Source organism: Microcaecilia unicolor, chromosome 5 (genome assembly GCF_901765095.1).
Source record: "Microcaecilia unicolor chromosome 5, aMicUni1.1, whole genome shotgun sequence".
Taxonomy (NCBI): domain Eukaryota; kingdom Metazoa; phylum Chordata; class Amphibia; order Gymnophiona; family Siphonopidae; genus Microcaecilia; species Microcaecilia unicolor.
This window is the reverse complement of record NC_044035.1, coordinates 82,593,770-82,665,858: the sequence shown is the minus strand read 5'-3', so window position 1 is coordinate 82,665,858 and position 72,089 is coordinate 82,593,770. Positions and strand designations below refer to the sequence as shown.

The window sequence follows — 72,089 nt, the reverse complement described above, 5'->3', positions numbered from 1 at the left end:
GCAAGAATTGAACTCAGTTCTTCAGTGTCCCAGGACCAAAGTCCACCACCCTAACCACTAGGCCATTCCTCCACATCGGGTGGCTGCCATTTTCTTTGTGTGTGTTTCAGCAACACAAACACAAAGTTAAAATGGCAGCATAGTGTTTTTTGAAAATGATGTGATATCTTGTTGAGATATCTTTGCATATCTCGGAATATTGTTGTACACCTTAGTAGAGTTTTTTATGACCTGTGATGGTAATTTTTCCAGAGAATAATTGTTCAAGACTCTGGGTTTTTGTTTTTTTATATTTTATTTATTCATTTAATCAACATTTACAAGAAACATCTTGCTTAGGAAAGTGTCATTCAAAAGAACATTTTTACCAAGGAAAAAAAGAAAAGAAAAGAGAAAGAGTAATTAAATCATTACACTTTCAAAATTCTAAGACACTCAAGTCCATAAATGAAGATCCAAGATTTTAGGAAATCTAGGGGAGAAATATAACAAAGGAAAAAATAAGGTAATTATTCTCTGCTAAGAAATTGTGCAACTTCTTAGTGTTGCCTCTGGGTTTTTGTATTTATAAAATCACCTTCATAAATTAATGCAAATATTCAGTAGAGTTATGCATACACGTGGAGGAGTGTGGTAGCCGTGTTAGTCCACTCTTAAGGTTATCAATAGAAATCAAATAAAATAAAACATGGAAAAGAAAATAAGATGATACCACACCCATCCTGTTAGAATATCAATGATATGCTTTGATGTCCCCATGCATACTTCCTACCCACCTCCCTCCTCCTACCCTGTCAGACTGTCATAGTAATGCTTGAATGTTTTCACTTATATACACTGTCCGCTAGCACATTTGCTTATTTCCGATCTGAGGAAGAAGGGCAACCTTCGAAAGCTAATCAAGAAATGTATTAAGTTATGTCCAATAAAAAAGGTATCATCTTATTTTCTTTTCCATGTTTTATTTTGTTTGATTTCTATTGCATACATGTGGGAATTCTGAAAATACAGGCATAATTTTAAATGGATATCTTATCTATATAAAGCTTTTTTCTGCTATTTCTCCATGCAGACTTGAATGCACAAGTTAAACAGAGACCAGATGAATTTTATTACTCTCTTTATAGCTTTTAGTCCCACCCCCAGCTACCTGAAAACCCACCCCACCTGGACAAAAATTAGTCCTGTAAGTGCTTGCCTTTTTGTTTTTTCAAAGTACAACTACACAGTTGTCACCTGTCACTAACTGCATGAGACTTTTGAAAATTGGGCCTTAGATTCACCAGAGGCATGCCGAATAATGCATTTTTTTGGACTGGTGATAATTTAGATAAATTCTACATGCATAATTCTCAGACCTATTCCGGTAGTATTTAGTAAATTCATTTTAAAATTTAAGGCTTAAAAACATTTGGCTTTGATAGGATAATTACTGTTAGTGTGTGCTGTACCTTTCAAACTAAGTAATAAAATGCGCAACTATGAATTTGTAAGCAGCAGTCTCAGTACCAAACCCATTTAAATAGAATCATGTTGGCCTTCTTTTCAGTGATAACAGGCCACTTCAGGGTGCCTTAATCAACTCCATCACAGCTCATCAACTCCTTGTAATGCAGCTGAGCAAAATGATCTTCAAGAAGTGCACATGAATTTTTATTGAATCAGTCTGGAGTTGTTCACTGGAGATTGACATTATTAAGAAAAAGTTACTCTAAGCCTTTGTGAAAAGATTATGCATTTGGGACATTGTTCAATAACAGTTCTTCAATTTTGCATTTTATGCATTTGGTGACATGTTATTGTTAGTAGAATTCTAAAGACTTAACCACACTCTTTTGTCTTTCATGAATTCAGTCTGACCCTAATACCCTCCATTTCCTAACTCCAATATGCTGGCATATCAGTCTTGGCATCCCTCTGTAACATCATCTTTATTCACTGTAGCTCAGCTGGGTCCCCACCCAGAAGTTCAAATGCAAACAGCCTCCTTTGCCTATCTGTTCCTTTTTGGACCACACCTGAATCTATACTATACTGTACTATACTATACTATCAGAATCTTCTACACCACTATTATCCAATTGACTTCAAAGTGGTTTAGAATTTAAAGATACTTCAGTAGTACTGAAGGAGTAACAAATACAGTATAAATTCATTAAAAAAATTAATATAAAAATTAAAAGCTGAAATAGTCTATTGTTTAACATAGAAGGATGATGCTGCCATTATGTGCAGCTTACGCCCCACATCGTCATAGAAGGATGCAGCTGCAACCCAATGCCGCATACCCCCAATATCTTCATGGAGTGATGTAGCTGCTACTTTATGCAGGTCACCTGTCTCCCCCCATTTTCGTTGAGGATGTAGTTGCCACGCTGTACAGGTTGCTACCCCCTCCCCTGCACATACACACACGCACACACAAACATCTTCACTGAAGGATGTAGCTGCTACTCTGTGCAAGATATCCCCATGCCTTCATTTAGGACTGTAACTGGTGCATTGGAACTGCATATTGATTCTATAACAGAATTGATAAGAATGTAGATCATTTGAAAATGTCTCGGAAAGAAAATATAGAATTAATTAAGCCCCTGGCTGATGCTAACACTGGAAATGAATAATTGTTCCTATATCTGGTAGAAAGTAAATATGCATTATTTATACTTTTGTATTCCATATCACACGTGGTGCTTATTTATCAAGAAGAAGTACTCTAATATGATTTCATGTATTGAAGAAACAGAACGGTACATCAAGTTAATATTGCCACATTGTCAGTTGTTATACTAACATTAAAATCCAGAGAATTATTTACCCAGGATGTTTGCTTCTTAAATAAAGAAATGATAACTATTGTTCAAAAATGGCCAAAACATGCAAGGACACATGATATAATTTCATCTTAAAGATCAAACAGTAACTATGCCAGAGACAAACACACGGTATGAGTCATTTGTCTTTTTCTTTTGTCAGAATAGAAACTTACATATTATATGCAATGGCACACTGTCCCAGAAAAGTCACCTTTCACTTTAAAGAAACATTACATATGAAACTACTATTGCAAAAGCTTTTTGGTTTCCCAGAAGACAGTTGACTGTCAATAACATAATTTTACCTACTAGAATGGGGAACGTAATAAAAAAATGTCCTTTTCCATTTTCAGTCATTCAATCATAAAAGGATAAAAAGAGATCATTTTTTATCTTCCTGTATTTTCCACATTTTTCCTTGACTGCCAGTCTTTCAGTTCTAAAAGATTAGACTTTGGAGAAAGCTATTTTGATTTCTATATTGCTGTCCTAGTCTTATTAGTTGATAAAAGACATCACTAGTGGCCCTACAGAGTATATTTTGCTCAGAGATTTATTCATTTGTCCAACCCATTTTTCTCTAATTTTGCTGCACATTTGGCCACAATTCTTTTTTCTATTGTATATTCTAAGCTTCTCCTATAAGAAAACATACAAAAGTAGATAATAGTGATATAATAGCCTTACAGAGTGAATTCAGTCTCACTTCAAATGCATTCTCTTACAGATCAATTTTACTTTTCATCTGTGAGCACTATGCAGAGCAAGCATGTAACTAAAATAATTATGAACATATGATTATATGTTCAGTATTTCAGTGTTACATATTGCACACAATCCTAATTCTATAACAAGTTCTAAAAAAATGCAAGTGCAAATTTGGGTGTATGCCTAATTTGCATGCATATTTTAATTGAATAATGAGCTAATTCGCGCCAATAGGCTTTTTATGAAGAAATTATTGGCACTAATTGGAATCAATTAACATGTATGTGCCTACATTTTACTTGTGAGTCAGAAAAGGGGACACAGAAATGGAAGGGCCATGGGCAAATTGGGGTGGATCGGGAGTGTGACTTTTATTTACACAAGTAATTATAGAATAAGGGGCCTCTGTGTCTAAATATAGGCGTGGGCATTTGCACCATGTTTTCATTGGTGCAAATGGCCATGCCTAAATGTTAAGCATGATCCCTGGGCTTAAGCACTGTTCTATAAACCATACTTATCTCTAGGTGCAGTTTATAGAATACCACTATATGCTTTTTTCGGCACCGATGTTTTGAGGTGCTATTTATAGAATTCCCCCCTCCCCCAGTATTTAATAATAAAGGAGTCCCTACTTTTAGATTCCAAGAACATGCCTATTTGGAGTCTATTATATAAATAAAAGTAGACACTTAGGGATAAATTCTATAAGTTGCACCTAAAACTCAGTGCCGATAATGTGATGCACTTAGCATGATTGTATTGTGTCTGCTGGTAGGAATAAAGATCACTGATTCTATAAAGTGTCTCCATTTCTTCATTGAGTTTACTACACTTGATCTTCATGAGGTTTTGGTCCTTCTCTGCCTAGTGGTTAGAGCAGTGGACTGTAAAGCACCCAGGTTCAAATCCCACTTAATTTTTTTTTTGTAATTGTGAGCCCTCCAGGATTAGAAAAATACCTTCTGTACCTGAATGTGCACCACTGCAATTCCCTCGGGCTTCTTCCTGTCTTTTGCTCATTTCAGCATTCAGTCTCATTAGTTGCCCGATCATGGCCACTGTAGAGGACTCTTTTGCTCCTCTTTCCTGTTCCTCTGTAGTATCCTCTTTGGAGTGTTCCTATACTTATACCTCATACGATCACTATACAACTTTGTATTTGTTATCCACCGACTGGGCAAACACCTTTGATGGTTCTATGTAAGCCACATTGAGCCTGCAAATAGGTGGGAAAATGTGGGGTACAAATGCAACAAATAAATAAATAAATATACAAGATAGTTACCCCGACTTCTCTGCCCCACCTTATAGCCACCTGCATCAGCTCTGAAAATGCCATTCCTGGATTATTACTACTACTACTACTACTACTACTATTTAGCATTTCTATAGCGCTACAAGGCATACGCAGCGCTGCACAAACATAGAAGAAAGACAGTCTCTGCTCAAAGAGCTTACAATCTAATAGACAAAAAATAAATAAAGTAAGCAAATCAAATCAATTAATGTGAACGGGAAGGAAGAGAGGAGGGTAGGTGGAGGCGAGTGGTTACAAGTGGTTACGAGTCAAAAGCAATGTTAAAGAGGTGGGCTTTCAGTCTAGATTTAAAGGTGGCCAAGGATGGGGCAAGACGTAGGGGCTCAGGAAGTTTATTCCAGGCGTAGGGTGCAGCGAGACAGAAGGCGCGAAGTCTGGAGTTGGCAGTAGTGGTGAAGGGAACAGATAAGAAGGATTTATCCATGAAGCGGAGTGCACGGGAAGGGGTGTAGGGAAGGATGAGTGTGGAGAGATACTGGGGAGCAGCAGAGTGAATACATTTATAGGTTAGTAGAAGAAGTTTGAACAGGATGCGAAAACGGATAGGGAGCCAGTGAAGGGTCTTGAAGAGAGGGGTAGTATGAGTAAAGCGACCCTGGCGGAAGATGAGACGGGGAGCAGAGTTTTGAACCGACTGGAGAGGGGAGAGGTGACTAAGTGGGAGGCCAGCAAGAAGCAGATTGCAGTAGTTTAAACGAGAGGTGACAAGGGTGTGGATGAGGGTTTTGGTAGAGTGCTCGGAAAGAAAGGGGCGGATTTTACGGATGTTGTAAAGAAAGAAACGACAGGTCTTGGCGGTCTGCTGGATATGAGCAGAGAAGGAGAGAGAAGAGTCAAAGATGACCCCAAGGTTTAGAGCTGAGGAGACAGGGAGAATGAGAGAGCCATCAACAGAAATAGAAAACGGGGGGAGCGAGGAGGTGGGTTTGGGGGGGAAAATGAGAAGCTCGGTTTGGTCATATTTAATTTCAGGTGGCATTGAGACATCCAGGCAGCAATGTCAGACAAGCACGCTGAAACTTTGGTTTGGATGCAAGGTGAGATATCAGGGGTAGAAAGGTAGATTTGGGAGTCATCAGCATAGAGATGGTAGGAAAAGCCATGGGATGAGATTAATGAACCAAGGGAAGAAGTATAGATAGAAAAGAGGAGGGGACCAAGAACAGAACCCTGAGGTACGCCGACAGGCAGAGGGATAGAAGTAGAAGAGAATCCACCAGAGTGAACACTAAAGGTGCGGAGGGAGAGGTAGGAAGAGAACCAGGAAAGGACAGAGCCCTGGAATCCAAGTGAGGACAGGGTATCGAGAAGTATGCTGTGATCGACAGTGTCAAAAGCAGCGGAAAGATCAAGAAGAATGAGGATGGAATATTGACCTCTGGATTTAGCCAGTAATAGGTCATTGGAGACTTTAGTAAGCGCAGTTTCGGTTGAATGGAGAGGGCGAAAACCAGATTGTAGTGAGTCAAGAATAGCATGTGAGGAGAGAAAATCAAGGCAGCGGCGGTGAACAGCACGCTCAAGTAATTTGGAGAGAAAAGGAAGGAGGGAGATGGGTCGGTAATTAGAGGGACAAGTAGGGTCAAGTGAAGGCTTCTTAAGGAGAGGTGTAACCACAGCATGTTTAAAGGCAGCAGGGACAGTCGCAGTGGAAAGTGAGAGGTTGAGAATGTGACAGATAAAAGGAATAAGAGTAGGAGAGATGGCATTAAGAAGGTGGGTGGGAATGGGATCAGAGGAACAGGTGGTACATTTTGAGGAAGAAAGGAGAAGTGTAGTTTCCTCAATAGTAACTTCAGGAAAGGAGGAAAGGGAATGAGGGGAAGGAGAGAGAGGGGAACGGACTAGTGGAGGGAGAGCTGGTGAGGTAGAGAAAGCAAGGTTTATCTTTTGAACCTTGTTGTGAAAGAATTCAGCAAGGGTCTGAGGAGATAATGAAGGGGGAGTTGGTAATTTATCTCCTCAGCACTTTGTCTTTTAACCCTAGTACGAACTTTTATTTTAGTGTCTTCTGGGTTTCTTATCCTCCTCAAGTCTCTTTTCATTATAGCACCCAGCTTCTCATGCAGTTTGTACCCAAATACTCAGATTGTTTGCTTGTCTTCCTGCTTCTGGTTATAGAACTCTTGTATCTGTATACTTAGTGCATGGGCGTAGTTTAGGGGGGCAAGGGGGGCATTGCCCCCCCAAACACAGAGCCGGCAGAATGCTGCAGGCAGTTGTGGTCCCTCCTTCCCACCCTCAGCTCCCCAATAGCCCTCCTCTTCGTTCTTTCCTGCCACCCCCCCCCCCCCCCCCCCCCGGCGTTTAAACCTTTTATTCAGCTAAGTGACGGCAGTGAAGAAAACAGCACAGCAAGCAGGCTCACCTCCATCCTTTCCCTTCACTCACAGACAGTGTCCCGCCTTCCTATGATGATGTATTTCCTGTTTCCGCGAGGGCGGGACACTGTCTTTGAGGGAAGGGAAAGGCTGGAGGTGAGCCCACTGTGCTGTTTTCTTCACTGTCATCGCTGCAACTGAAAATAAAAGGTTTAAACGCTCACGGGGGGGGGGGGGGACAGGAAGGAATGGAGAGGAGGGCTTTCGGGGAGCGTATTCTGTAAAGTGATGCAGGTCAATTCTAAGATGTGGATTGAAAAGGGGGTGTGGCCATGGGAGTGGAAAGGGCAGGCTATGGGCATTTCTAAACATTGGATATTGGGACAAAAACTGTTGGTCAGATACTTATCTGATACTGGGCGGGGGGTGGGGTGGGGGGAACTCATTGCCATTGGTTGAAGAAATTTTGGAGTAGTATAACATTTTGGGCCCTGTTTACTAAGTCATTTTATACTGGTATGCAAAGCTTGAGTTAATTCTGCTGAATTATTTAGATATTTTCCTACACTTAATCTAGGATTTTGTGGACTAGTGAATTATACTCACCTGCAAAGCATTAAGTCCAGTTCACGATTACAGATGTCAGTTACTTGGGATTGCCACCACTTGAGGCAGGGTTTTACACTGAATAGATATCAAATTTCTCTATGAAATAATGTGGAGGTGAGAAATGTGGTGTGTGTCAGAAATGATTTACTACTTAAACATACATACATTTAGGCAATATTTTAACATAGCTATTCAAGATTAACACCATACAAATTTTTAATTTACAAAAAGAAAAAAATATATAGTTTTCAATGTGAGCATTTCCTCTGCCTCATGCAGTAAGTATAGGGTGATCCTGGCATGGGTAAGCTGGCAGGAGGGTAGAGAGGTACTAAGGGAAGCCTGGTGGATAGGGTCGATTGACGTTCAGAGTTTGGGCAGCCTTGTTGTGTTGGAGAAAGGGCAGGGTTTAGAATTTAAACTATGTATCAACCATTTTTACTATCATATCCCCTGCCCCTCCCCCCAACCTCCAAGTGTCGTCAGCTTTCTACTTGGCTGTGTTAAAGATAACCCAATTTTGTGAATGGAGGGAAATATTCCACATTAAAGGCAGTAATGGAACATGAATTATAATTTATATATAGTTCATCTGATATTCAGCCAGTTGCAGACAGCGTGGTAGCTGCTGCTGTCGGCGCTGACCCCGGAGATTCAATGCCAGACCATATCCAGCAACTGTTTCAGTTTTGGTTGCAGCAACTTATCTGGCTAAGCAAATATTCAGTGTTAGCCAGTTAAGTTAATAGCAGTTAAAATAGTTCTGCTATTTAAGTGGCCTATCTTAACCGTTCAACTTAGCCGGTTTAGCACTGAATATTTAAGTGACTTGGAGGGGCATAATCGAACGGGGGCGCCCATCTCTAAGGTCGCCCATCTCCGGGGATGGCCCCAGGAAGGGGCAGAGCCAATCGTATTATCAAACAAGATGGGCACATCTTTCGTTTCGATAATACAGTCCGGGGCCACCCAAATCCCAACATTTAGGCCGACCTTAGAGATGGCCGACCTCAGTTATCGTCTATAATGGGAATTGAGGGCGGCCATCTAAAAAACGACCAAATCCAAGGCATTTGGTCGTGGGAGGAGCCAGCATTCGTAATGCATTGGTCCCCCTCACATGCCAGGACACCAACCGGGCACCCTAGGGGGCACTGCAGTGGACTTCATAAATTGCTCCCAGGTACATAACTCCCTTACCTTGGGTGCTGAGCCCCCCAAATCCCCCCAAAACCCACTACCCACAACTGTACACCACTACCATAGCCCTTAGGGATGAAGGGGGGCACCTACATGTGGGTACAGTGGGTTTTGGGGGGGGTTGGGAGGACTCACATTTACCACCACAAGTGTAACAGGTAGGGGGGTGGGCCTGGGTCCGCCTGCCTGAAGTGCACTGCACCCACTAAAAACTGCTCCAGGGACCTGCATACTGCTGTCATGGAGCTGGGTATGACATATGAAGCTCGCATAGAGGCTGGCAAAAATGTTTTTAAATTTTTTTGGGGGTGGGAGGGGGTTGGTGACCACTGGGGGAGTAAGGGGAGGTCATCCCCCATTCCCTCCGGTGGTCATCTGGTCAGTTGGGGCACCTTTTTGAGGCTTGGTCGTGAAAAAATGGACCAAGTAAAGTCAGCCAAATGCTCGTCAGGGACACCCTTATTTTTTCCATTATCGGCTGAGGGCAGCCATCTCTTAACCACACCCCCGCCCACCTTCGGGTACACTGCTGACACGCCCCCTTGAACGTTGGCCGGCCCTGCGACGGAAAGCAGTTGAGGGCGGCCAAAATCGGCTTTTGATTATGCCGATTTGGCCGGCTCTGAGAGAAGGCTGCCCATCTCCCGATTTGTGTTGGAAGATGGGCGCCCTTCTCTTTCGAAAATGAGCTGGATAGCCAGTTAGCGGCTAGTAGCTAAGCGGTAATATTCAGCAGAGATAACCAGCTACCTTGCACTGAATCTATTTATGTTCATGAAAACCTTCTACACCGCTTGTACTGACAAACTGAATAAAGTGGAGCACACCAGTTAAACAGACCTGAATATCAGGCCCAGTATGTTTAAGTGTGGTGAAAACAATAGGTAAACAAGACCAAAAGGAAATTCTGTAAAAATATCTTTAATATTATAAGCCTAATATTCTGAATTGTGTAACAAGTCTAGGAATGTACACATAAAACATCAATAGCTAAGAACAATGAAATGCCTTCTCTTTTTTTACCCTATTTACTAAAGAATGGTATGATTTTGCAATTATTGTGCCTTAATTAACAAAATTAATATGTGGGAGCAGCAAAACATCTGTTAACAGTTGAGTGTTCCCAGCAGTTTCCTATTAATTAACACAAAGAAACATTGTTTTTCTAACATGCATAAACTGCATTGCAGATAATGCAGTACAATTACTTGCATCAATGCAGGTGCCAATAACTGTGCTGCATTATCCGCCATATTAACTGTTAATGGCCAGAAACTACATCCCCTCTAGGCTCTTCCCATTCTGCATTAGTCCTTAAGGCAGAAATTACCATGTGTTAATTGCTAAGACCTCACATGAATATAACAATTAACATATGCTAACAATCAATAGCTAACGCAGCTTGGTAAAATAGGCTCCATTGTGTTTTGCATGCAGTGTGATCCACGGGTATTGTTGACTTAGGGGCAGATTTTAGAAAGAATGTACAGATCGGAATTCAGATGTCTAGGCTGGGACTTCTGAAGTTCCACTAGTATTTTAGAACAAGGCCTGCTGATGTAAAGCTGGTTCTAAACTAGATGGAGAAATGGATGTTTATGCAACAGTTATGTGCAGGGGCGTAGCCAGACTTTGGCGGGAGGGGGGTCCAGAGCCTGAGGTGAGGGGGCACATTTTAGCCCCCCCAGGCGCCGCCGACCCCCCCCCCCCCCCCCCCCCGCCATTGCCGACACCCACCCCCACCCTGCCACCGACACTCTCGAGTCCCCCTCCTACCGCCAACCCACCGTTTCCTACCTTTGCTAGCGGGGGACCCCAACCCCCACCAGCCGAGGTCTTCTTCTCCTCGCAAAAGGCTTCCTTCTGTTTCTGACGTCCTGCACATACAACGTGCAGGACATCAGACTCACAGAACGAAGCCTTGCAGATCAGCTGTACAACGTGCAGAACGTCAGAAACAGAAGGAAGCCTTTTGCAAGAAAAGAGGACCTCGGCTGGCGGGGGTTGGGGTCCCCCGCTAGCAAAGGCAGGCGATGGCAGGTTGGTGGCGGGAAGGGGGTCGGGCGGGTCATCGGCAGGGGGGTCCTGGTCCCATGTAGCTACACCACTGGTTATATGTAGCAACAGCAGCAGCATCCATTTTAGAACTATAAATGTTTAAAATATCAACAGGTCAACATGGGCACAAAAATATTTATGTTATAAAATAGCAGCATAACAGTTTATGTACCAGAACATAAATGTTTATGTCAGCCATTTTAGAAACATAAGCGTATATTTTTCCTGAGGCTGTCACAGAGCCCAGTAACCCTTGTTAGTTTCACTTTTAGTAGAGGAGGACCTCAACCACTAGGGGATTAACGGGGCAACCTCATGTAATCCTTCCAGTGGAGTTCTACTCAATAGAAGCACTTTTCTGAAACCTACACGCCCCAGAAAGCAAGAGTAATTCCCAGCTTCAGACATAGATGTGCAATTCACTTCTGAAATGAGGAATACACAATTATTTTTAGGTCCACCCTAGTCTTTCCCAATATACCAAAACTATTAGACATGTATATGCTGGCTATGTAAATTGAGATTTAGAAGTTTATGCAATTAAAACGTCTAAATGCCAGTTTACGCATGTCTAAAAGGACCTTTGGGGCCCTTTTAATAAGCTACAGTAAAAAGTGGCCTGCGCTACTTTGGACAATGAAATTGGTGCGTGATTGGCCATTTTTTACCGTGGCTGGGGAAAAATGCCTTTTTTTATGGGGCAATAAATGGCTGTGCACTAATATGAAAAGTAGCACATGGCTATTTTATTTTTTTGTTACATTTGTATGCTGCACTTTTTCCCCACTCATGGCAGGCTCAATGCAGCAGGCAATGGAGGGTTAAGTGACTTGCCCAGAGTCACAAGGAGCTGCCTGTGCTGGGAATTGAACTCAGTTCCTCAGGACCAAAGTCCACCACCCTAACCACTAGGCCATTCCTCCACTCCTCCACATTTACTGCCTGAGCCCATAACACCACCTATTTACTTGTCGGAAAGGGCTCAAGTGCTACTTGTGTGGTAATGAGGCAGCGTGCGCCAATGTGGCCGTGCTGCCAGTTCCCACCGGGAACGCCGTTCTCCTTCCCCCCACAGTAGAAAATAGTTATTTTACTGCGGGAAACAGCTCACACTAACTTCAGAATTACTGCCGGGTGCCCACACTACCCCGGAAATAGTGTCGATTTGGCATGTGCTACCCGCTCGTTAACCCTACTGTGGCTTAGTAAAAGGGCTCCTTCGTGGAAAAGCACAATCTTATGTAATAAACATATCTTTAAATAATCTGGTTAGTGCCTCTGAAAATCAGTGGCTGGCTCCAGTAAGTTGCATTTATTTGGGTAGGAGCCAATCCTTCCTGGATAAATGCCAAAAAGAGACACAGATGAAAGTTGTAAAAGTATAGTCAGAGCCTTATTTACTAAGGTGCGCTAGTGTTTTTAGCATGTACTAATTGTTAGCATGCGCTAATACTAGAGACACCCATATATTCCTATAGGTGTCTCTACTGTTAGTGCGGCTTATTAAATAGGGCCCTGTGTGTTAGAGAAAACTTAAAAAGTACATGTTTCCTTTTACTTTTGTACCTCATGTGACCTAAAAGATAAAATTTCATTTTAAACAAATGGCCATCTGTTGCATGGCTGTTACAATGTATGTGTTTGGAGGAAAAAGCCTCTGCGTTACCGGTTCAGAATATTCAGATCTGAATACACGGGGCAAACTCTTCATCGGGTAAAAAACCTCCCTAATACAATTGAAGGTGTGACTTGTTATTCTGTGTGTAGATATTCAAAACAGATTCAATGGTTCCCTCCGTGGATTGAGTCTGTTTTGAATATCGACACACAGAATAACAAGTCACACCTTCAATTGTATTAGGGAGGTTTTTTAGCCGATGAAGATTTTGCCCCGTGTATTCAGATCTGAATATTCTGAACCGGGAACTCAGAGGCTTTTTCCTCCAAACCCATATGTTGTAACAGCCACGCCACAGACGGCCATTTGTTTAAATTAAAATTTCATTTATATCTAATATTGTGGCTAAGTCCAACTGACTATATAAAAATTGGCCTAAAAGATAAAGCCAGGTGCCACGGAAACAGTATATTGTGATACCTGTTTCAGTTTATGACCTTGTTAAATCTCACTGCTGCAAAATCACAATCATTCGTACACTCTGAGTTTAAATATATAGTATTGCACAAACGTCTGTTGATGGATTTATGTGCAAAAGAACAACAGTGATGGTAAAAAGTCTTTGAAGCAAAACAATTAGTTTATATCAATAAATACTGTAGTTATGGCACATACAGCAAACTTTCTGTGACAGTTCCAGGAGAGAGCAGCAAATCTGATTTTGATGATTGTGACAAAAAAAAAAACCCAAAACGGTGTAGTACATCAAACAAATGTTTCAAAACTATTGCAAATACAGCCAATGCCATAGTAATCCTTCCTCAACTAAGAATTCAATATTAGAACAATAAGTACATAAGTACATAAGTACATAAGTAGTGCCATACTGGGAAAGACCAAAGGTCCATCTAGCCCAGCATCCTGTCACCGACAGTGGCCAATCCAGGTCAATATTTCAAAATATTATTTAAGAAATGAAAGACAAAAAAAAATATCTGAAGAGCTAAAGTGGAGCTATGAGTGAAGCCTGCTGACAACCTGCTCCTGGACTTTCTCTGAAAGGAGATCTTCCCTCGAAGAGTTTTTCCTGAAAGACAAAGAAATGGAAGAAGAAATTAGGATTGCGAATTTCAGGGAAGAGAAATACTTAGCAGACACAATACCAGAAAAAAAAACTGCAGATCATACAGAACACAGTGGTAAGACTAATTTTCAAAATGAACAGATACACAAGCGCTTCACCATATCTCGCTAAACTACATTGGTTAGCCATAGCTGAAAGAATCAAGTTTAAAGACACCTGTCTAGTTTTTTTACATACTTCAAGGTGCCACCTCCGAACTACTCATTCACATCTCAGCTGTCTGCATTGTTTACTCCAACAGACTGAAAGAACAACTAATCTTAGCCCCTTAGTTCTACAAGGGAATCTGATTTCAAAAGATCTTCAGTTCGCTGCAGGCGCTGGGGACTCCTGTAAGGTACACCGGAAAGGGACGGGGTTCAGAGACAGCAGGGCAAATGCCGGGACACCGCGGAGGAAAGAGGGGTGAGAGCAGTGTGGTGCCACTACTGGGTGGGGCCATCTCTGGCCGTCTTCAAATCTAAGCTAAAAGCCCACCTTTTTGATGCTGCTTTTAACTCCTAACCCTTATTCACTTGTTCAGAACCTTTATTTTATCATCCTCACTTTAATATTCCCTTATCTCTTGTTTGTCCTGTTTGTCTGTCCTAATAAGATTGCAAGCTCTGTCGAGCAGAGACTGTCTCTTCATGGTCAAGTGTACAGCACTGCGTACGTCTAGTAGCGCTATAGAAATGATAAGTAGTAATAGTCCCACCTGTAGCTATGCCACTGGCATGAATTTACAGAATTACCTCCTAACTTTCTATACATCACAGTTTCTATCAACAATGGATATATACAAACATCTATATATTGGAAATCAACTAACAAAAGCAACTACTCTAGAATTCTAGCTTCCACCCTTCACATACTAAAAGTCCATTATAGACAGCCACTCTGCACGAAACCATTGTTTATGTTCTGACTGAATCTTTCAGATAGAAAGGCTACAACCAGTGGTGTGCTAGAGCCGGCTCGCACCAGCTCAGAAGAGCCGGTTAAAATTTTTGGCATCTTGCGAGCCGGTTGTTCTGGGAGTGCGAGCCGGCTTGCCTTTCCTCCCCCCCCCCCCCCCCCCCGAGCTGCAGGGTCATAGACTCCCAGCACATATCTGAAGACAGCAGGGTCCCTGGTGGTCTAGTGGAGCCTTCGGGGCAGGAAAGATCCCCAGTCTGACCCTCCTGCACCACATCGCTCTTTAAAAATGGCTGCCGAGACTTCCAGGGGCGAAAGTCTCGCGAGGCCGCCCTTGTAAATCTTGGCAGCTGTTTTAAAAAAAGATGCGGCTGCAGGAGGGAAGTTACCAGCACACCACTGGCTACAACCACAAAATGATCTCCAGTAAGATTGCTTTTTCACTTAAAACAGCCTGTAGAAATTTACTGCAGTACAAAAAAAGAAAAAGAAAACCAAAGAGTCCCTCTTGCAGTACAATATAAAACAGAGCTAAGAAAATTTAGAAAAATCATAAAAGACATACAGCCACTTCTTCAGGAGGATGAATTAGTAAAAGATATTCCCAGCACCACTGGCCTTCCAACAACTACCAAATCTGAAGCAACAATTACTCATCTATATATTACAACTTTACCTTACCCTTCACTACCAATTATAATGTTCTAGTACATATTGTGTTGTCGTTGCAAGTAGTATACCATGCCATACTTTGTACTGTTGTTTGAATATTTTTACTGCTCTAATTGCCTTCTGCTCATGTTTGATCTGTTCTTACTGTACACCGCCTTGAGTGAATTCCTTCAAAAAGGCGGTAAATAAATCCTAATAAATAAATAAATTACCGTAATGCAATTCAACAGAAGCTCAGAAAGAAGAGAATGGCACAAGTCCTTGCCATTTATCAAGCTGCCAGCATATCACAGGACATCAGTTATCCACATGGGGAAAATATGGAAGATAAAGGGAACCTGGGGAGTGGCCAAGATGGTGTCCCGAGGTCAGCTGCTATACACTCCGTGTTTGTCTAATACTGCCCTTTCTGTTTCCACAGTCCTGACTGTGAGAGTCAGTATGCCCTGTACCAAAAGAAAGGGGATGTTTTAAAGCTTTACCTTCACCAGCTAGAGCTTCCTCACCAGTGCAGCAGACTCTGGAGCTTTGCTCCATCCAATGTCAGAAATCATTACAGGGAGCAGGCCCTTCTGGAACTTCATTGGGAGGAGCGCTGTTTCTGGGGCAGGATGTTTCTTTCAGGCTTATTTTCGAAAGTGATCGCCGGCCATTTCCTGAAATAAATCGGGAGATGGCCGGCGATCTCTCAAAAGCGGTGAAATCAGTATAATCGAAAGCGGCTTTTTTGACAGAATCGCCGCTTTCCTGTCACCTCGCCGGCAAAAGTTCAAGGGGGCGTGTCGGCGGCATAGCGAAGGCGGGATATGGGCGGGCATGGGTGTGGCTACTAGATGGCCGACTTTCGCGGATAATGGAAAAAAAAGCAGCATTAAGCAGTATTTTGCCGGGTTTACTTTGTACTTTTATTTTCACGACCAAGCTTCAAAAAGGTGCCCCAAATGACTAGATGACCACCGGAGGGAATGGGGGATGACCTCCCCGTAGTCCCCCAGTGGTCACCAACCCCCTCCCACACTAAAAAAATAAAAACCTTTTTTGCCAGCCTGCATGCCAGCCTCAAATGTCATACCCAGCTCCCTGACAGCAGTATGCAAGTCCCTGGAGCAGTTTTTAATGGGTGCAGTGCACTTCAGGCAGGCAGACCCAGGTCCATCCCCCCCCCCCCCCCCCACTACCTGTTACACTTGTGGTGCTAAGTGTTGAGCCCTCTAACCCCCCCTCCCCAAAACCCACATGTAGGTGCCCCCCTTCACCCAAGAGGGCTATGGTATTGGTGTAGAGTTGTGGGGAGTGGGTTTGGGGGGGATTTGGGGGGCTCAGCACGCAAGGTAAGGGAGCTATGCACCTGGGAGGTATTTGTATATATTTTTTTAATTGTTAGAAGTGCCCCCTAGGGTGCCCGGTTGGTGTCCTGGCATGTCAGGGGGACCAGTGCACTACAAATGCTGGCTCCTCCCACAACCAAATGCCTTGGATTTCGCCGGGTTTGAGATGGCCAGCATTTTTTTCCCTTATCGTTGAAAAACAAAACCGGCATCTCAAACCCAGCGAAATCCAAGGCATTTGGCCGGGCTAAACCGTATTATCGAAAAAAAAGATGGCCGGCTATCTTTTTCGATAATACAGTTTCGGCCAGCTGTTATGCCCCTCTTTGTCTCCTCCCTGCTACTGAAGCCCCACCATATCCAGCTGCTGGCAGGATCACGGTTGCAGGCCCTGTGCTGGCAGAAGGCACCAGCTATGTGATCAGCAGCATGCATTGGAGTCAACTTTTCAAAATGATTGGGGGTGCTAAACCCAACAGAACTTACCCCTCCTTGGATACATTCAAGGATCTTGCTCAATATTGGGGGAGGGGAACTCAAGCACCCACAGAGTTGGCTTCTATGGCTGGGCATGGAAATGAAATACAGAAATAAACCAAGATCCTATTGATCTATTGTAAACAAAACATTCAAATCTGCCTTCCATATCTCTGCAATGTGTGTTGCATTTCTCTCCTGCTTCTGCAACACTGCAATAGGAAAACAAACTTTATCTTGTAACTGAATCCAGGAAGTTGAACCTGGTCTTCCATCATCCCTCTTGGCCCGCTTGGACTTCTGCTGTTTCTCTTTGCCTCCTTTGCCTTTCCCTTCTTGCCTTGTCCTCCCGCCCTTCCTGATGAAATGTAACTGCACTGTATTTATTTTAATGTATTTATTTTAACTAGTTCATTGTAAGCCGCTTTGGGGCTGCAACACTGCGGCAAAAGGCGGGGTATAAATGATTTGAAATAAATAAAAAATAATATCTATCCCTGACCCCCCAGCCTGCATGAAAGTCTCTCCTGGAGATGACAAGCGTCTTCCTAGTGACAGGGCCGCCGAGAGACAAAGCCAGGCCCGGGGCAAACAATCTTAAGGGCCCTCCCCACCCCGTGCACCACACATCATAAGTCAAACATGTGACCTGCTCACTTTACATAAAACATTATAGTAACTGAGATGCAGATTGAGACATTTACAAGTCTCCCAGTAATTTACAAAAGGCTCTGCCAAATGTGGAGCTTTTATTAAAATATATAAACAGATGCGTCAAATACTCATGTATTTCCAGCATGCACAGGAGTAGTCATTTCAGAAAAAGCAATGATGACTATAGACTATAAGCCATGCCTAAAATAAGGAGCCAATCATATTCCCATAAAAATGGTATATAGTGTGGGGGAGGGGGGACACTGCTGGGAACCAGTCTCTCTTGAGTCAGTGCATAAGAAAATGGCATTGGAAAATAAAATTAATCATTACCTTACAAAAAAAACAATTCTTCTAGTTTGTCTGCTTGTCTCTCCTCCTGTCCTCTATGACCTGTGTTGTCCTGGCTGGGACTGAGGAGGAGTTGGGTTGGGAGACCGTCCGCCAGATTATAATCCTATTCCAACCCTGCCCTGAACCTTGCTAGCTAGACTGTAGACACTACACAGTAGTACAATCACTGTACAACCGACATCCACAACTGGATATGTGGTGGAAGTGCAGAGCAGGCAGCCCGCCGCAGCGCACTGAACGCAGGAGATGAGACATTCAGCTAGGGAAGAAGTACGTCACCGGCGCCGCACTGAGAAAGACAGGGCCCAGCTGCGCAGTGCCGTCACACACCAGGGAGAGAGAGTCGGAGAGAGGCAGGAAGGAAGTCAGAAGGATGAGGAGAGGAGCAACAGAGGACCTGCACTGGTGCACAGCAAGTTAATGGCAATAATGCAGTGTGCCTGTGCCAGCGCCGGTGCCCCCTGCACAAGTCAGGAAACCAAAGAAGATTGCACTCGGTGCACTGCAGGCAGCTTTTTGCCTGCTCTACCATGCCACCGCCATCCAACTTTTATAAAGCTTAGCAAACCGGAAATTTATTATTCAGTGCAGCAGCGCAGCTCCGGGCCCCCCTTTGAGGCCGGGCTCGGAGAATTTTGCCCCCCTCGGCGGCCTTGCCTACTGACAGAAGGCATCAGGAACCTAAACTCTGCAGCCCTTCTGATCAAATTGATTTATTTACTGATTACTATGTTAAAGAAAGAACAGCAGAGTCCAGGTGCCCCTGTTCTATGCTGTAAACTCGGGGTCTGCTTCTCAACCTCCAGCTCTTCTCAGTAATTGAGTTACACTTGAGCAAAAATGACCACATACATTTAAAAATTAATTACATAGCGCCAAGATCAGCAGTTCTGAACCTTTTTATATTTTGAGGAGCTTTTGACTGTGGGGGTAAGCCGATCAGCTGCAGTTCATTAAAAGCTTCAGTTCAGTAAATAAAATGTAAAATACAATCAGACTAGTATAAAATGGCATGCCTTGATAGATTATTCTCTTGAAAATAATAATACCCACTTTAGTCTCTGGAGCTTCTGAGTTACTATAAATTCCAAATATCAAAAGTGAAAGGTCAAAATAAGAGATGCATAGAAAGTCAGTACCAAATCCAAAAAGTTCATTCTGGTGAGGTCCTGGAACCTTGCAGCCAGCTCTGGATTTTCATATCAGTCTTCTCCCCGCCCCCCCCCCCCCCCCCCCCACCGGAACAAAAATCAGGGGCGCAATAAACAGACTGCAGAGTCTAGAGTCCCTATTTCTAGGAAAATGTAAATGGCCGTATGCAATGCCTGAATACATTCGGGCCCAGCTCTGACGTTCGCCCACTCAGTGAAAAGAAGGAATGTTTCCCGGCCAGAGTCCCAGCTTCTGGGAAAAGTCACCAGCGTTTTGCTGCTCCAGGAGCTCACATCAACCCCGTCTGTGCAAGCACACAGAAGCGGACCGTGGAATGGGGAATCCCTGGGATGTGGGATCAGCCCTTGGAATAGATGATTGGGGAGCAAGCAACAACATTGGATTGCCAGTGCCACTCCTTTTTTAAAAACTGCTTTTACTTTTTGCAGTGTGGTGCCCGAATGGGCCGGCAGCAGCATACAGATCCAAGGGCTCAGATCCCAAAACTCGGCGCCTATGGCAGCATGGGAACCGTTACCAAAGGTACAGTGTCAGGAGAAATTACTGTAGGGGAGTGTATGATGTTACCTCATCCCCCCCCCCCCCCCCCCCCCCCCCCCGTTGTGGTTACTCTGGAGACTCTTTGACAGGCTATTGAGAGGCTGAATACTGTGTCAAAATCAACTCTGGAGACTGCTAATCTTGCCATGAAGGTTGAAGGTTTGTCTCAGTCAATAGATAAAATTAAGAAGGAGGCTGTTGAGACATACTCAAGCTGAAATTACAGCACTTAAAGGAAATGTAACAACTTTAATTAAGGACAACTTATTATCCACAGAAAATTTAAACTGCTGGAAAACCTTCAATAGGCATTTAAATCTTAGAATATTGAACTTTCATAGACCAGTCAGTTTCCCCCCTATGGACTTGTTTAAAAAATTTCTTATTGAAAATTTAAAATTATTTTCAAACTCTATTCCTTCAGGGATCCTTTTACTAAGCCGTGTAAGCGCCTATGCGCGCCAAAATGGAGTCACCGCCCGACTACCGTGTGGATGTTGCGGTAATTTCATTTTGGTGTGCGTCCATTACGTGCATCTGAAAAATGATGCGCATAGCGGACACATGCCAAGTGGCATCTGACATGCGTAGGTCATTACCGCCCAAATTCTTTACTGCTAGGTCTATGGCTAGCAGTAAGGTTTCAGACCAAAAATGGACGCTCGGCAATTTTGATTTTGCCGCACCTCCATTTTCATTAAAAAAGGCCTTTTTTACACATGCGTTGAAAAATGATTCTGCGCGTGCCCAAAACCCAAGCCTACACTACTGCAGGCCATTTTTCAGCGTGCCTTATATATAAAAGGACGCCTGTTAATATGATTTATTATTTACCTACTAAAATAGTAACTAGGGGGACTCTGGAAGATCCTGGTCAGGGACAAGAGAATTTGAAAGATTATCTGCTGTATTGGAGTACTCAATTTCAGAAGTGTCAGTAAGAGCTACCATACTTATTTCCTTTGTGTTTGAACAAGATCTAAATGGGATTATGAGACTGTTATTTCAAAAACTTTCAACAAATGTTTTGTGGTCAGAGAGTGCGGCTGTATCCTGATGTGGCCAAATATATTCAAGACAGGAGATGTTTCTTGGACATGAGGGCTGACACTAAAGCTTTGGGTGCTTCATTTCTTCTTGTATATCTGTTTTAACGTATTATTCGTTACTTAGGTGTGAACTATGTGTTCTTTGAACTAGAACATCTTAAGTCTTTCATTGATCTATAAAAGCTGTCTGGAGTTGGGTAATATCAAATGGTTGAGACGTTATTTGTAGGGTAAACTGGGCAAGGCTTGTTCCTCTCTAGACAATTTTTCTCATATAGGGGGTCTTGAACTAAAGGTTAGCTCGAGTTATCTGCAGCAGGTCCCATTTTATTCATATGGGCCCTGCTGTAGATAACTTGAGCTAATCTATAGTAAAAGACCCCCACCGTCTCCTAATTATATGTAGTCACTCCCCCAAGTTTTGTGGTTTAAGGAAGAGTTAATGCAAACAGTTTTCTTTCTTCTAACTCCTTTTGTAATTTTTTCATGTTTGAGTTATTTTCTGTGTATTGTGTTGCCCTGTGTGTCCTAATCAAGTGGATACTTGTGGAATTGTTCAACTTAAATGCATAAATAAAAAGTTTTAAAAAATATAGGGATCTTACTCATGCTCATCCTCAAATTTCATATCTCATTTCATATTTCAATTTTACTTAATATACCCCAGATAACAAAAAGAGCGACGTGTTTTCCAATAGATTAAAATATATATATGGGGGTATGAGAAGAGATGACAAAAAAGGAACCTGGGTTACAATCAATTATTAAAAAAGGATGAGTTGGGACATGGGGGGGTGGGGTCATTGTATGTAAGATACAAATCAGGAGAAGTGATTTGAAGATTTTTATTTGTTACATTTGTACCCTGTGCTTTCCCACTCATGGCAGGCTCAATGCAATAGGCAATGGAGAGTTAAGTGACTTGCCCAGAGTCACAAGGAGCTGCCTGTGCCGGGAATCAAACTCAGTTCCTCAGGACCAAAGTCCACCACCCTAACCAGTAGGCCACTCCTCCACTACAATGTGAAAGCTGTACTGGTACAGCAGCGGGGCAAGTGTTGATAGCTGATCAGATTCATCTAAGTAATGAGTGTAGCAGATGGAAATTCCTTGGAGAAGTAACGAGTTTTAAGTGGTGTTTTAAATTTCTTAATAGAGGATTCAGACTGTAGATCGAGTAGGGTGACACTGAAACAGAAAGACCTAACAGAGTGAGAGTGAATTTGAAGAGGATAAGGCACGTCTAGCAAGTGTTGTTAAATAGAACGAAGGGTGCAGCTTTGGACTTATGGGTCAGGAAACTGTACAAAAATGATGGTAAATCAGTATGAATGATCTGGTAAGCCAAGGACAAAATTTGAAGGGAGTTTAAAAAGAGATGGGAAGGCAGTGCTCATTTATGAGCAATGGTGACATGCTATCATATTTCTTTAGCACCGAAGATACATTTTACAGCAGTGTTTTGTATGATTTGTAGACGCCTTAGTTGATATTGAGTAAACCATGCAGGAAAGAATTACAGTAGTCACTACAAGACATCACCAAGGAATGAATCAATAAGCAGAGAGACTGGGTTGCAAAGAGGGAATGTTCTGTATGAAGTGGTCGCAGTGTGTAAAAGGATTTCTGCAAATTAAGTATATATTACTAAATACAGAAAATGTGAAGAAAGACACTACATTGGGGAGACAGACCAGATGCTAAAGAAAAGAATAACTCACACAGGAACCACATCAGACACCACAAAGCAAACCAAGGTAATTCCTCTGTGGGTGATCATTTTTCAGGACCAGAGCACTGCATCAATGATCTTATTGTCAAAATACTAAAGAAATGTTAAACAATCCAGAACATATGAACTTTGAAGTTAGAATGCTAAAATACCTTGACACAACCATGAAAGGACTTAACAGAAATCTGGGTTTCCTAACAAATTATAAACCATAAAATTATATTGTTTTGTCACTTTCTAATCACCCATGCAGCTCTCCCTATTTCACACCCTTCCACCTCATCTCTACCATTTCCCCTTGAGGCTGTCATTGAAATGCTACTTATATATTCTGATATTGTCATCTTTTGTTCTTACTTTTCTAAACTGAGAATGAAGCTTCAAGCCTTCAAAAACTAGTCAAGAATGCATTGGTAGTCCAATAAAAAAAGGTATCTTAATTTCCCCTTTTATTTTATTTGTATTTATTACCTTTAAAGTGGACTAACATAGCAACCACACTACTATATCCAAGGCAGGTTGTGATATGTAGGACCCAAAGTCATAACCAACTCATCCATTCCTAGTACAGATATTTGCTTCTGAAATAAAATGTAATTCCTAAAATACATTTATGTACATACATTTTCTCAAGTAGATATAAAGTTATCTTACAGCAGAAGATCTGGTCGTTCTGCAAGCTTCAGAGCCTCGTGCATCCCAGCAGCTGATAGCTTTCGGTTGATATTCCTGTATCTGCACTGTAGCAGATTTCGATAGGTTGTCCTCAAGTCTCGGTTGAAAAAGGCATATATAAAAGGGTTAATGAGAGAGTTTGCATATCCCAGCCACAGAAATGTTCTCTCAAGCCAGAAGGGAATGCAACTACATTCTGTACCACAGATAAAAGGTCTTGCTGTTGAAAGGATGAAAAATGGCAACCAACACACTGTAAAAGCTCCAACAATAATCCCAAGAGTGGTAGCTGCCTTCTGCTCTCGTTTAAAGATGGAAATATTTTTTCTATCGTTTTTAAGTAGCCTTGAAAAATTGGTACATTCTTCAGACTCTTTGTGTAGTCTGACAACTCCATTTATAGAGCCTACCCTTTCATCTTCTTCAGGTCGTGGGAAACCGGCAAATTTATGTTTGGCTGCACTTCTCTTAGCAGCCTTGTAAATCTGATAGTACATGAAAAGCATCACTGACATTGGGATATAAAATGCAACTGCAGTTGAATAGATGGTGTATCCAAAATCTTGGCTGATTAGGCAAACTTCTTCATCATTCACATTTTGGGCCCAGCCAAAGAGAGGTGGTAAAGTGATAGAAGCAGAGAGAAGCCATACACACAGAATCATCTTTGCCATACATTTCCCATTTTGCCTCACAGGGTATGTAAGGGGTCTTGTTATTCCAAGGTACCTAGAAAAATCACATACACTTATTACTGGATTATTAAAATGTTATGCATACTGTAGACTGCCCGCCAAAGTTTAAATAAATAATATGCCTGATTAAAAGAATATTTAGCAAACAGATCATTGCTATTTTCCCCTGTACTTTAAGTAACATCTGACATTTGCATTGTAGCACAATCATTGTGGGTCAAAGAGTTGCAAATGAATAGAAGGGGCAATTTCAAATAAGCCATGTAAAGTATGCAGGTACATTGCACCATGTATTTTGCACTTAATTTTCAAAGAGAGGATACCTGGATGTTTATTTCCCTTAACAAAATATTCTCCCAGGAGTATCTCTATTTAACCCAGCTGAAAATGCTTGCACTGCAGAAAATCAAATGTCATTTTAGCCAGACAATGGAAGTAGTCAAATGGATCAACTTCCCCAGGTAAATCACCATTGAGCCAGGGAAATGGCTTTGAAAATTGCTGAATGACTTTAGTTTCAAGGTTTGTTTGTTTTTTTATAAAATGTGCACTGTTTTCATAACTATACTGATCCTGAAGAAAACTGGATAAGTAGGTTATAGGTTACAGTCAGGGCTAGGTATTGGGTTAGGCCAGCTGCGGGGTTGAGGGAAAGATGGGGGTTATTCCAATTTCCACTCCAGCAGCATTAGAGAAAAATAAACAGCCTCAAAAAGATTCCAAGCTGGCAATAAATGGTTTCAGTTTGGTGACCTGGAAGAAAATTGACCCTGGTTGTGAACATCTGAAGAAGGGAACTATGTGGGCTCAAAGGTTCATGACTTACAACAGCTTTTGATCACTCTCATATTAGCCCAGGCATCATAGTAGCTTAAAATTTCACTTAGCGGTCAATATTCAAAATGATTTAACTGGCAAGAAAAGGTTCGTGGTGGGTTAAATCACTTGTTCAGGGCTATCCACGGATATTCAATGGCACGTAACTGGTTAGTGCCGTGAATATCACCTCAGACTGCTAAACTCGAAGCTGGCTATTTTGTGAGCAGTCCATGGGTAGAGTCGGCACTTATGCAATTAAGTGACAATATTCAGCACTTAACTGCCTAAGGGGCCCTTAGGGCTACCATGGGCTTGGCGTGAAGTGATTCGGCCCTACCACTGGGCTACCACAGGAGCCAGGCGGTAGTGCCGACTCCCATCATATGTCATTTCTGGCACCAAAAAATTATTTTTAATTTTTAGCACTGGGGGCTTACCTGGCAGTAATCAGGCAGCGATGCATGCTGCCTGGTTACCGCCAGGTTAGCTCCCCCAGAAATGGCTGGGTTAGCTCCCCCCAGGAAATGGTTGTGTGGCAAGTGTTACACTTACTGCACCGCCATTTCCATTTTTTTTAAAGTCCTTTTACCAGTAGTGGTAAAAGGAGACCCCGGTGAGCAACAAACCCATGCAAAGCCATCGCAGGGGTCCTTTTACCGCCGCTTGATAAAAGGACTGCTAAGTTTAGCAGTCAAATTGGATTGCATAAAAGTCAGTCCTCTCTGTGGGGTCCTTTTATTAAGGTGCACTGAAAAATGGCCTGCGGTAGAATAGGTGCGTTTTTTGGGCGTGCGCAGATCCATTTTTCAGCGTGCCGGTAAAAAAAAGGCCTTTTTAAAAATTTTGACAAAAATGGACGTATGGCAAAATGAAAATTGCCACGCGTCCATTTTGGATCTGAGACCTTACTGCCACCCATTCACTTAGTGGCAAGGTCTTACACGTTAACCGGGCAGTAATGGTCAGTGCGCATACAATGTCAATTACCGTCCAGTTTCCACTGCACGCTGGAAAATAAAAATTATTTTCCAACGCGAGTAGCAGGCACACGTAAAAAATGAAATTATTGCCCAGGCCATGTGGTAGCCAGGCAGTAGTTCTGAATTGGCGCACATTGGGCGCACGTAGGCACTTAAGCAGCTTAGCAAAATGATACCTGTATGCGGTGTTGCATATGCCGTTAAGTGCTGAATATTGCACTTAACTGCATAAGAGATAGCCAGCCACATAAACCCAGATATTCAGTGCTTGTGCCCGGACATGACCCAGCATTGAATATCCAGAAATAATGCCAGCAGCAATTTTAAAAAACCGCTCACCATCGCTGGTTGAATACCGACTTCATAAGAATTACAACTGTGAGAACTTGGATTTATCTGAAAAACAGGAATTGCTGTACTACCTTTAATATGCACGTCCTAGTTTGTTCAAGTTTTGTGTGTTAAAAGTATGAAAATGACATTGGGAAAGGAGCAGAATCCCTCCTAGAAGAATGGCAGCCACCCACTCCCAGCACAGGCTAGACAGGAGCACAAAGACCATTGTTGCAACAAATAAAACAAGACAGCTGTGAAGTTCTGAGATCTCTACATCCAAGTAAAGAGTAAGGGAGGTACAGCCAGTAGATTTTGGACTCACCAAGGCCGATAAACAGAGCTGAGTGCAATAATGAGTAATGATCAAAAGGAACAGGGAGCACTGCCAGGAATCCGTGAGCTCTGCATGTCAAAAGATGGATGGCAATGGAATAGGTGTAACACATTTAACAAAATGAACTGCAGTCATGAGAAGCATATCCAGCAATCGTGAGTCTTTGCATTACAGAAATTGACTGGTTAGCCTCACTGAGGGAACTTGGTTCAGAAGAAACAATTAGTTTTAGAAAGGGCAGATCATCTAAAGAAAGAGTATAGCACAGTATATCTCTGTCAAATTAAACGTGCACATATCACCCAAAACTGAAACTTAAAATATTCAGCCAAAGAACCAAAAGAAAACCAGCAGGTTATGGAAATCAAAATAATTATAGCCTATGTTTAAAAGACATGTGATGTGGACCAAATCAGTGGCTCTGTGTGCTATTCGCTGTCATGCAAAAGGACTAGGGTTCAATTCCTGATTCAGATCTTCTGTGACATGTAGGAGATAATTCTACAGCTGTATAATTAGACACGCAAAGGGTACCTGGTAGAAGCATAATCTATAAATCAACCCAGTTCTCAGGATCCACCAGGCAAAAACCAATCAAGATGGTTCACAACACCAAACATAACATACAATAACAAAACAATTACAAATCAGAAAAATAAAACAATTATCAACCTGAAAATAAAAATAACATCAATATAATTAGGCCATGTATCAACATTATTTCCTCTATGAGAAGAGGGAAAAAGGAATGATTTCAGAACTTTTCTGAAGTGCAATAATGTAAGTCCACTCTGCAGACTCTCATTCCTAAATGCTGGAGATATGCAATAACTTATACTATTCTATAAGTTATGCATGTAAGTGTGTGAGTGCTGCCCAAGCTCCACCCAGATTCATTAAGTATATGCCTACCTATAAAATACATGCTATGTAAGATATGCAAGTATTGATGCAGAAAAAAACAAATCCAAAAGTAAGGTCCAACAGCAAATTTATTAATACAAACCCAATGCGGTCCATGTTTCACCCTTTCAAGGGCTTCCTCAGGGGTAAAATACCAATAAAACTGGAGTAAAAAGCTGAAAACTCCTAACTTTGCTGGGAAGGATACTCAGTAGCATTATCTGAGTTCACAGCAGTCTTACCCCTGAGGCAGCCCTTGACAGGGCAAAATGTGTACCACGTTGTGTTTGTGTTAATAAATTTGCTGATTGGACCTTACTTTTGGATTTGGTTTTTTTCTGCTTCAATACTTGCATATCTTACATAGCATGTATTTTATAGGTTGGTATTTTATTTTTGGGTCTGCTTTTTTCTGCACTATTACTGGTACAGATCTGAAGTGCCTCTCAAGTATATATGCAAATATTTACAGAATATCACTTAGGAGGAATTTAAGTATTTATGCATGTATGTGCACAAGGTCTAATCTTTTATGTGTGCAATTGACTCGTAAATGTTAGCGCATAGGGTCCCTTTACTAAGCTACAGCAAAAAGTGGCCTTAGCATGCCCATGCATTGGTTTTTCCCAAGTGCTAAGGCCATTTTTACCACAGCAGTAATAATGCCCTTTTTCTATTTGTTGCATTAATAGCCATGTGCTAATGTTGCCATTAGCAAATGGAATCCACTAAAACGTTCAATCGGGGTTGGGATTAGCAAATCGCTAGAATATAGCTAACTACAATAATCCCAAAAGTTCAGGATAGACTAAAGCCTGAATTTTAGACCTTGAGGGTCTCTTTGTTAATACTATTGTTGAGAAGGAAAAGGCCTCAAAGAGCTCTAGGATAATTTATATCTACAGAGCTGACCAGATCAATACGATCCTCTCTTCATCATCGGCCATAAAAAAACTTTCTGGAATGGGGTGAGGTGATGTCCAACACTTTAATTTAGGTGTGATTATTAGATGTACTAATTACCATCTACAAAATTACTTCCACCCACAAAAACCATATTGTCATAATGTTCTCAGGCTCGGCTATCAATAGGTGAGCCTAAATAAACAGAAGGACACTTATCTTTTGTAGTGCCGGTTAGCTTCTTCTGTGTCAGCTCTGTAGATATAAATTATCCTAGAGCTCTTTGAGGCCTTTTCCTTCTCAACAACAGTATTAACAAAGAGACCAGGCCTAAAATTCAGGCTTTAGTCTATCCTGAACTTTTGGGATTATTGTAGTTATCTATATTCTAGCCATTAGCAAACGGCCATTTAAAAAAATTAACATAACTGCTTCACATTTTGTAAGTGGTAAAGGCTCGTGTGTTATTTCTGTGGTAAAGTAATTGATGCTGATTAGTGCAGGAAAGCCCACTCTCCACCCCAGACATGCCACCTCAAAAAAAATGAAATTTGTTTTGCATGCAGTTAGCAAGCACACATTTGATATTTACTGCAGGATACCGGAGCGCAACTCATGGTGCGTAATTTAAAGCTGCATTATGTGCGCAGTAGTCTCTAACACAGCATAGTTAAAGGACATCTTAGTTTATAAAATTACCCCTTTAGTGGACAGATTGGGTCCCACAATTGTACAGTATCAATAGGGGCTCTAGTGCATGGCTTTCTCTCAAGGATTGTCACCGTATAACTGGAATATAGCAAGTTGAAAGGGGAAACATTGCAAATGAAGTCTCATGGCACCTAGATCCCAGCTCTTGTTCAAACTCAGCTGGAAGCCAACAAGGAAGATGAGGAAACTGCAAAATTTATACAACAAATAAACAGGTAATAAATGGAACTACCACATCATATGTTGAGAATCAAAAAGACTATGAGAGGCTTTTTGGCTATTTTCTTTTTAAGTATTTTCCCCCGGATTCTATATAAGGCGCGGTGAGTAGTGTGTGTTAAATTGTGCATGTGGCCAATTTATGCGCGTTATTCAATTGAATAATGAGCTAATTGGCAACAACTGGAATTTACATGCGATTCTTTTTAGGCATATTCTAAAAAGAGGCACGTGTAAATTCCAACACACATAGGTGAAAAGGGGGCACAGCCATGGGAGGAGTGTGGGCGTTTCAGGGGTATCAATCACATTTATGCACGTTTTTATAGAATTCAAGGGAATACACATACAATGAGGCGCAGGCATTTACATCAAGTTTTCAATGGTGTAAATGGCTGTGTCGAAATGTACGTGTGTTCCCCTGGCCTATGCGCTATTCTATAAATGATGTCTTACTGTAGACGTGGTTTATAGAATAGCACTAGGTGCATTATTCCAACGTACCTACATTTTTGATGCCACATTCAGAATCTGGCCCTTTGTGTATATTTTTGTAAGTTTTTAATATCATATTTCCGCAATTCTAAGATGCACATTTTTACTCATTTTAACATGTGTGGAAAGTAGGTGCAGCTTACATTTGATGGCGTCTTAGAATCAAGGACAAAAATTACAAATCACGCAGCCTTGGGGTGCCTAAACGAAAATCTGTGGTATTTGGTACACTCCTTAACAGTTTACTTTCAAAATACCGTACTTCATATAACGGTACTATATTTTTCACTTTTGCAAACTGGGGATGCATCATAGAATCGAGGGTTTATTTTTCCACTTTTGGAAAAGGGGGGAAGGGGGGGGGGGTTGCATCTTAGAATCAATGGCATGATAGAATTGAGGAAATACGGTGTATGTTTGAATGGTGACGATGACAGTTTTTATGGTCACTAATGTTATTTTTGTTGTATTTTGGCTCTGTTCAATTCTTTGAAGATTTTATTTATCCCTGGATTTCTTCTTACCTCTCAAATAAGCAAATTTGGGGTGAGGCAATTCTACAAGTGAACACTTGTAGAATTGCCCCACACGGTGAGAGCCTATTCTATAACGGCATCTGAGCATCCAGATTCTGTTATAGAATACTAGTGTAACCTGGCATTGCCCCACCTTACATATGTGTCTGAACTTATACCAGCCATAGACCTGATGTAACGGCAGACGTCTAAATGCAGCAAGGGTGCATGTAACTTACATTATTCTGTAAGTTACATGTGCAAGTGACAACACTGCCCATCCCCCTCCCATGCATGCTCTGTGCCGCTTAATGGGCACCCTTACAGAATAGTGCTCAGTTACTTTACTCCCACTTATGTGTGTATGTTCCAGCATTCTGTACATTTAGGTGCACAAGTGGGGCGTACATGTGGATGCCCAGTTATAAAATTGTCTAATGGTTAATGCATCAGACTGACAACCAGCGCTTTCACACGGAGTTGAGAGGCGCTGTGATTTCAATGCAGGGGGCCTGGCCCGGTGGCAGACGGTCGACGACAGAGGGTGGGTGGGACTGCGGCGCTGGGCCCCCCTTGAAGGCCCAGGCCCAGGGAATTTTGTCTCCCCCCCTGCCCCCCCTCTCGGCAGCCCTGTGTGGAGGTAGCTGCATTTGTCTGTAATCTTGTCCTCTGGCAGATGCTGCATCTTAAAATCCCCAAGATCCTTGACCATCTATTCAAGATCTTCTCCAAAAAGGAGCTTACCTCTGAAAGGTAACTTTGTCAGATCCTGCTTAGAAGCAGCATCTGATCTGCTGCCCAATGATAAAGCCATAATAAACATCTTGCTGTAACCACTGCTATTTGCGTAGCAGAAGCTCTAATGATGTCATACAGAGAACCTGCCAAATAGGCTAAGCCTGTTTCCATAGCAGGAAATTCCACCACTGGGGGGGGTCAGCAGAATCCGCCAGAGAATCTGCCCCTTTCTGCACCCAAAATAGGCAAGCCCTGGCTGCATAAGAACTACAAATATCTGCTTGCAGCAAAAGAGCTGAGACTTCAAACAGGAGCTTTAAGGCAGATTCCAGCTTTCTGTCATGAATGTCCTTAAGAGCAATACCACCCTCTATAGGGAGGGTGGTCTTCCTTGCAATCGAGAGAATGTTTTTGCTACAGTGGCAAAATTGACAGACGTAACTAACTTTAATATAAATCTTGATAGTCAACTTTCTCCTCAAATCTTGGCAGACAGGTTTCTTCACAAGGTTGAGAGTTTAATCTCTGAATTTCAATTGTTGAATTTTCCTATAGAATTTGAATGTCCCGTAGAGACTGATGTGTGATGGAGTATATTCTCTGAAATAAGTTTGGATTAAAACAAACGAGTAGAGTTAAGAGCTCATTTTGTGTATTTGATGTTTGCCATCTATCTATAGTGATTTCTGTTTAAACTATTCATTCAATTGTAAATAAATCCTTGACTGAAGGGTGATGCCAGAATCATTACAGAAGGCATCTGTAAGATCTTTGTTAAAGAGTCTCTCATTAGATGCTGGAATGATTAGTAACTATCAACCGATATAAAATTTACCTTTTATAGTGACGGTGATTGAAAAGAGTATTCATGATCAAATAATTGAATTTCTTGGTAGTCATCAAGTTTTAGACAAATTTTAGTTTTGTTTTCGTAATGATCATGACACTAAAACATTATTATTGTCTTTGTTGGATTCAATTTGTGCCGGATTTGATAAGGGATCTTGTTTCCTTTTGGTATCATTGGATATTTCCACTGATTTTGATACCATCAACCATGAGATTTTGTTATGCTGGTTAAAGCCGATTGGGATAGATGATATTGGTTTTGAATGGTTTGTTTCATATTTGTCAATGAGACAATTTTATGTGATACAGGATCAAGAACATTGCTTATGAATGTTTCTTCAGGTGCTCTGCAGGGGTCAGCTTTATTGGCAACTTAGTTTAATTTTTTTTCTTAAATCTTTATGTATTTTGCTCAATACATTCAGCTTAGATTATCAAATTTACGCTGATAATATTCATGCTTTTTTTCTTTAAAGAGTAGGAGATGCATTTACTAAGACTTTGGATTTGCTCAAATTGACTTTAAGCATGATCAAACAATGGATGATGAGTAATCGTCTTAAACTTAATATGATTCAGGCAGCAATGATTTTTGCTAGAAAGTTCTTGTGAAATTTGCTACTAAATTATTACTGGCTGATTTGCGTGATTTTTCAGTTCATTAGTGATTCAGCAAATGAAATTGCAAAAAATGTCAACTACAAGTACATAGACTAATTTGGCCTTTTTGAGCACATAAGAACACTTATGAAGCTATTATAACTTTTGTATGTCAGCCTCATTGATGACTATGTCCTCATTCAAATTACATTGGTTTCATAAAACTTCTACAGCTTTCTGCAAAACGTTTAAAATGAGATTCATGAATTCAAAATCAGACCTTTTGTTGTACCCCAACATAGCGTCTCCTACAGGTGCAAACAGTGAGCAACATATCAATCATAGGATCTTTACCTTGGTTGCATGCACCATAGACAGCTGTTTCTGCATCTGTTTTAGAAATAATGGCCTGCTAAATTATGCAGGCCTTGTAGCACAGATAGCATGGAATTCAATAGATTAAGCTAGTTTTCAGAAGTTTCAAATGGAACTTAGTTTAAAATTGGTATATTTTCCAAAGCTATGCCTGTTTTCTATGAATACCAAATATGTGGATAAATGTGACTTACTATATAAAAAAGGTAATATGGGCAACTATGCATTGGCTCAAATGAAAATGCAGAAACTTTCCAAACTTATTCTGTCGCAAAAAACGTTTAAGAAGGTATATTTAAATTGCAATCATTTTTTTTTACATAAAAATATATTGGCTTCCTGTTTTATCTTATCCATTTCAGTGAAAACTCATTGGTGGCAAAAAAGAAACTGGAATAAATCAGCCAGCCTTGAATTCTTTTTGCTAAAAATATAAATTCCATTAACCTTGATAAAATGTTTGACTTCTATTTTACTGGCATTTTTAAAATCAATGTATCAACACTGTAGTTTAAAATATAAGGGGGTCTATATGCTTAAGATTTTCTCCTACCATGAAGTAATTCTATCAACTAGGTCTGGAATACCACGTATGCTGATCTGTAAATATGTGTGACAGGCAAAGCCTTTCAAGGAACCAGGAGAGGAGGGAGCAGGCAGGAAAAGTCCACCAGTTTTCCCTATTCCCCAGGAAATGAGAGAGAAAAAAAAATGTTCCTTACCTAGGAAATCAGGCAGTCAGGATCCTGGAAAATACATTGGGCTGGAGCAAGCATAAGCTTTGGGAGAAGGGGCAGGAAGGAAGCAAAACCCAGGAAGATAGCCAAACACACAGCTTAGGGAATGCTGATAAGAATCCTGGGCATTGTAGGCTGTCCTTCTCAAAGAAACATCCAGGCATAGACATCCTTCTCACAGAAACATCCACATTTTGGACGTCCTCAACTGTTGTTGTTGTTGTCTGGTGACTTTGTTTTTCTGATCATGCTGGCCCAGTATCCAATTCTGCTGCTATCTATCCTTTTAACTCCGTTTCCAGGGCTTCCTTTCCATTTATTTCTTTACTTTCCGCCTTTCTTCTTCATTTCTTGTCCTACATCCGTAAGTAAAAGCTGGGTTCTCCGCAGACTTGACTGTCCAGTGGATCCAGCTTCTGCCTATTTTCTTCATCCATGTGCAGATTTTCTCCTATCTTCCTTTTCCCTCATCTCATCTCCTTCCTCACTCTTCCCTTCCCTCCATCCATGTCCAGCATTTCTTCTCTCTCTTCCCTCTCCTCCATCCATGTCCAGCAACTCTCCTCTCCCCTGCCCCCCCTCCAGCCATCCATACCCACCCAGCGATTCTCTCCTCTCCCCTACCCCACTCTGTTTTCTATCTTCTAACCAGTTTTTAATCCACAATGGGACATTACCGCCTATCCCATGACCTCCTAGTTTCCTCAGGAGTCTTTCATGAGGTAGTTTATCAAATGCCTTTTGAAAATCCAGATAAACAATATTAACCAGTTCACCTTTATCCACATTTTTATTCACTCCTCCAAAGAAATGTAGCAGGTTGGTGAAGCAGATTTCCCTTGACTAAATCCATGATGGCTTTGTCTCATTAATCCATGCTTATGTATATGCTGTGTAATTTTAATATAATAGTCTCTACCATTTTGCCTGGCACCGACGTCAGGCTGTAATTTCCCGGATCACCTCTGGAACCCTGTCATGCCTCTCTCCCAATTAAGAATTCATTCACATAGCTATATAAGGAAACAATGTCAGACATTCCTTTTGAAATATGCCGTTCATAAAAGTAAATGCAGAAACACATTCCAATAGACATACTAATGCCAGCTGGTTTCTACTTCTGAAATGATGTATGTTATGTAAAAAAGAACTTTAATTCAGGGATTGGTCACATACGTACATAACAAGGAACAACAGACATAACAAAAATGTGTAATAAGGCATTCTTGAAGCTGTAATTACAATAAGGAGCCAAGAGTTCCCATACCATACCTGACTTTCTAATCTGCATCTGAGTGCAGAAGATGTTTGTTCTCTTTTACAGTGACACTACTAGGAATGCATCTTTTCGTTTGATATCTAAATTGCTGATTTCAAATGAAGCTGTTGATCTCATGACACTGCAACACAGTGAGCTAAGCAAAGCAATGCAAATTAGATATATCACATACACTGTGATTCAGTCAGCTATACTTACCACTGGATATTTATTTTATTTTTATTTTTTTATTTGAGACATTTACAGGCTTATTTTCAAAAGAGAAGGGCGCCCATCTTTCGACACAAATCAGGAGGTGGGCGTCTTCTTTCAGGGTCACCCAAATTGGCATAAACGAAAGCCGATTTTGGGCATCCTCAACTGCTTCCCTTCGCGGGGATGACCAAGGTTCCCAGGGGCGTATCGGAGGCGTAGCAAAGGCGGGACTGGGGCGTTCCTAACAGATCTGTGTTCTTGAGCGATAATGGAAAAAAGAAGGGCGTCCCTGACGAGCACTTGGCCGACTTTACTTGGTCCATTATTTCTTACGACCAAGCCTCAAAAGGGTGCGCGAACTGAGCATATGACCACTGAAGGGAATCAGGGATGACCTCCCCTGACTCCCCCAGTGGTGACTAACTCCCTCCCACCCTGAAAAAAACAACTTTAAAAACATTTTTTGCCAGCCTGAAATGTCATATTCAGGTCCCTCGCAGCAGTATGCAGGTCCCTGGGAGGGGAGGTATGTGTGTGTCAGTGGAGGCATAGAGAAAGTGTGGACGTCCTTCTTTCAAACATTTTGGATGTCCTGAACTGCCCCCCCCCCCCCCACACACACACAGGGATGGCCAAATTTCAAGGGAGTGGAATGGAGGAGTGGCCTAGTGGTTAGAACACTGGTCTTGCAATCCAGAGGTGGCCAGTTCAAATCCCACTGTTGCTACTTGCGACACAGAATCCAAATAAATAAAGGGGGTGTCAGAGACATAGTAGGCATGAATGTCCTTCTCAAAGAAACATCCAGGCATAGACATCCTTCTCACAGAAACATCCACATTTTGGACGTCCTCAACTGCCGTTGCAAGGACAGAGGCAAAGCAAAGGACGTCCTTCACCCATACTCTAATGATGAGCACTTGGACGTTTTCACCTGAACTTGTATTTTTCTAAGGTTGTAGATGGCAATTTATTTAAGGTTGTAGACAGCTATTATACACGCAGCTTGTCTGTATGTATGAAGCCATCTTTGGTATGCGCAGAGCAGCCACGCATAATGCTTGGCTGCTCTGCACTGGCTTCCCCTCCTTAGGAAGGAGATAGTGTGCAAATGAGCTAACAGTGAGCAGCTCATTTGCATGCAATTTCCTTCATGCATGCCCGTTCCTTTCTGAATCACTACGGGATCGGTAAGGGAAGGGCTTTTTCCATTCAGTTAGTACATCAGTTAGTCCACTGCAGTGCCCCCTAGGGTGCCCGGTTGGTGTCCTGGCATGTCAGGGGGACCAGTGCACTACAAATGCTGGCTCCTTCCATGACCAAATGAGTTGGATTTGGTCATTTTTGAGATGGGCGTCCTCCGTTTCCATTATCGCCGAAAACCGGGGACAACCATCTCTAAGGTCGACCTAAATGTTGAGATTTGGGCGTTCCCGACCATATTATCGAAACAAAAGATGGCCGCCCATCTAGTTTTGATAATACGGGTTTCCCCGCCCCTTCGCCGGGACGTCTTGCGAGGATGCCCTCAGGAAAACTTGGGCGCCCCATTCGATTATGCCCCTCTTATATCTCAAATTAACCTAAACAATGGGACTAACAGGAAGCAATTGCTACAGTACAAAGCAAGTAATGTGAACAAACACAAGACACGGACAATCTGTACAGTAACCAAAACAAGATACCTAAAATGCTCAGGAACTAACAAGCACTATTTAAAACATAAAAACACATTTCTCATAATCCAGGCCACAATTTACTGTGTCATTTATCATTTATTACAATTTTCTAGACCGCCTTATTTGCCATGCAAGTCTAGGGCAGTTAGCACTATAAAATACCAAATTAAAGAAATCAGAAAAGGAACTCCATTTAGGGCCCTGTTTGCTAAGGTGCGTTAGTGATTTTAGTGCGCCTACACTTAGTGCATGTGCTAACCATGTAGGCGCCTATAGGGATATTGTAGGCACATACATGGTTAACACGCTTTAAAAATTTTAATGCACCTATAACAGGACTTCCTCGCCCCCCCCCCCCCCCCCCCACCCCCTGCATTTCAGCTACTTTAATACTGTCTTCTACATAGAGAGCCACTCCTCCCCCTTTTTTGCCATCTCTGTCCCTTCTGAATAGATTATAGTGAGGTATGGTGATATCCCATTCATGAACTCATTGAACCATGTCTCTGTAATGGATACAATGTCCAAGTCCATGCCCACTATTATGAGTTCTAGGTCATGAATTTTACTGGCTAAACTGTGAACATTTGCACTTAAAGCCCTCCAACCAACAAGTTCATCCAGTCTTGAGTTTACCCATTACATGCAGGGACTTGTATTCATGCTTGTCTTAAGGCAGGGGACATCAAATCCAGTCCTTGAGGTCTACAATCCCAACCTGGTTTTCAGGATCTCTACAATGAATATGTATAAGATCTATTTGTATTCACTGTTTCCTCTGTATACAAATAGATCTCATACATATTCATTGTAACAATCCTGAAAACCAGGCTGGGTTGTGGACATCAAGGACTAGATTTGAGGACCCCTGTCTTAAGGAATACAATGGGGAAATTGGACCTACAAGACCATGCATGCAATGGGGTAAACCCAGGCCTGAATAAACTCTGATGAGGTGAATCTGGATCCAGTTGGCAGCCCTACCTCAGAGGTTTTAAGTGCTATATTTGTTGATCTGATAAACGTCAGTCTCAATCAGTGGTCTGAAAAACCTCAGGAACAATATTGAGTAGTGGCAGTCAGTTTATTAATGTATATTCTAGTCATGTTGAATATGTGTGATAACAAGTGACTACTGTCCCTCCTATATGTTTATCACATATATGCATAAATTATCTGTATAGTGACCAAATGGCACTGCTGTGTGGATAATCTTTGGTTTCCACCTTCCCTTTGCCCCTTCACTATACTGTATGGATAGTGCTTAGGTGGTTACATGTATATCTATGGATAATGAAGTTATGTGTTTACCAGCCACTGGTAAATGTACAACTTCCATTGAAAATTGACTCCCTCCTTATTGTATATAATATCCTGATTATTTTTCTTTTTTTTTCTTTTCATATATACAGGAATTGTATAAAACCAGCAGATGGAGGCAGAGAACACTGACAAGTCAATGACATCAACTTGCCAGTATACTATTGCTAAAGCAGATCTGTAACATTTGAACAGTATGATAAATCAAATTTATAGCACAAAATTATAAATCTGCACAAGAAATAAAGATTATAGTCTGAAATCTGGGCACCACAGCATAGAGCAACATTACACTGAAATAATATAATGCAGTATTATAGAGCAGTGTTATATAACAGCCTTACCGAGCTCCCAGCCCTGCCAGGATCCACCACCAAGAAGGGCTGAGGTATCCCCTCAGTGACTAGATAATATGGAGAAGAAAGGTCCAATTGCAATCTTCCTGGGTGGGTCCTGGACCGGTCTAGCAGGTAACAGCAAATTTCACCTTCTATATCATCCTGCTAGACCAATCCAGACAAGATGGATCTCCCAACGTTTTAAGAGCTCTGTGTGGGAGGAAGACCAGGCCTCATTACAGCCCATCTTGAAAGGTACCTACTTCTCACTCCATATTCTCTTTAGAATGCTCAATTATAGGAACAGCAATGCCTGGAAAGGTACATTTTCCTTAATCACACATGCTGCCAACCCCTTGAACAAACCTAGACTACTGAATGCAATGCAATGGTACTTCCCCTCCTCTATGCTGTCCACTGTGCAGAGAAGCATGCAAAACCTGAGTAATGAAAAAGGGATCAGATAGTTCTACGATCCTGAGATAACTTCTATACACCCATAATGTCAAGGAGACTTTGGTGCTTCTTACCTGTATAACTGTTATAAGCAAGCTAATACTCAGAATACTACTTTACGAAGAACCTGAAGACTACAAACTTTATTCAACAAGAGGAGATCCCACTAGCACTACTAACACCCAGTTGTGGACCCGCCACAGGAGAATAGAACAGAGGTAGGGCCTAAGGAAGGCTTCAGCAATGACCAGGAGGGTTTCTAGAGTTCTCCATTGAACTACTCCTAACAACCAACCAACCTACAGAATTATGTATAAAAGGAACCCTGGGTTAGGGTACAAGTAAGCCTTCCTTGCTAGTAGTCCACTAATTAGAAGAATAACCTGTAAGTCCAAAGCCTTCTACAACTCAGGCTTGGCCAGACAGTAGGCCTATCATTAAGCCCACCATAACAAGGAAGCAGTTGCCACCAGTACACTAGAGACCTAGGCCAGACTCTTCAAAGGCCCAAGACAGAAAACCAAGATGCTTAAGGCCTCAAAGGCTCCTGGCACTCTGAAATGCTTATTGCCTGAATCGATCATGGTCTTTCTAAAAAAACATGACTGATCCTGGGAGTACTGCAGACCCCCTACCCCCAGGGCCATCTGGATGTGTGCAACTCGCTGTCCTTTGATTGTAGAAATGTGACAATCAGCATTCTCTGGCAACATACCAGACAGTGACTGAGTTCTTTCACCTGTTAGGAACCTGATCTGAAGGAACAACTGAAAAGAGAGGGAGCATTGCTTAAACAGAAACTATAGTGGAGGACCCTGAATTCTGCACTCCTCTCAGGTGTGTGCTACACTACAGGATGTGGAGGGGCATTTTTGATATGATGCCTAAATCTGATTTTGAATGTTTTGCTGAAAATGCCTAAAAATCCAGTAGCAAACATGGCCATTTTCAAACCAGAAAATCATCAAACGTTTTGTTTTGAAAATGGTCATTTGCTACATGTTTTTGTATTCTGTGCATCTATCTTTTTGGACCATTAAAAAAAAAAGGAAAAATACACAAAAACAAGCCATTGGGATGTATGGGGGGGCCCAGCATTCTTAGTGGACTGGCCACATAGACATCCCAGGAACCAACAAGTCAAGCGGAAGATATCCAGAAGGACCAGACTGAAGTCACAGATGTTAAAAGCCAAAATCATTTATTGGAACCCTACACAGTCCGTGTTTCGTCCAAAAAGGCCTTCTTCAGGGGTCTTCAAACAATCCTTCCGAAAATGCTTATGAAACAAAACGATCTGGACAAAACTCAGGATAGAGAGCGCTAAGACTGTCCGAATTCAGCATAGGCTTCCAAGTCTGTGAGATTTGCGGGAGATTTGGACTCTCTTTGTTGTTTTTCGCACATAGACATCCCAGCAGAGCAGTGGGGCACCCTACTGGGCATTCCAATGGACTTCACATAAAAAGTCCAAGGTACACATCTCACCATTACTCCCTTATATTATATTGGGAACCCTCCAAAAACTCACCAAAAACCTACTGTACCCACATATAGATAACACCTGCAGACATAAGGGCTATTGCAGTGGTGTACAGTTGGGTACAGTAGTCTTTTGGTGGGTTTTGGAGGGCTCACAATTTTCACCGCTTCACCAACCACTAAGCTTCTCCAGGGACCTGCTTGCTGCTGTAATAGGCCTGGCCATAACATCTGGAGCTGTCATAGAGGCTGGTATGTACTGTTTCTTTCACATCTTTGGGGAGTGGGATGGGGTCAGTTACCACTGGAGGAGTAAAGGGTGGGGGAATCATGTCTTAATCCCTCCAGTGGTCATTTAGGGCACCTTTTGTGACTTAGTTGTGATTGAAACAGGTCTAGACCAAAACACCTAACTTTTAGTTCCATACATTTTTGCATTGTTCCAATATGGCACAAAAATGTCTAAGTTTTGGGAATCTATAACATTCTGCCCCAACATGTCCCCTTGTGATTTGGACACACTGCATATGAACTGCATAGAAAACCACCTTATAAATAGGTTTTGAAAAATAGTGATTTGCACGTTATGCCAAAAAAAAAAAATCCATGTGCCGCTTTTTGGACATTTTTCTGTTTTGAAAATGAGCCCCATAGTGAACTGCATATAAAGATCATTTGGAATCACTGTCACATCAGAAAATCCATCTGTTTTCTTTTATTTGCAATTTTTTTTTATTTTCATTTTAGAAATGTCTAGCATCTTCTTTTATCTGCACTGAATTTAAGAGGTACCCAAGCTGATGTTCAAAGCCAGTTATACGTTCACCAGGTGCCAATGAAACCGTAAGTAGCCTAGTTGTGGATTTCCATTCTTGTACAGATATTATAGAACCAAAAATCCATATTGACAACTCAATACTACACAGGAGTGGTGGAGTAGCCCAGTGGTTAATACACTGGCTAAAAATCAGCGACGTTCAGTACATATACCACTGCAGCTCCCTGTGATCTTGGCCAGGTCACTTAACTCTCCATTACCTCAGGTATGAACTTAGGGTCTCTTTTACCAAACCACGTTAGCGATTCACACATGACAACGACAAAGTCCATTCAAAGTGAATGGGCTTTGTCAGCATTGCTGCACCAGGATCGCTAATTCGATTTGGTAAAAGAGGTCCTTAGATTGTAGCCCTCCAAGGACAGTGAAATACCATGTGTACCGGAATTTAACTCATTTTGAGCCAACACTAAAAAAGCTGTGAATTAAATTTAAAAAAAATAAGTATAACGGGCAGAGGGAGAGTGGAGGAAGGCCAGAATAAAAAAAGATTGCAGCAATTTTCAGCCACTATCCAGTTAAGCTATGTATTTAGTTTAAGCCTGCCAAACAGCAAGCCTAAACTACACATGGCATGCTAGCTCAGTGACTGCATAATATGAATATATGTATGAATTTAAAAGCCAGCACTTGCATTTAAATTATTACAGTTGCCATTCCTGCTGAAGATTGACTCCACAGTTTTCAATCCATTTGAACTTTCATTTTTCACTAGCAAAGTTTGCGTGACAAATAGTAGATCTGCTTTACCCAAAACAAAAGAATTATGAAAGCATGCAATGAATACTATTGCTAAAGCTATTTGCATTCAAATTAGGTCTCTCAAATTATGAAGGTACTTTAAAAAAAATTACAATTAAACATTCTGTTCCTGAGTGAAAATTGTGCTTTGAAACTTATCACTTTGAAATTTATCAAACTGCTTTGCTTTACAGCATAAAATACCACATTGAGTTAGCATAAAATAAATGTTTTGTATCAAGATGGAGTTAGCAGCACTGGTGATTCATCCATAACTGTTTCCATGCAATTTCTTGCACAGATGTATATCATCAGTCTTTTCATGGCTCATCTATCTTACCAGTTACTCTATACTTTCAAAGAACAAACATCTGTCTCTACCACTACATGTAGATGAATCATAAGAATATTTAGACAGCCTCATAGCATAACTGTAATTTACTAGAAACATTACGAAAACATTTTGCTTCCTTACCAACTGTATAGTGGCAGATGTATTAAGAGCCTTAGGGGAGCTATATTTTAGGAAGCTCAAAATTTGCTGTCAGAATTAGAAACTCAGCAAAACTAGCACCTGCAAAGGAACATACTAACCTTCAGAGACTATTTTTGCAGCCTCACATGCCCTCAACAGCATGCTTGCATAGTAATCTTTTAAAAAGCCATGCAGCTACTTTCTGACTTCAAGTCTTTCTGCAAAAATGTCATAAGGATAAGAAACTTTCATATATGGGTTCTAGCTTCAAACTGCAGCTTTCTGGGACTTAATCACATTAGCTAGTCCAGCCTGGTAGTTCAGTGATGGTACTGCTGTTGCTACATCCCCATGAGCAGAGGACCAGGGTTCAACTTCTTTATCAGATCTTCTGCTTATCAGACTCACTGAGGATATTGCAGAGGCAGAATTCATAGTCTGTGACAGGAAGCTTTCAACATTCTGCTGTAGAGACAGCTAAGAACATAGATCCATCAAGACCAGCTTCCTGTCTCTGACAATGGAACAGTCTAGGGTACAAATACTAGCGAGATGCCAAAGAATAGGTCCATTCCTTTTCGCATATATCAGGGGATAAGAAGCGACTTTCCCAAGTCTACATGACTAATAGTAATTTACGAACTTCTCCAAAAATGTAAACTGCTTTGATTGTGACCACAGAAAGGCGGTATATCAAGTCTCATCCTCTTTCCCTTCCCTTTCCCTAAACCCTTTTTGAACCCAACTATGCTAAATACGTTCACCACCTTCTCTGACAACAATTCTGATTTATTCATCTATTAATTCAGTATCATCAGTTGTTCTAAGATGTTTAACACTGATTAGGTCCTGGATGTTACGTTATCATCTAAGTTAAACACTAATAAGAACACATTTTACATTTTGAAACAAATCCTGATCCTTTAGTGGAACATTGGTGGACCAGCCTAGGTACTCACTTTCTTCTGTAATTAAGATGCTGGGGGTTTATATTGACCAGAATTTATTCATTGACTCCCAACTCAATGCTCTAACTAAGGCAGTGGCGTAGCCACAGATGGGCCTGGGTGGGCCGGGGCCCACCCACTTATGACTCAGGCCCATCCAACAGTAGCACATGTTTAGAGGTAACTGCTGGGGATCCCAAGTTCTGCCAGCTGAAGACTTCCCCCTAATGGTAATGCAAATGCTACTCTCCACGATACCGGAACATGCACATGCTCAATTTTCAGTGCATACCTGCTGCAGACTGCCAAGGTAGAAAGAAGGGTTTTCCCACCAGCTGAGATTATTTTTTGGTGGTGAAGGAGGGGGAGAATACTTGGTGCCCACCCACTTCTTGCCTAGGCCTCCCTAAAATCTGATGTCTAGCTACGCCCCTGAACTAAGTGCTCTTTCTTTCTTTTGAGGAATTTAAGATGCATAAGAAAGTATTTTGCATTCAAGCAGTTCAGATTATTGGTACAGGAGTTGCTTCTGTCACAAGTATTGCCATACTGGGACAGACCAAACGTCCATCAAGCCCAGCATCCTGTTTCCAACAGTGGCCAATCCAGATCCAAGTTGGACTACTGTAATCTTTATTTGGGTGCACCTAGACAACTTATCCAGTGACTGCAAACAATTCAGATCACTGCAATCCGATTACTTTTTTCACTACATTAGCAGGATAAAATCTCGTCATATTTTGTTTAATTACATTGGTTACCAATAGAGGCGAGGATTATGTTCAAATTCTTTTGTTTTCTATACAAGATCTTAAATGGTGAATGCCAATTTATATAATGGATCAAATCAAATTTATCTCCAATAATAGGGATAAAAGATCATTTCATAATTCACCTTTTGGCCTTCCATCTATTAAGGAAGTAAAGAGATTTACAAAGAATTTTCATTTAAAAAATCACTTAATTTCTGCATCAATTCAATTCAGCAAGGTCTACTTTGCAGTAGATGCAATATACAATGGATTGGAATTTAAATGTTTGGAGATTTTGTTTAAGCAAGTGATTGGTAGATTGAGGTGCACATAATAATAACACTGATCAATGTTTTGAGGCTTTTTTCCTCCATTTAGCATAAATTCTGAGAGTTTCAAAGTGACATGAACTGAACCATACTACACTTGTTTGGTGAATATGTATTAGAATTTTTGTGGTTATTTACTTCACCCCTCTGGTTTTGTCAAGGATCACCTTTGTTATTGGGTTTAAAGATTTCCATATGTCTGTGTCAGGAGGGAGGGAGTTTGTACACTCCTGATTAGCTGATTGGAGACTGGCTGGGAGTGCCTACAAATCCTGGTGGAGACTTTTTAATTTTGTTGAATGGGGACGACCATCTCTAAGGGTGACCATCTCTAAGGACGTCCCGGCGAAGGGGCAGGGAAACCGCTATTATCGAAACAGGATGGGCATCCATCTTTCATTTCGATAATACGGTCGGGGACACCCAAATCTCAACATTTAGGTAACCTTAGAGATGGTCGACCTAAATGTTGAGATGGACGACCTTAGAGATGGTTGTCCCCGATTTTCGGTGATAATGGAGACTGAGGATGCCCATCTCAAGAATGACCAAATCCAAGCCATTTGGTCATGGGAGGAGCCAGCATTCGTAGTGAACTGGTCCCCCTGACATGCCAGAACACCAACCAGGCACCCTAGGGGGCACTGCAGTGGACTTCAGAAATTGATCCCAGGTGCATAGCTCCCTTACCTTCGGTGCTGAGCCCCCCAACCCCCCCAAACCCACTCCCCACAACTGTACACCACTACCATAGCCCTAAGGGGTGAAGGGGGCACCTACATGTGAGTACAGTGGGTTTCGGGTGGGTTTTGAAGGGCTCACAATTACCAGCACAAGTGTAACAGGTGGGGGGGATGGGCCTGGGTCTGCCTGCCTGAAGTGCACTGCATCCACTAAAACTGCTCCAGGGACCTGCATACTGCTGTCATGGAGCTGGGTATGACATTTGAGGCTGGCATAGAGGCTGGGGGAAAAAAATTTTAATTTTTTTTTTTAGGGTGAGAGGGGTTGGTGACCACTGGGGGAGTAAGGGGAGGTCATCTAATCAGTTTGGGCACCTTTTTGAGACTAGGTCGTGAAAAAAATGGACCAAGTAAAGTCGACCAAATGCTCATCAGGGGCGCCCTTCTTTTTTCCATTATCAGCCGAGGAAGCCCATCTGTTAAGCACGCCCCAGTCCCGCCTTCGCTACGCTTCCGACATGCCCCCAGGAACTTTGGTCGTCCCCGCAACAGACTGCAGTTGAGGACGCCCAAAATTGACTTTTGATTATGCCGATTTGGGTGACCCTGAGAGAAGGACGCCCATCTCCCGATTTGTGTCGGAAGATGGGCGTCCTTCTCCTTCGAAAATGCCCCTGAAAGTATGCAGCAAAATCATTGCAGTTCAGTTTTGACTGGGCAGACTGGTTCTGTTGTAGGGGTTGTAAAAAGCTGTTCATTGTGCTGAACAGGTTCTTGGTTGAATTGGCAGCCTGTTCAATGCATTCAGAAAAATATTGTTTTTTGGCTGCTTTTAAGGCTTGGAAGTGCTTTGTCATGTGTTTCCTACAGTTTAGTCTATCCTCACCCAGGCAAGATTTATGCCATCTCTTTTCCAGTTTCTGTTCTTCACACTTGAAGGTCTGAAGTTCTAGAGAAAACCAAGAAAACCTAGTCCGCAGGACAGTACCAGCCAGTCTGAATTTCAGAATATCCGCAATGAATATGCATGAAAGAGATTTGCATATAATGAAGGCAGTGCATGCAAACCTCTCTCATGCATATTCATTGCAGATATCGTGAAAATCTGACTGGTGGGTGTGTCTTGAGGATTAGGTTCAGAATCTCTGATCTATATAAATAGAAGTAATCATTAGCTTTCCCTGACTGCAGCTGTATTGCTCTATTTTCAGCCAAAATAAAGTTTTTATTACTGATTCAACTACAGGTTCGACTGTGATCTGTTAATGAGTGCAAGAAAAGAAGAGAGACAGATTGTTGGCACAACATCCTGGGTTTATGTATTCACCTATCCTCAATGTCTGTCTGTTCACTAGCCTGTAAGCTCAGTGGAGCAGGGACTGCCTCTCCTATGTGACTGTACAGCACCACGTATCACTATATAGATGTTTTGTAGTAGTAGAAAATAGCTTCTAATCTAAAAATTGTTATCCTTCTGCCTCAACACACTCATCTATAACCTGTTCTTTGTTGCACATGCTAACCAAGGGCATAGCCAGACCTCGAGGTGGGAGGGGGCCAGAGCCCAAGGTGGGGGGGCACATTTTGTTCTGCTGCCCCCCTTCGCTTCTCCACCACCTTGCCACCCTCCCCGCCCACTACTGCTACTGTTAACATATCTTGGCTGATGGGGATCCCCAATCCCCGCTAGCTGAAGCACTGCTGCCACAAACACCTTGGCTGGCGGGCCAATCCCCACCATCTGAAGCCTTCATCCAGCTCTGGTCTCCGCCAACGTTGCATTGCCTGCGCTGCTCTCTCTTCCCCTCACGTCCGGAGACCAGCGCTGGACGAAGGCTTCAGATGGCAGGGGTTGGGGACACCCACCTGCCAAACCAGGGGCCCAGAACAAATTTGGGGGGGGGCTCATGCCCCCATGGCCCCACGTAGCTACGCTACTGATGCTAACTAAAGCTACCTCAAAGGCTTTCCAAGAGAACTGGAGCATTTAAATGGTGACACTCTGCTGTTTGTAGTACAAGAGTTTTCTAAAACAAAAAAACTATATAGGTTTTGTTACTGCTGCTGAAAAACCTGGGAACACTGAAAGGAGGGAAAGAGATAGAAGATCCTTATAAAGGAGGGAGGAGGAAAAGAAGAATAGAGGCAGCATGAGAGAGAAAAGAGAAATAGAACGTAATCATATGGGAGAGAAAGGGCAGAGAAGAGTCAAGGGGGAGGCAGAGGAGAGGTTTAAAGCATAACTACAAAGGAGGGAGCATAGGTCAGGAAAGGGTAGAACAGAGGGGGCATGAGGATGAGGAAAGGGACAAAGAAAAGTCATGAATAAAGAAAGGAAGAGGCAAAGGAGCCATGCGGAAGGAAACGGAAGGGAAAGTTGTAGAGAGCCACGGGGAGAAAGAAAATGAACAGAGGGAGCACAGAGATTGGAGACAGGAACACAGGAGGAAAAGGAAAAGGAATGACAAATAGATAACAAAGAGAGAGGGACAAAGGAGGAATAGCGAGGGAGAGGAGAGAACCAAAGCTGCAATGGCTGGGCTGAGAAAAGCAGGGACAGAATGTAAAATGAGAATAAAACAGGTAAATTGTGTGAATAAATGAAATAGAGCAGGTGCCAGTCAGGATCATCACTCCATCAAATTATGAGAGCTAGGAGGACAAAAGAGAAATATAGTGGCATAGGAGATGTGAGCAGATAAAGGCCTTTTGGGGCATTAGAATCAAAACAGGGGCATGATATTTCCATTCTCACAGCAATCTGCTAAGTGCTCAGGATGTAAGAAATAACTGCTCTAGGTTGCTGCATCACTGACACCAGAAGTATATTCCTGTGTCTTCATTATCATGTCAGGTGGGAGGACAGGGGTAGAGAAAGGAAAGTTGTTCATTTGAGAATATGGGGAATCAGAGAAATTGCCTTAATTCAGTTCTTCAAGAAACTAAAAATAGCTGTAACAATTACCTGTGATCAGCACAATAGTTCTGGGCAAAATGTTTAAAAATACCGAAAAGCCGTTGCTCGTCTTTCCATTCTTGCTGGTAATGAAAAAGAATTTACAGAGAGAACATTCTTCTGCCTTAAATCTCTTCAGGCACTGAGACCCCGATGCTCAGAACTCTGGTGCTGTTCCTAATACCACTGTAAAAATACCACCGGAACAGGGCAAAAGAGCAACGCCCTGATACTCAAAACTAATGAGATTAAAATATTATATTTGCTCCCACAATCCCTCAGTTCTTAAGTTCTCAAATCAAAACCTTCATTTCAATAATTTTTATCTCTTAGTGTCCTCAGTTGTGCACACTGCCAAGATTACTGAATGGCAATGGTTCCTGCACACCTTTCTTCATCGGTACACTTTATCCACCCTTTTTTTTTTTAACTTATTTAGCACTATTCTTCACTTTTATATATATATTTTTTAATTTTAATTAGCAATACTCATCTTTGAAAAATATATCAAGCTCAGGGGTTGATGTTACTGCCCGACATGCATGTTTCGCCCTTAACAGGGCTGCTTCAAGGACTGCCCCCCTTTGCCGTTTAGCGCCAGCTCTGCTCTACAGTTAAAGGATCTTCCCCTTGCAAAACTAATGAGATGCAAATATAGGCACGTTCATAGTGTTGAGCATTAGGGAGTTCGGAGAGAGAATTGTGTGAGAGGATTGTTCCTGGTGCATATGCAGAAGAGTTCCGCGGTAAGCTCAACTCCTGTGCGCATGTTCCTGGTACAACCCAAACATGAAGCACACATTGGCATCTATTTTCTGTGGCCGAAATGTAAGCATTTTTAAACATTTCTAGCTTGGAGGCTTATATTTAGATGCAGGAAACAGATGCCAAGGTGTGTTTTCACTTGGGTCTGCTGTTTCTCATGACCAGCACTTAAGGGCTTGCACGAGCTTGCGTCAAAAGCAATCAAAACTGGCAGATTTTGCAGAAAGATTCATGAGAATCATGAGAAATCCTCTCTTCCAACAGCCTAACACCTGCTCTGTCCTGGTGTTATTTTTTGCAGTGGTAAGGCAGTTTTGTTTCAGGTACTTTTTTCTGAGTATTGGGAAGGATTACAAAATGACTTCATTAACATAAGCATGACTACATTAGCATGCTATTTGCATTGTTCATCAGCACACCTGTTTGCACCAGGCCTCTGAACATTCTGCACACTGTAACATCCCCCACCTCCTCTTGTGAGGAGAGGCTCCAACCTCTAGATCCCAGGTCCCTCTTTCACTCAGGGTGAGCTGGATTTTAGTATGCAGATTATATGCAGATTAGTCTCATACCCCTTTCGGCTCAGGGTGACCTGCTTCTCAAAAGGCAAACACATTCAGGTCTCACCAACAGAATATTACTTATACAAAACTTTATTTCAGCCCCTAGGGCACACTTCCTTTAGCTCCACAATACTTTGGGGACTTCTATCCCCAGGCTTTTCAGCCTGCTTCTCTCAGTACAGCAATACTTTGGGGACTTCCAACCCCAGGCTTTGCAGCCTGCCTCTTTCTGTACGGGGACACACAGTTCTTATACTTAAAGCTCAAGGGCCTTCTTACCCCAGCCAGTTTCCTTTCTTTATACACACAGTTCACCACCAGTCCATAGGGCTCCACCAGTACTTTCCATGGAGATCTTTCTGCATCAGCTCCCAGCTCTCTGCTTCAGCTGCTAGCTCTCCTCTCTCCCTCCCACGAAGGTGAGGTATTAAGTGGTTAATGGCTAAACAGGACCCAGCCCATAACCTGCTGCACCTGTTTCCTCCTCCAGGACTCTCCTCGGTCCTAGCGACCTCCTGCTATACATCCCCTTACTGGCTCCCTTTAGTGACTCACCCAGCCCTTCTCCCTGGACATTTTAGGGGAACAGCGCCCTCTAGGGGCCTAACCAGGGTAGGACAGCCTCATACTTATCACAACACGTAAATGCAGGCGCTAGTACAGCGCTATCGGCCTCTAGCACCCGCATTTGCTTTTGAGCATCAATGTATGCAATCTGTGCAATAGCCCAGTCACCGAATCTCCTCCTCATCATTCCCTCTGGCTGAGGAAGTCACCCAGGTTTGGTTTTAGACCCTTTCAAAGCTAAACAGTACAATGCCATAAAATGACTGCAATAAATCTGAGTCTTCTGTAATTTAACTTGAATAAATGTGAGCCACTTCTGACTGAAATTAAACCACTCTATTTGCCTGATTTGGATCTCTGTGATATGGTTCTGACCTCAATATTCAAAGATTCACGATTACTTCAAGTCTTCAAAGATTTTTGCCTTTCAATCTGCATATATTGGCAGATCCACACATATCTAAACAGGATTCACAGCTCCCTGGACAAATCATTTAATCCTCCAATGACTCCGGTATAAATGTAGCAGCCCTTTTACTAAAGCTTAATGCGTGCTAATGGATGTTTGTGGGCGCTAGGTGCCTTGTGGCCCATAGGTACTGTATAAAATAGGATGCACAGCATTTAGTGTGTGCTAACCTTTAGTAAAAGTTATCCTTAGATTATAAACCCTCTGGAGACAAGAAAATATCTACTGTACCAGGAGCTGACCTTGACTTGACAGCACATAACAACAACAATTTGAATGTAGCTTGCTTTGAGCTACTACTGAAAAAGGTATAAACTAAATCCCAAATCATTTCCCTTATTTTCTTTGATTGTGTTAAATACATCAAAACAGCAGATATGTATAAAAATCCAAACTGATATGAATAAATTTGTATGTCAAGGAAAATTCATATGTCTAATCAATATGAATTGGGAAAATCTTTCTAGTTCTGGTCTCTGGGCTCTTAACACTAAGCATATGATAGAGACTATTGTTAATTCTTAACTGTGTTTAAATATTAATATATTTATAATATAAATGAATAGTGCTCAGTGAACTGGTGTTTACCCCAACCGTGAGAAACCACCTCCAACCACCATCATTGCATCACAGTATCCAATGTACACAAATGAGTCCTTTTTTCTGATTATTCCATTGTCAGCTTGTCTCAAATGATGGTAAAAAGACTAGAATGAGTTACTTATCTGGAAATCGATGCTCTCCAGTGTCATTGGGTGCAACTGATTTTCTCACAACTCTTGGGGTGTCTCCCTCATGTATATCCATGATCTTGGGAGCTTATATATTTTCAGGAAACTGGTGACTGTGCACACTTCATCTTGCCTCCTGAAGATTCATACTGCGAAATGTGGCTTACATTGAATGGATGATTACAGATGTCAGCATGAGTGGATTTTATGATAGAAAGACATTAGAGGAATACAGTGGTTGTGAATATATATGAGGAAGACACCCCAAGAGTTGTGAGAAAATCCGTTGCACCCAATGACACTGGACAGCATCGATTTCCAGATGAGTAACTCATTCTAGTCTTTTTACCATCATTTGAGACAAGCTGACAATGGAATAATCAGAAAAAAGGACTCATTTGTGTACATTGGATACTGTGATGCGGCGTGCACCCGAGGCGGACCGCTCCACCGCCCGCCCCCCTCCTACGCCACTGCAGGTCAGTATGTCGCTGATGGCACTAGCATTTTAGAACAAGGCCTGCCAACGTACAGCTTGATCTACATGAGAAATGGATGCCTGGTTCAAATCCCAATGCAGCTGTTTGTGACTTTTTTTCTTTTAAATTATGAACCCTTCAGGGACAGAAAAATACCTACAGTACCTGAATGTTCACTGCTTCAAACTGCTGTTGTGCTTACAGATGGTGCGTAGGAAATTCATTTTAAAAAACGTTTAGTACCAAACAAGTCCATAGTTCCTGTCTTTTGCCAGTTTCACATTTAGGAAGGGGGGTCAGCAAAAACTAGTAGAATAAGGGTGGAGTAGCCTAGTGGTTAGTGCAGCAGACCTTGTTCCTGGGGAACTGGGCTTGATTCCCACTACAGCTCCTTGTGACTCTGGCCAAATCACTCAACCCTCCATTGCCTCAGGTACAAATAAGTAGCTGTATACAATATATTTTATTTTTATTTATTTATTGCATTTGTATCCCACATTCCCCCACCTATTTGCAGGCTCAATATGGCTTATATAGATTTGATAACATTGTCATAACAGGACATAATATAGTTGCAAAAACCACAGAAAGGCAGTATATCAAGTCCCATTCTCTTTCCAGTGGAGAACAGCTCAATTGAAGCATCTTTCTGTAACTGGGACATACCAGGTCTACACACCAACATCCATTTTTGGACGTAGACATCCCTTCCTCTTCTGTAATTGGAGTTGGACATCCATATTTTGGCCTCTCCCTATTCCCACCCAAAATCTACCCAGACTACCCCCCCCCCCCTTGCCATAAGGATACACAGTAGATTTAGACGTCTGTATCCCAGCTTTATAAAATTGGGATTTGGACATCTGTGCAATATGGATGTCTAAATGCCACTTTTCAGATGTCCAAAACATAAGCAAAGCTTCCAACATAAAGGCCATAGTAAAACAGAAACAGACAGAAGATAGAGACTTGCATGATCCATCTAGTCAGCCTAGCAAGATGGCTAGAGCTGTAACTGCTGCTCTGTGCAGAACATACAGGATACCTTCTCTAGACCTTTGTTTAGGGTTCTACCATCACCCCTTATGTCATTTATTTTGCTTTGATCTCAGTGAAGCAAGAGGAACAAATTGAGAGGAAAATTATGGAATCAGAACAGTTTATTAAATTCCTGACCCAACACAGCCATGGTTCAGTGAAATGTTCCTGCATCAGGAATCTAACACCTAAATCGTTGATTTGATAAGGTATTAGTTATAAATGAGGTTGTATCCAATGGGAGCTAAGGGGAGGGTTCCTTACATCATCATTAATTAAAGAGTTAAAAGCAGTCTGAGGAAACGCCACTGCCATCCTTGCAAAGGGGTTTATCTCGAATAGTAAAAGCAGAGCTGGCGCTAATACAGGCTTGGGGTAAGGTAACATTTTGAATTTAATTTTAAGGGATCATTGCATGAGAATAGTTAAAAGATAGGATTCTCAAGTGGTGGCTTTAGTTAAGATATTGTTTTCTTTTTTCATATGGGGAGTGTCCTTGAGACAGCTCATCTTTGGGCGAAACATGCATGTCGGACAGTGAAACCCCTGGGTTTGACATTGAAGCTAAAAAAGCTAGACAAGATGAGTATTTATAAGTCAAAATAATAGCATTAACTAGTGCACAGTAAAACCATAAGATTCTATCAGGTGAGCCAATGAAGAGGTGGGTGCTTCGTTACATTGCTATGTCCATGTACTAGCAATGAGTACACCTGAGGTCACCAATACACATTGATTTAAATATTACAAGTGCATTTTGACAGTTGGATCTATTTGAGAATCTAGAAGAATTGCTCCATGGGATACCATTGATTGAAGACAAGGCAGGACAAGACAGTACTGGAACTGGATCTGGACAAAACAAGGCAGGACAGATAAGACAGGAACCGGATTCAGACAAAGGCAAGATAAAGCAAGGCAACGGGGCTAGAACTGGACCCAGACATGGCAAGGCAAGACTAGGAAATAAGGCTAGAACTGGATCCAGACAAGGCAAGGCAGGACAAGAACTGGATCTGGACGAGACCAAACAGGACTAGACAAGACTGGGGCAGGAGACAAGATAGACAAGGCTGGGACACAGAGACAAGGCAGGACTGGAACTCAAAGACAAGACAGAACTGGAACTCAGAGATGAACAAGGCAGGACTTCTAAGCACACCTCTTTGAAATCTGTATTCTAGAGTCACTGCACATTTTGTATTATATTACGAGCCTTAGACTCTAGACAATACTGCAGCACGGCAATCTTTTCGAGTTAAGGCAAGAAAAGAACCTGAAGACACCGGCAAGGCAAAGCAGAGACAGGAAATATAGCAGGCTAGGCAGAACCTGGAAGACCTCATTGCAAAGTCCTAGGAGGAGGTCCTGGGCTTCCCCTAATTACACCCAGGCCTACGACATCACTTTGGGCATGCCCACAAGGCTTTCTGCCAATAGCCCAATAAAACATGGGCTGTGGCATGTGTGCGTGCCCTAGGAAGCCAGTGTACACCTCACGGATGAAGCAAGGTGCTGTCCCATGGAGGACCCTGAACAGAGCGGTAAGCATCAGGGGGTAGGGGCAGAAGTCATGGCAAGCTGTGCCAATAAGAATAACAAAGCCATAAATAAGAAATTTCAATCCGTGCTTAAAAAAAGATTTCTTAATGTTTAATAAATTACATATAAATAAACTTTGGTAAAGAAACCCATTTGTATATTTGGGAACTCCATGAAAATGTAATTAAAAAAACAACATCATACACAGCTCCACAGGGAGTTGTTTATAGGTGCTTTAATACTTATTTTTTTGTTGTTTTTAAAGTGTCACAGATTGAGTTCTACAGATCTTTATGTATATTGTAGTTCTTTTGGATGTATTTATGTTTTAAATGTTGAACCCCTGCTCCAGGCACATTTTCCCAAAACACAGCCGCATCAGGTCACCAATTCAATAAACTGTTGTGATTCCATACTTTTCTTCCAATCTGGTTCTGCTTTTTGCATCACTGTCCTTGGTCTGTGGGATTTGATCCTTCTGTTTCGTGTTCTTGCTTTGACACCATCCTCGTGCCAGGGGATCAAAGTAAAACAAATAATGTAAGAGGTGTATTCAAACCTGTGTTCAAACAAGCTTCAGGGATTTTGCCAATCCATCAATAAATAAATAAAAATAAAATGAATCTCAAAGACTACAAATACAACCCAAGGAGATTATTTTATTTATAACACAGTAAGCCACTGTTTCTTATTTTTACTTCTTAATCACTTGCGCCGGCGTTTGCTTTTGATCTTCTGCCTGTTAGAGGGCAGTTCTATAAAGTGACATCTAAATGTAGGTGTGACAAAGAAACACCCTTATCACTTTGGCATACAGAAACTTAGATTAAACAGCTCAGTCAGGTCAATGGCAGGCAGGGCCGGCCCAAGGCAAGATGCCACCTCAGGTGGAGCTATCAATCCACCCCCCTGGGCTGAGATGCTGCCCCCCCCCCCCCCCCCCCCGCCCCAGCCATTTTACCTCATGACGGTGATGTTCCAAACCTGGCAGTGATTCCCATACGCCGCCCTGCTGCCACCGGCACCCACCTCTTCCCTTTACTATGGCTGCCTGAGCAAAACAGGAAATTACTGTAAAGGGAATAGGCAGGTGCCGACGGTGGCAGAGCAGCTTATGGGAATCGCTACTGCTGTCGGGTTTGGAACATCACCGTGATGAGGTAAAATGCCGCAAAGCCACCCCCTTCTCATGCGCTCCTGCAAAGTGTCACCTGAGGCCCATGATGGCAGGTATAAACTGGTGTGTCTAAATGTGTCTTGCAATGCAGTGTGTACATTGCTAGGTGGAACGCCCATGACATGCCCATGCTCCACCCACTGGCACAGCCTATTTCCTATTAGGCATCATCCCCCTGATTCTATAAAAGTCACCAAAAATTGCATGCTCAAATTTGGGTGTGCAATGGGAAGTCATGGGAATAACGGGGGCATTCCTAAAATTAATGTACATTGTTATAGAATAGCAGGGATATGTGCCTAATGTAGACGTGGGCATTTGCACCATGTTTCAGTTGGTGCAAATGGCTATGCATAAAGTTGGGCATGATTCCCAGGCATAAGTGCTATTTTATAAACCACACCTAACCGTAAGCGTGGCTTATAGAACAGTGCTTTTTTCAGTGCTGATTTTTGTGGTGCCATATTTGGAATCTAGCCCTTTGCAACTAATGCGCCAATGTTATAGAATAGCACCTACCACATAAGCATTTGAATGCCAATTTGTGATGTCATTCATACAGTTAACTGCACCTATTCTGTAAATTAGTGCACACAATTGGTGCCTAAACTTAGGGGCCCTTTATATATTCAAGTTAATATTTTTATCCCAGCCAATTTATTGAAGCCTGATTTTCTCCAGAACATTGTTACTTGCCTTCTCATTATTTTAAAAAGCAAAATATTAATACTCATTCCACGCAGAACTGTACTAAACATTCTTCCCTTTTAAGTATAATGTTATTGCACTTGAATGACATTTCTATTGTTAGAGCATCTGGTGTTGCACAGCATAAAACAGATGGAATCATAAGTTACTACTCATTATTTGACTAATGGCAAGATGATCACAGCAAAAGGCACCACTAGACAGCTACCCTTCCTACAACTGGTTTACTCAGTCCAGTACATAGACCCTCAATGACTGTTTCTAGCTAGTTCTCCTGGTCTTTCTAACGTGGGCCACCTCAAGCTTTTTATACCCAGATACTTAGTGCTGGTATCCAGATACTGGCTGACAGTGAATACTCAGGTATAATGGCCTGGCGCTACTTAGTAAAATGTTCCAGCAGAAACACGCCTAGGCGGAGAACTCTGTAGTCCCAAAGAAGAAAACAGATAAAAGGGGGATAGTGGGAGAATGACCACGGATTCCAAAGACAAAGTGGACAATCTTGATGCTTGAGAATGTTTATTCATCAAAGACTCGGAGTCTTCTTGGACAAATGGATCTCAAGATCTCTACATATAAAACTTTTCAATCTGTGATTCAATGGACTGGTCTTTAAAAAGACCTTTCAAGGAAAACATGCAAGTCTTTGATTCTGTTTGTAAATTATAAGTCACGTGAGTTGAAAAGGGGATGTGGCCATGGGTGGGGTGTGGGAATTATAAAATCTATGTACATTATTATAGAATACATCCACTCAGTACCTAATTTAGGTGACAGGATTTATGCCAAGTAAAACATGTCCTAAATGGAGGTGACCAAATTTGGTTGTGTGGACAGGCACTCAATGCATTCTATATACCATGTGGAAATTTAAGCCTATTCTATAAAATTTAGGTGTACTTTAGAGATTACGCCTAGACATTTTTTTCTACGTGGATTTTTCAGGCGCCATATATTGAATCTAGCCTATAGTGCCAAGACACACTGAATGGAAAAGGCCTCTGAAAATCCAGATATGGACTCTGATAATTCCTGCTTGATCCCATGTATTTTTAAATATTATGGCACTCTTAGGGGTCATTTATTAATGGTTTGTGTATTAACTTGCACTGTCTGTCACAGTGCCCAGTTTATTACTATGGGCACTATAGCTCATAATGCATGCTAACGCTTAAACTTTCGCAAACCAGTACTAAATGGCCCTAAAAGTGTCGCAGTATGAAAAAAAAACATGAATACTTAGTGGGCCTTCTGTCAGATCCAATATCTGCCACAAGTTCTATTCTATTTCTATGAATTCTGCAGTAGATAGCATGGGCTATGCTGTTAGCATGCTAACCACTGGTAAATGGCCCCCTTAGAAGGTTGCAATATCTTTTAAAGGACCAATAAAAGAAGACCCACTACATGATCTTTGCAAACTCCAAAAGACCCATGTATTATGTGCGATGTTTTTTCTTATAGGTTTAGTTGTGTATACACATGAAAGATGGGGATGAGTATTAAAATACATTTGCATAAGAACAGTGTGGTACTGGTAGTGTTTTCATGTGAAAAAGGATATGAAGATGAGTTAGTTTGAAAGGAAATAATGTACCTCTGGATTCTATATTTAGCGCCTAAAATTGCATGCTGATCCAAGATGTGCGCCCAACTAAATCGGTTAACAAGCCAATTAGTGGCAATAATTGGGTGCTATTGGCACTAATTGGCGCCAATTTGAATTTGTGCACACATCTTGCTACACGCTATTCTATAAAAATGTGTGCCCAAATCCCATAGTGTGCAACCCAAAAGGAGGTGCAGCCAAGGGAGTGCATGGTGAGTCAGAGGCATTCCTAAATACTGCATGCAGTGTTATAGAATACCAAGGATGTGCACCTAAATTGGGCATCAGGAATTACAAAAAAAACATGATGAGTGGAAAGAACACAAAGGTTCCACGAAGTAGACTTGGAGGGGCATAATTGAAAGGGACGCCCAAGTTTTGCTGAGGACGTCCTCACAAAACATCCCAGTGGAGGGACGGGGAAACCCGTATTAACGAAAAAAGACGGACGTCCATCTTTCGTTTCGATAATACGGTCAGGGACGCCCAAATCTTGATATTTAGGTTGTCCTTAGAGATGGTCGTCCCTAGACTTGGTCGTTTCTGATTTTAGGCGATAATGGAAACCAAGGACACCCATCTCAGAAACGACCCAATGCAAGCCCTTTGGTCATCAGAGGAGCCAGCATTCGTAGTGCATTGGTCCCCCTCACATGCCAGGACACTAACTGGGCACCCTAGGGGGCACTGTAGTGGACTTCACAAATTGCACCCTTACCTTGTCTGCTGAGCCCTCCAAACTCCCCCAAAACCCACTACCCACAACTGTACACCACTACCACAGCCCTTAGGGGTGAAGGGGGGCACCTAGATGTGGGTACAGTGGGTTTTGGGTGGGTTTTGGAGGGCTCACATTTACCACCACAAGTGTAACAGGTAGGGGGGATGGGCCTGGGTCCGCCTGCCTGAAGTGCACTAAAACTGCTCAAGGGACCTGCATACTGCTGTGATGGACCTGAGTATGACATTTGAGGCTGGCATAGAGGTTGGCACAAAATATTTTTAAAGATGATTTTGAGGGTGGGAGGGGGCTGGTGACCACTGGGGGAGTAAGGGGAGGTGATCCCCAATTCTCTCCGATGGTCATCTGGTCAGTTTGAGCAACTTTTTGTACCTTAGTCGTAAGAAAAACAGGACCAGGTAAAGTCATCCAAGTGCTCTCAGGGATGCCCTTTTTTTTCCATTATGGGTCAAGGACGCCCATGTGTTAGGCGCGCCCAAATCCCACCTTCGCTACCCCACGACACACCCCTGTGACGTAAAGCAGTTGGGGGCGCCCAAAACGGCTTTTGATTATTCCGATTTGGGCGACCCTGTGAGAAGGACACCCATCTTCCGATTTGTGTCGAAAGATGGGCATCCTTCTCTTTCGAAAATGAGCCTGAAAGTCAAACAACGAGTGGAAACTAGATTAGGCTCTTCGAAAACAGGACTCCAAAGTTAAATTATAGGTGTTTATTTAAGCTGACCCGACATGGCACCATGTTTCGGCACATACGTGCCTGCCTCAGGAGTCTTGATGTGTATACTTGATAGTCACATATATCTTTGATGAATACGCCTGGTAAAGCAAACATAAACTGGTCTTTTAAAAGACCGTTGGTTAAGGGAAAAGTTCAATAGTTTGTTTGTTTTACCAGATGTATTCACCAAAGATATATGTGACTATCAAGTATAAGATTTTTCAGGACTGATTAAAATATTATGTTAACCAAGGGATACTAGCAACTAATATTTTATATTGGGAGTTTTAGGGTTGGTTGAATTTTAAGTGGATATTGGTATATTATGGTGTTGCTAAATTTAATAAATATTATTTATTTATTTAATTAGATTTTGCTCACACCTTTTTCAGTAGTAGCTCAAGGTGAGTTACATTCAGGTACACTGGATATTTCTCTGTCCCAGGAGGGCTCACAATCTATTAGTGTAATTACAGATCATATTCTCACATTTTTATGGGGTATGTATTTAAGAATTGTTAATTGATGTATGGTTTCCCATTACTTTTAATTTGCTAATATTTATGGGCCAGCATGTATCACCAGCACTTAGGCACACATAGACCAGCCTAATTTCCTTTATAGAATATGCATCTGTTAAGTGCCCTCTGGGTGCATTTGTATATCATGTATATGTCTCAATCCCAGCGCGTTCTTCAATCATTCAAGATGCATTTCAGTCAATACTGACAACAGACATACAGGACCACACCCTGATGCAGTCTCTGCAACATGGCCCATGTTGGCATCTGGTCCAGAAGATTTTAGATAAGTGTGTTACAATAAATTGTTAAGAGAACATAAGAGTTACACGGTGTAGAAAATTATTCAAGCATATAGACCATGTGTAGTTGAACCAATGATGAGATTTGGTGAGCCATGAACAGGTTGTTCAAGTGAAAAGAGTTGCTACTGATGGTTCAATTGTGGTCTTATGGCTTTAAATTTATTGTCATTGAATGATTGAAGAAAGCGCTGGAATTGAGTCATATATTTGGTTATTATCCCCGCTATTGAGATTTTTCCACACTCACATAGACAGTGATTTATATATTTCATAGGCACACATTTATATGATCACCCCCATATTTTGTTGCTGTTGGGAGATGAGAAACCACTAGGGGACAATAAATTTCAGAAAGCAAAAATAAAATGTATACAAATAGCACTACTCCTAGCAGAGAAGACATTTCTTAAATACTGGGTGGAAGAAGAGGTTTCCTCTGCAAAGGCTAGGTTAATCTAATATGAAAAATGGCATTCTGTGAATTACAAGATGCTAAATTCAAGGCTAAGTTTGAGTGGGTATTATATAGGCAGTTGTGGCATCAGTTTAAAGACACTCAGATGACCCAAGAAGGGATGGACATCTGTTAAATGCAATGGTGCCCAACCAGGTCTCTTTGATTACTGGGTGACTCCAGGATGGGGATTAGTTGAAGTATAAGTATGAGAGATGAATATATTGTAGGACTAGAAAGTCAATGTGGAGTGAAAGAGGGGACAATTTAAAAGACAAGTGGAAGGGAAGCAGCAGCAGAGTATAATCATGAGAATAAAAAATCTGTGTGTCGTTTCTGTAATGCATAATAACATAAGCAATGTAATTTGTGTCAAAATTATGTTGGTGTACCTTCCAGAAGTCTCAATAAAAATACATAGTCAATTAATCTTCAGTCATTCTGCCACTGTATCCAGGCATGCATTTATGTTAGACATATGGTTAACTCTTACCAAGATTCTCAATTGGATGTCATCTATAAATAGATAGGCAGACTGGATAGCCCATAAGGTCTTTATCTGTCTACATTTTTCTATGTTTCTATGATATGTAATGCCATACCTGAAAATAATGGCCACCAAAGAGCTCACATAAACATTATATAAAAGCTGTGGTAATACAGAGTCTTGTAGTAAATTGCAAGCCAAAGTGAATGACTTAGAGTGAGTATTATTCCAAAATCCACTTTGAGCCCTATCAACAAGATAGCACTGCAACCAGCTGAGAGTCACACCTCTGATTCCAAATACTGCAACAGCAGAGAATGATTCACCATATCAAAAGCAGTACACAAATCCAAAAACACCATCAAAAAATCAAAACCCCTATTGGTGTCATATAAATATCATCCAACAAAGCCAATCAGACCATTTCCATTCTGTGGCCCTTTCAAAGACCTAATTGCAGTCCATAGATGATCCTGTTTAATTTAATTTAACTGAGTCCTACAACCCGCTAGCTTTTAACAAAAGTTATACAGTGTGGGTACAATAACATTCATAATAGAAAACAATAATCATAACCTCCCCACCCAAACCCTCCCTCCTATCTTCCAAAAGGTCCAGGAGTCTATAATACACAACTTTCTTAATTTTCCCACAAATAGGAAAGTACATATTGGATAATATGAGGAAAGAAAATCTTATTCATCACAGATTTTTCCAAGAATGGTCTCACTGCCATGCTACAAGCCCAACCTTCAGAGAATATTATTTGGGAGAAAAAAGACAATGCCACTGACTTTCAATCCTTGCCCAGAAAGATAGACAAGGGATCCAACACAGATGGAAGGTTTTAAATCCATCCAACACAATTTCCAGCTCCTTTTCCATTACTCAGTCAAATGGGAGGTATGTAGCTGTAATGCATTTAAATTTGAGGTCTGTAGGAGATGAATAAAAAGGGCATAAGTATATGGATGTACAACCCCTTGTAGACTGGCTGCCTGGTCCATAAATGGAGCAGATGGTATTAATAGAGCAAGTCTGGTGGCACGATCTCTTCTGCACCTCATAGTTTTGTATTGAATCATGCCAATTATTGTTTGTCAACCTTGCACATCTTCTGAATAGACCTATTAAAAAAAACCTGGTATCCAGCAATACCCAAATTTCCAGCCCGGGGGGGGGGGGGGGCCATACAAGCTCCGCCTCAGGCAGCATTTTGCCTTGAGCCAGCCCTGCCCAATAACCTGTTGGTCACATTTAGATCGGATAATCGAGACTCAACTGTATTTCTCTGTGTGGAGAGATATATGCTACTATTACTCAGATGACATTAGAATCAGAATTGTTGGGGGGTATGGTAACTTGCATGGAGAAAATGTGCTAGCTATTATCTGTATCAGTTTTGTGGATGCAGAGCATGTATATATTTTAATTCATAAGAACTGCCATATAGTACCAGACTAAAGATCCATGAGGGTCATGTATGAAGTGTGTCACGTATATGAACACTGTCCATCAGGTATGTCTTGAGTGGAAAAAGGGTGAGAACCACTGCTTTAGATGAATCATAAATTTTTTTTTGTTACATTTGTACCCCGCGCTTTCCCACTCATGGCAGGCTCAATGCGGCTTACATATTGTATACAGGTACTTATTTGTACCTGGGGCAATGGAGGGTTAAAGTTTACTACACATAACTAAATTTAGAAACAGATGTCATGAAATTAGCACTGGCATGATATGTATTATGGATTCCTCTTCTTCTTTTTTTTAAAACACATGCATTAAATAGATCTTTTGAATTCTTAGAAAACAAAGAATAATACCAACATTAGGAAACAGAATTCCTGCTATATTGGCAGGAGGATGGGGTGTTAATGTTAACATTTTGGAAAATCTGGCAATTAATTGTACTCTTCTCTGAAATATAGTAAAAATGTTGAATAAATCAGTGCAGTGTGTATTAAAATGTGCACTGGGCACAATCAATGTATGGTACGAGGGTTGCTATGGTAAACAACAGAAAAAGTAGAGACACAGCGCTTTATAGACAGCTTTTAATAAAACTGTTCTACTTTTCAAACTTCCAGGTCAAAATTTTCTTCAGAAATGATTTTCATTATTTACATAACATAAGAGTAGCCATACTGGGTCAGACCAATGATCCATCTAGCCCAGTATCCTGTTTCCAAAGATTGACCAAGCCAGTTCACAAATACCTGGCAGAAACCCAAATTGTCGCAACATTCCATACTACAAATCCCAGGGCAAGCAGTTGTTTCCCCATGTCTGTCTCAATAGCAAACTATGGACTTTTCCTCCATGAACTTGTCCAAATCTTAGATACGCTAATTGCTGTTACCACTTCCTCCAGCAAAGAGTTCCAGAGTTTAACTATTCATTGAGTGAAAAAATGTTTCCTCCTATTTGTTTTAAAAGTATTTCCATGTAACTTCCTTGAGTGCCCCCTTGTCTTTGTACTTTCGGAATGAGTAAAAAATTGATTTACTTCTACTTGTTCTATACCACTCAGGATTTTGAAGATCTCAATCATATCTCCCCTCATCCATGTCTTTTTCCAGGCTGAAGAGCCCTAACCTCTTTAGCCTTTCCTCATATGAGAGGAGATCCATTCCCTTTATCTTTCTGATCACTCTTCTTTGAACCTTTTCTAATTTTACTATATCTGTTCTGAGATATGGCGACCAGAACTGAATGTAATACTGAAGGTGCAGTCGCAACATGGAACGATACAGAGGCATTATAGTATTGTCAGTCTTATTCGCCATCCCCTTCCTAATAATTCCTAGCATACTGTTTGCTTTTTTGGCCGCTACTGCATACTAAGCAGAAGATTTCAGAGTATTATCTACAATGACACCAAGATATTTTTCTTGAGTGCTGGCCCCCAAGGTGGACCCTAGCATCAGGTAACTATGATTCACATTATTCTTTCCAATGTGCATCACCCTGCATTTGTGCACATTAAACTTCATTTGCCATTTGGGTGCCCAATCTTCCAATTTCCTAAGGTCTTCCTGCAATATTTCACAGTCGGCACGTGTTGTAACAACCTTTGAAAAGTTTTGTGTCACCTGCAAATTTAATCACCTCACTCGTCTTTCCGATTTCCATATCATTTATAAATATGTTAAATAGCACTGGTCCCAGTACTGATCCCTGTGGCACTCCACTGTTCACTCTGCTCTATAATCTATATTCATTGTGGGAAGCACAGTGTTTCCAAAAAAGTAAATGAATATACACCTGAAAGGGCGTCCATGAAGATGAGTGAAGTAACTGATGCAAATTGTGCCCTATCCCCCAAATTCTATAAAAGTCACTAAATATTTTGTGCACACATTTGGGTGCATACCTAATGTGTGCATGCAATTTAAGGGGTCCTTTTACTAAGCTGCAGTAAAAGGGGGCCAGCATGTGTATTTGACACGCACTGAGGCCCCCTTTACCGCAGCAGGTAAAAGGCTGTATTTTTTTCCCAAAAAGAAATGGCTGTGTGGTAAGTGAATCACTTATTGCGTGGCCATTTCATGGGGAAGCACTAACCACCACCCACTGAGGTGGTGGTAAGGGCTCCCACACTATAACCAGGAGGTGCGTGGCACTAGCCGACTACCATCATTTTTGTAGCGCCTGTGGGTGGTGGGTGCTGAGGGTGGAAACTACTGCTGGGTTCCTCTAGAAGCCTGGTGGTACTTCCAGATTGGCGAGCAGTGTGCCCGCGTTGGGATTACCGCCGCTTAGTAAAAGAGCCGCTAAATGAATAACTATCCAATTAGTGCCGATAATTGGCTTCTTAACAAGCAGTTATTGGTGCTACTTAGGTCTAATTAAAATTTGCACATGTAAATTTAGGCATGGGAGTCGCACATACATTTTACATGCTGACCCAAAAAGAGGGCACAGCTTTGGGAGCGTCATGGGCAGATCAGGGGCATTTCTCACAATTTATGCATGTTGTTATAGAATAACAGGGATCTGTGCCTAATTTAGATGTGGAGATTTACACCAAGGTTTTGTTGGTGTAATCAATCGTGCCTAAATGCAGTTGCAGTTCCTGGTGCTAAGCGCTATTCTATCAACAGCGCCTAGCTTTAAGTGCCATTTAAAGAATAACACTAAACACTTTTTATGACGTCAATTTTTTAGGTTCTATCTATAGAATTTAGTCCTATGTAGCCACATTCAAAGAACCAAAATCAGGTATCAGGTTTTATTTAATGGATAGAAATGAAGAGAAAATAGTGCAGTATGCATGAGTGACAACTAGCAAGTTAGTAATAGATGGCATTTCAGCCTAAAATCTGAGCACAGGTACTGTAGAATTTGCAGCAGTGGTGTTCCTAGGGGGGCTGACACCCGGGGCGGATTGCCAATGCGCCCCACCCCCCCGGGTGCAGCGCCCCCCCCAGATGCAGTGCAGCCCCCCGGTGAAAGGACACCCCCCCCCCGCGCGAAAGAAACCCCCCGTGCACACCACTGGGGGGATGCCGCGCGCGCCTGTCCTTCGTTTGTTCCATGCTCCCGCTGTGCCCCGGAACAGGAAGTAACCTGTTCCGGGACAGAGGAAGCATGAAACAAACGACGGACAGGCACGCGCGGCACCCCCCAGCGGCGTGCACCCAGGGCGGACCGCACCCACCGCCCCCCCCCCCCCCCCCAGGAACGCCACTGATTTGCACAGTGCTTTTTGACTACAGTACAGATGGGAAATAGAATTACTGGATCTAGGTTAAAGTTCATTCTTAAAAGACACTACTAACTTCTGAATTTTAAGATGCTTTTTAGCACATTAAAAGAAAGGACAAGAATAATTAGGAAATTTGATAAAAAAAAGCTATTCCCAATAAATGAATAGTATACATACGCCCCTGTTTATTAAGCCGCACGCTAATGCCGACACAGCCCATTCAGTTTGGGGCCCTTTTACTAAGCCCCAATCTTGAGCTACCACTGGCCCAGTGCAGGCACAGGCAGTAGTTCCACCCCCATTGGTGGCATTTCTGGTGCTAGCAGAAATATTCAAAAAATATTTCCGCGTGAGATTACCTGGTGGTAATCAGACAGCACTGCATGCCAGGGGTATAGCTAGGTGGGCCATGGGGGCATGGGCCCCCACAGATTTAGCCCTAGCCCCCTCTATTATCGACCCCCCCTCCTGCCACCGCCACCACTGACCCTCCCCCACCCTGCCAGCAGACCAGCGCTGAAGAAGACTAAGGCTGGTGGGGGTTGGGGACCCCCGCCAGCAAAGGTACCTGGCAGCGGCAGTTATGGGGGAGGGTTGGCGGTGGCAGGGGGGGTCAAAAGTGGCGGGGGAGGGTTGGCGGCAGGGGGGGTCGGTTGCTGCAGGAGGCGGGCTAAAATATGCCCCACCCACCTTGGGCTCTGGACCCCCCTCCTGCCGAGGTCTGGCTATGCCCCTGCTGCATGCTACCCAGTTACCACTGGGCTTGCATGGGAGTCCTTACCACCACCTCAATGGGTGGTGGTAAGTGCTCCTTCTTCCATCCCCTACATGACCACACAGTAAGAGCAATCTTACCACATGGCTATGTCTTTTCTTGGCCTATTTACCCGCTGCGGTAAAAAGGGCCTCAGCGTGTGGCAGAAATGGTCCCTGCTACTGGCAGCTTAGTAAAAGGGCCCCTCTGAATGGGCTGTATCAGCATTGCCACATGGCTTAGTAAACGGGGGGGGGGGGGGGGGATTATGTGCAGCACATCAAGAAATCTTGAAAACAGTAGGCACAACCCACAATGAAAGGTCTTAGTAATCAGGTTTTCCCACCATTAATGGAAATAATTATATTGCCTCTCTGTAAGGAAAGCATTCATGGCACAGCTTTAAACCAATCTAATTCTAAAACAAAAGGCACAGCTTAACTGTTTTTATTACAGCTGCACTGGATAAAATTACAGTGCCAGTTAATGTATTTACACTCTAAATGCAAACAGAGATACATACCTTAAGAGTGCTGAAAATTAACAGCGTTTGGATTTTAAAAAGTGAATTATTATGTTCTGTTAATAAAGATTATAACAAATGCACCTGAAAAAGCATTCAAAAATATTTTTGAAGAGTTCCTCCTATTTTGGACCCTACTTCTGTAAGAAAATGTTTGCAGACAGCTAAAGACCTATCAAAGCTTCCTATTTTACTTTAGAGAGACTGCAGGATGCACAGATAGAGCCTCAATTATTCAAAATAATTTTCAAGTGCTGAAAACAGGTTTATTATATTCTCTGAAGATGAGATTGCATTATTATTGATCCCAGAGAGATGAATTCAAGAGAGATAAATCATTCAGACAAAACATGATTATGATATGCTTCTATATGGTTCAGAAAGAGTGTCTTTCTCTGCTCTGAGTACAAAACACACCTATATTCATTCGGGCGGTTTGCTAATTCTGTTGCTGCGGGAAAAATCCTTAGGGATTATGATAGGTTTCCTAAGGATATCTTTCAACCAGACTTCTGAATAATGGTTTGCTTTTCATGCATCTTTGAACTTAAATTTAATATTTTTACTACTCGTTATGCAGCATGTGAAGTGCTTGATGGAATTGGCTTATATATATATATATATATATATATATATATATATATATATATATATATGTATGTATGTATGTATGTTATTACTAAACGATGGCTTGTTACTATACTTTCAGGAAAGGTTCACATTAGAAAGCAAAACCAGAAGAAACGCCTTGTGGATTTTCAACAGTTAAAATAACTGCTTACTCTTTTTTTTACGTCCTGGATGTTTAAAAATACCAAATAGTTATATAGGGGTTTGAGCCCTCATTGCAGCGTCTGTTTTAATTTAAAACCTTACAAATGTGAAACTAAAACAGAACGGTAATATTATAGCCACCACAGGGGCCCAACTTTTCGAAATTATTAGGGGTGCTAAGCCCGATGGAAATAACTCCCCTCCCCTGACACATACAAGGAATTTTGTCGATATTGGGGGTGCTCAAGCACCCACAGAGTCTGCTCCTATGAGCTGCGCTATTTTTTTTTTTTTTTTTTTTTTAAAGAGAGATAGGCAAGCAGACACTGACAGGGCTGAAAGCAAAATACACATGGGCGATTTCTACTCACCTGTCAATACTTATGACACACAAAGTCATAATTGAAGCTGTGCAACACATCACATCCATAGCAATAAAGACATTGCAGAAAACGTGCCCAAAAATCCATTTTCCTCCAATTAGGTCTGTAACGCTAACAAAGGGCATGACTGCCACCGCCACTGAAAGATCAGCCAAAGCCAGAGAAACTATTAAATAGTTAGAGGGCTGTCTTAATTTCTTTACAAAACACACTGAAATGACTACTAAACAATTCCCAGCGATAGTTAGCAAGGTGATCAAAGAAAGAATGGCCCCTATTATAAGCTTCTCAAAGGGTCCATAATACAGGATTCGTTCCCCACACTGGGTGTTGTTTTCTGCGGAAAAGCTAGAAGTTGGCATCGGACTTGAAGTGACATCTTGAATAATCTTCAGCAGACGCGGATTCGAAGAGCCAGAAATCATTCTACTTGCGCTTAGGTCTGGAAGATCCTCTAGCACAAAGGATCTGATGTTACCGTACATGTGATGACTGCCGTTGATTTCGATGACCATTGCGACTTATTTCACCCATGAAGACAGCCTGAACGACCACTATGCAGTTGCGCGTTTATTTTTTTTCTCCCCCACAGATGTTCGTAAAGATCCTCTTCGACTTCTATCGCTGAAGACCACATAAGAAGTCGGATGGATTTGGAACCAAATACTACCTTTGTAATCAAATCGGTCCTCTTCAGTCAGATTATCTGATCCTTGCCAGGCGTCACAGCCTAAACTTTCCTGAACTTCTCGACAGCATGATTCTTTTGGCAACGAGAGAATTCTTTTCGCTACCAAACGAACACGTATTTTCAGAGCTCGGACGACATCATCAGGTACAAACTTAGGACTGTAAACTCTCCCGGCGGGGGGGGAGGGGGGGTCAGGAAAATACCTACTCCCTCTGAATGTAACTCGCCTTGAGCTACAACTGAAAAAAGTGTGAGCTAAATCCAAAGCCCCGTGAAAGATTTCCACCTAATAAACAGTCCCTTGTAACAGAAATAAAATGATCTGTGCTCTGCTTAAACACAAATAAAAGTTGTATGAGATGGCTGAAATCTCCTCTTTCTGCTCCTGAATTCCACATGGAGAAGCCTCGCTAGGCAGGGACACTCTGGACTTCAGCACTGAGACTCCCTCATCAGCAGTTCAACTCCTCTCTCGAGCCCCTTCCCCATCCAGGCAGCTTGCAGGGAAGAGGAGAGGCTGGAACACACAGAAGAGAGCCCGCTGATCCAGCCCTCCCCCTACCATTGAAAAAAAAAATGACTAAATTCAAACTAGTCCTATAGAACTTTAAGGATGTACGCGCTTATATGTGGGTTATATCGGATGGCTGAATTTAAACGCGGTGCAGGTATCATCCCTCAGCTTCTGAGTCCTGCTCAAAGCTTGTGTGTGATGCTTGGCCATTTCCTGCCTTTGCTACGTTGCTACTTGCTACAGTGACTCCCTGCATGTTTCACTCTATAGCTTTCTTTACATCTCTCGATCCGGGGAGACCTTGCTCTGTTTTAGGCTGGGACTGCTGTGGAAGAGATTCTCCCAGTCTAGAATGTCAAACTGGGTGCTGTTGGTTGGGATGAGACGAGACCATGAGACGAGAAGGGGAAAGCAGCTAGCTAAAGCTTTCAGGCACGGATAGATTATTTTATTGTTCGGGTAAGTCTGTCTCTTCCGTATCCTTCTCCCCCATCCCAGAACAGAATCCCATATTGTATTATACTGTATGCCCATGGGGCACGTGAGTGAAACCCCCTATGAGGACGGATCGCTCTGGATCTGCACCCATCCCTCTTCCCCACACCATATGCCCCTTTAGCCCCCAAACACCCCCCCCCCCCCCCCCCCGATCAAGTAGCAAATAAACACACTGGAGACAGAGCCATTGGAGTTCAAGTTGAACTGCATCTTGGCTGCATCTTTGTACAACAAACAATTCCTAACCGGAGCCAATGAATGTGACTTGGGGGAAACATTTAACTGCATCTCCATTTTGAAAGCAACCCCCCCCCCCCCCCCCCAAAAAAAAAAAAAAAAAAAACTCCAGGCATAGGTACACCCAGCCAGGTGTGAACAAACAGCCTGCCACAGTCCCAGCACATCTGCTTGCCCTGCCCACTTTGCCCTTCCTTTGTTTCTTGCTATTATTGTCCCCCTCCCTTTGCCAACTTCCTCCACCATCTCAGAGAAATCCAGGGGTATCACCTCCTGTCCTTGTATAGGCTGTCCTCCAAAACTGCACCCCAACAGCCTGCGAGCTTCGGTTATTAATATCTTACCTCACCCCTTTATGTCCCGCCTGCTCTGACAACAATGTTTGCCAAAACCCAAAGTAACAGCAAAGATTCAACCATAGAAAAACAAGACAAAAAAAACCAACTCCCACGGATGGGCAGGAGGAATGCATGGCCACCAGCTTAGCCCCTTGCAACTGCCCAACATTCACAGCTAGCCATCCAATCAGCACGCATGGGGTTTGAACACTGTGCGTGCCTTGATTCACCAGTGCGAAGGTGCACCCCGTTCCCACGCATCTTGGCTCGCCACCATCCCCACTGTCACCGCATACCTGACTCCATCACCCTTCTGGCCCTGTTATCTCCGGATAACAGAGGCACTCGGGATCACTTCTGATCTGCCCCATCCCCCCCCCACACATACCCTATATCCTTTAACCCCCAAACACCGACCGACCAAGTAGCAAATAAACACACCAGAGACAGAAACTCAGGACTCAACTTGGCTGCAGCCTTATTTGTTCAACAAACAATTCAAGTTCAGGCTCAGGATGTTTTTATTTGATTAACCACTTAGGGAAAACCATCAAAGCGGAGTACAATAAACAATATAAAAATCAGGACTATTGTCCAAAAAGAACTCCTAACAGTATACAAAAAAGAAAAAGATATAAGTAAAGGTACTGATGAATTACCATGTCCCCAGACCTCGATGCACAGTGCCATCCATGCTGTCTAACCCGAGCTAACATGACTAGGGGACAACATTTAACTGCATCTCCATTTTGAAAGCAACCACCCATCTCCAGGCATATCTACACCCAGAACAGCTGCTTGCCCTGCCCACCTTACCCTTTCTTTTCTTCACCCAACTATTTCCCCCTTTGTCGAATTCCTTCACCATCCCAGAGGAATCCAGGGGTAACAGCTCCTGTTCTCGTATAGGCTGTCCTCCGAAGCTGTACCCCCACAATCCCAACAGCCTGCAAGCTTCGCTTAATATCTTATCTCTCCCCTTTATGTCCCCACTGGCTCAGGTTTTCTGCCACAGCCAGGTGTAGATAACTACACACGACTTCCCCCAAAATAAAGTGTGGCCCCTAACAGTCCCCAACCTCAGTATCCTCTCCAAGGCCTCCTGCGGGTCATTATTAAACAAATCCAGGCTGATGTCTGAGAGATGGACACCACCCCCTCGAAAACGTCCTTCCATGCCTCCCCCTTCCCCCCAACATTTAGACAATTGTAACTAACCTGAAAACCACCCTGGTCAGTAACCAGTCCAACAAGGTAGAACAATCTTTCCTCACCCACTCTAACCTACTGTCCCATGGTCTTACCCAAATCATTCCCACTCAGATGGACAAGGATCACCCACGGAGACTGATTGCTCCCCTCATGAAAGCCCAACTCTAGCAGGAACTGATCCCCAGTGTATGCCGCGAATGCCCATCCAGACAACCACCACTCCAGCAGCTTCCAAGGCCAGGTGAGGTCCATAAGGCCAAACAAGAGCTTATTGAAATGCCCATAGCACGAAAGAATGGCCCACCACCTAGTTCATCCCTCATCCATCACCCCTAGTGCACGGATCTATAAGAAATAAAACAAAAACAATATAAGTGATTCCCCTCTCTTGTCTGGATAAATGTCTATATGTGAATGTCAGATGCCGGATGCCTAAGAAATAAGATGGGAGAGTTAGAATATATTGCACTAAATGAAAAATTAGATATAATAGGCATCTCTGAGACCTGGTGGAAGGTGGATCGAATTGATGGAGGGGTAGCATTGTA

General features: G+C 42.1%; 1 protein-coding gene across 1 annotated transcript; it reads right to left on the bottom strand.

The window, feature by feature from the left end:
* Positions 1-13,653: 13,653 nt before the first annotated feature.
* Positions 13,654-68,566, bottom strand: HTR7 (5-hydroxytryptamine receptor 7). The gene is made up of 3 exons (XM_030204822.1): positions 68,040-68,566; positions 23,326-24,075; positions 13,654-13,738 (listed from the first exon to the last, which is right to left on the bottom strand). Exons 1-3 carry the CDS (start codon positions 68,564-68,566, stop codon positions 13,666-13,668), a joined length of 1,350 nt encoding a protein of 449 aa, XP_030060682.1. The 3' UTR covers positions 13,654-13,665.
* Between the last annotated feature and the right edge of the window lie 3,523 nt (positions 68,567-72,089).

What these genes read in the sequence shown, in the direction of transcription:
- HTR7 (XM_030204822.1), bottom strand. Translation starts at nt 68,566, where the DNA reads ATGGTCATCGAAATCAACGGCAGTCATCACATGTACGGTAACATCAGA. An exon ending in TGTGTCATAAGTATTGACAG is followed by an intron (nt 24,076 to 68,039) that starts GTGAGTAGAAAT and finishes TGATTTTTCTAG; the next exon opens with GTACCTTGGAATAACAAGAC. An exon ending in GAACGACCAGATCTTCTGCT is followed by an intron (nt 13,739 to 23,325) that starts GTAAGATAACTT and finishes TTTGTCTTTCAG; the next exon opens with GAAAAACTCTTCGAGGGAAG.